The sequence below is a fragment of the Rhinoderma darwinii genome, chromosome 1, assembly GCF_050947455.1.
Source record: "Rhinoderma darwinii isolate aRhiDar2 chromosome 1, aRhiDar2.hap1, whole genome shotgun sequence".
Classification (NCBI taxonomy): Eukaryota; Metazoa; Chordata; class Amphibia; order Anura; family Rhinodermatidae; genus Rhinoderma; species Rhinoderma darwinii.
In genome coordinates, this window is record NC_134687.1 from 140,148,408 (window position 1) to 140,209,355 (window position 60,948).

At 43.5% G+C, this 60,948-nt stretch overlaps 2 protein-coding genes across 9 annotated transcripts in view; one reads left to right on the forward strand and one right to left on the reverse strand.

Annotated features, from left to right (window-relative positions):
- Positions 1–10,271, reverse strand: part of RAB33B (RAB33B, member RAS oncogene family) — a 15,032-nt gene extending 4,761 nt beyond the window's left edge. Inside the window, exons 1-3 of one of the 4 annotated variants that reach the window (XM_075860429.1) lie at positions 10,097–10,271; positions 7,851–7,988; positions 2,604–2,868 (exon numbers count right to left, since the gene is read on the reverse strand). In XM_075860429.1, coding sequence (XP_075716544.1) covers positions 2,604–2,849 — 246 coding nt within the window. In that variant the 5' untranslated portion in view covers positions 2,850–2,868; positions 7,851–7,988; positions 10,097–10,271. The remainder of the gene's footprint in view (positions 1–2,603; positions 2,869–7,850; positions 7,989–10,096) is intronic. The other 3 variants (XM_075860430.1, XM_075860428.1, XM_075860431.1) reach the window with 3 other exon arrangements.
- A 14,769-nt stretch (positions 10,272–25,040) lies between these two features.
- LOC142755152 (uncharacterized) lies at positions 25,041–60,371 on the forward strand. 5 transcript variants are annotated; one of them, XM_075860435.1, is made up of 16 exons: positions 25,041–25,117; positions 38,522–38,650; positions 41,300–41,518; positions 42,684–42,774; positions 42,884–42,960; positions 44,507–44,617; positions 45,883–45,942; positions 47,395–47,551; positions 49,971–50,169; positions 52,096–52,174; positions 54,233–54,322; positions 54,712–54,784; positions 56,841–56,908; positions 57,175–57,302; positions 59,830–59,997; positions 60,090–60,371. In XM_075860435.1, the coding sequence occupies exons 2-15, from the start codon at positions 38,525–38,527 to the stop codon at positions 59,951–59,953; spliced, it is 1,602 nt and encodes a 533-aa protein (XP_075716550.1). In that variant the 5' UTR covers positions 25,041–25,117; positions 38,522–38,524; the 3' UTR covers positions 59,954–59,997; positions 60,090–60,371. The 5 variants fall into 5 exon arrangements, with proteins under 5 accessions (XP_075716550.1, XP_075716547.1, XP_075716551.1 ...); XM_075860433.1 differs by adding an exon at positions 25,999–26,415 and having other exon boundaries at positions 25,072–25,117; positions 59,830–60,371; XM_075860432.1 differs by having other exon boundaries at positions 59,830–60,371.
- Positions 60,372–60,948: the final 577 nt, after the last annotated feature.

Consider the following 60,948-nt stretch of genomic DNA (forward strand, 5'->3'; position numbering starts at 1 on the left):
TCCAAGTTGAACGGTGCGCCGTCCGGCGCCATTTTCCTGTAGACCGGAAGTCGCGGCCGGACAGTAAGATTACTACTTCCGGTCGCGGCTTCCGGACTTGTGCACTTGGAGCGGCGGTAGCAGACTGAGCGGACGGACCGGAGGGAGCGGCGGCGACTGGAGCAGATAAGTTATTTCTGTGTATGTACGTGTTTCAGTGTGTGTTTACTAGTGTATGTTAACCTACTACACTGTGTGTTAGCTCAAAAAATGGCGACACACAGTGTAGGAGGTTTGACCGTTCAATCCCCTCGTTTCTCCCGGTACCAGCCAGGATAAAGGAGGGGGGATTCTGAGAGCGAGTGAGTTTTCTCAAATTTTGCAGCATAAAGCAATGTGGTTGCTTTACCACATGCAATGCTTCAATTTTGGGAATTGCGCCATCTAGTGACCAGCACAGGGAAATATTATAAATTAGAATCTAATTTATAATATTTCCTGACTCGTGAAAAAAATAAAAAAAAATTAGAACAATGTTTAATCACTTATACACTAACTGTTTAACTAAAAAAAAAAAAATTTTTTTTTTCTAGCGTCACATTCCCTTTAAGGAGATTAGAGAAACAAAGCTGCTTTTTCAGAAAGAGCTCCATTCTCGTATATGGGTGGAATTGCAGTTTTCTACTTGAATGGGGCTGTGCTGCAATACCAGACCCAGCCCTGAGACAAGAGTGCCACTGTTTTTGGAAGAAAGCAGCCATATTTTTTGTAATCTTATACAACTCCTTCAAGTTTCATCCTATTCCCTAAAAGGTTGCCGACAGTACAGAGCAGTTACCAGCAAACGCTAACATGTAGACACGTTCATGCTTGGTCTGTCGTGAGACATAAGTATTGGAAAACAAGGTGCTTTATAATATACAGTGAAGGAAATAAGTATTTGATCCCTTGCTGATTTTGTAAGTTTGCCCACTGCCAAAGACATGAACAATCTAGAATTTTTAGGCTAGGTTAATTTTACCAGTGAGAGATAGATTATATAAAAAGAAAAACAGAAAATCACAGTCAAAATTATATATATTTATTTGCATTGTGCACAGAGAAATAAGTATTTGATCCCCTACCAACCATTAAGAGTTCAGCCTCCTCCAGACCAGTTACACGCTCCAAATCAACTTGGTGCCTGCATTAAAGACAGCTGTCTTACATGGTCACCTGTATAAAAGACTCCTGTCCACAGACTCAATTAATCAGTCTGACTCTAACCTCTACAACATGGGCAAGACCAAAGAGCTTTCTAAGGATGTCAGGGACAAGATCATAGACCTGCACAAGGCTGGAATGGGCTACAAAACCATAAGTAAGACGCTGGGTGAGAAGGAGACAACTGTTGGTGCAATAGTAAGAAAATGGAAGACATACAAAATGACTGTCAATCGACATCGATCTGGGGCTCCATGCAAAATCTCACCTCGTGGGGTATCCTTGATCCTGAGGAAGGTGAGAGCTCAGCTGAAAACTACACGGGGGGAACTTGTTAATGATCTCAAGGCAGCTGGGACCACAGTCACCAAGAAAACCATTGGTAACACATTACGCCGTAATGGATTAAAATCCTGCAGTGCCCGCAAGGTCCCCCTGCTCAAGAAGGCACATGTACAGGCCCGTCTGAAGTTTGCAAATTAACATCTGGATGATTCTGAGAGTGATTGGGAGAAGGTGCTGTGGTCAGATGAGACTAAAATTGAGCTCTTTGGCATTAACTCAACTCGCCATGTTTGGAGGAAGAGAAATACTGTCTATGACCCAAAGAACACCGTCCCCACTGTCAAGCATGGAGGTGGAAACATTATGTTTTGGGGGTGTTTCTCTGCTAAGGGCACAGGACTACTTCACCGCATCAATGGGAGAATGGATGGAGCCATGTACCGTCAAATCCTGAGTGACAAACTCCTTCCCTCCACCAGGACATTAAAAATGGCTCGTGGCTGGGTCTTCCAGCACGACAATGACCCGAAACATACAGCCAAGGCAACAAAGGAGTGGCTCAAAAAGAAGCACATTAAGGTCATGGAGTGGCCTAGCCAGTCTCCAGACCTTAATCCCATCGAAAACTTATGGAGGGAGCTGAAGATCCGAGTTGCCAAGAGACAGCCTCGAAATCTTAATGATTTACAGATGATCTGCAAAGAGGAGTGGGCCAAAATTCCATCTAACATGTGTGCAAACCTCATCATCAACTACAAAAAACGTCTGACTGCTGTGCTTGCCAACAAGGGTTTTGCCACCAAGTATTAAGTCTGGTTTGCCAAAGGGATCAAATACTTATTTCTCTGTGCACAATGCAAATAAATATATATAAATTTTGACAATGTGATTTTCTGTTTTTTTTATATAATCTATCTCTCACTGGTAAAATTAACCTAGCCTAAAAATTATAGACTGTTCATGTCTGACAGTGGGCAAACTTACAAAATCAGCAAGGGATCAAATACTTATTTCCTTCACTGTAGATATCCCAGATCTGTACCACAGTGCACCCTATGATTCTGAGAAAATGTTGGGGAGCACTAGAAGCTACATCCAAATTCATTCATGCACTCTTAACTTAATCGTATCATTACCTTTATTTTTTCTCCATCTATTTCTACACACCTCTCCCTAAAGTCCACACCGATGGTGGCCTCAGTCCGTTCAGGGAAATAGCTCGTGCAGAAGCGGTACGTCAGGCAGGTCTTTCCCACGTTGGAATCGCCAATTACAATAATCTTAAAAATCCTGGCCCGGGCAGATCCATAAGAGCATGTGCTGCTGATACTGGCTTCCAAGGATGATTCAAGTCCTCTGTCTCCACCGGTGGCTGAAGACATAGTTACCCACAAGCAACTGCTGTAAAAGAAATGATGAGAATACAAGTCGTGTGAACTGGAATAGCAAGTCAAAACCCAAGGCCGGGATACAGAATCCATGTGTGACAAGTAACAAGTGCTGAAGATAGCAAATAAAAGAACATGTTCTCTAATAAAGAGGTTCTTAGTCCGGAGAACTAAATCCTAATAAATGATAGGCCCTTGTACCATTTCATAAGAGAACGTAGCTGTACAGCGGGCCCTGCGGCGAACACTACACGGTGTATGTGGTTATACAACAGTATAGTCATGCAACTTTTTAAACGAGCATCTGTAAATCACGGGACGAAAGTGGTCATGCACCCCTAGCCTAAACATAAAAGGTAAGTATTGGCCAAACTATTTCAACTATTTTCCCCTATTGTTGGCCATGAATTCACACACAATTTCTTGCTTTTAAAAAAAACATGAGTGTTTTTCAAATGTAATGTGTGGTTTTTTTTTATAAAGTTTTTCACATAGTGTAATTTTGTACATTCATTTTTTGTGGCGTAAGGCCAGACAAGAAAACGCACAAAAACCCTGTGTGCGAATCCAGCCTAAGGCCGGGTTCCCTCGTAGCGTAAACGCAGCGGAATTTCCGCAACAGAGTGGTGTGTGGAAATTCCGGAGCATTTACAGTAGCAGCAAAGTGGATGAGATTTAAGAAATCTCATGCCCACGCTGCGCAAAAAATACCAGCGTAAGTGTTAATAAATTGACCTGTGGAGCTGAATTTAATTCCGCAGCAGGTCAATTTATGCAGCGTTTTTGTTGATTTTCTGTTGCGGGTTTTCCCCATTGAATTCCATGGGGATGCAAAACCCGCAAAAGAAAGCCAAGTGTTGCGACTTTTGTGGTCGTGATATTTACACAGCGTATCCGACCCGTGGGGACCCGGCCTTAGGGTGGGTTCACGCTTAGCGTATACCCTGCAGATTTACCGTTCTGATTTTCGGGCCAAAAATCTGCAGTGTGTTAGAGTGGCAGCAAAGTGAATGAATTGAAACAGATCTCACCCACACGTTGCAGGAAAACTACGCACAGAACACGTACGTAAATTTACCAGTGGTCCAGATTATAAATCCGCAGTGTCAATCAATGCATTTGTTGCAGAATTTCCCCATTGAGTTCAATTAGGGAAGTCAAATTCCACAACAAATGCCATTGCTTACGGAATTTGCTGCGATTACGCTCCGTATTTGCATGTTGAAAAAATAAAAAAGCCTATACTCACCAATTAGAGGCTGCAGCGGTCACATGTGATGAAACGCTATCACAGGAGACCACCTGGACACCGAGCACCCGGACGAACAACGAAATGGCAACGTCCGGAAAGGAGTATAGGCTTTTATTTCTGGAGGCCGTTTCCTGAAGTAGAAAATTCAGCCAAATATACACACCAAATTAAATAATCATTTGGTGCGAGTATTCAGCCGGATTTCCCTGCATGTTCTGGGTCGCATGCGCCGCAATTTTACCACAGCGTATATGCCCCGTATGAACATACCCTTAAAATGTTGATACGTTGAGTTTGTTTTCATTTTCACAGGTATTGGGTCTCAATCTGTAGTTTATGTTATGATTATCTGTCAGACAGTTGAAATCTAATGTCTATGGCCATCTTATGAAGGCAGTTCAAGGCCTTATTCACACAATGCAGATTTTGCATGCATTTTTTTTAAAGCCAAAACCAGAATTGGATTCATGAGAGCAGATACATTACACCTTTCTTTATATATTTCTTCTGTATGTGTTCCGTTCCTGGTTTTGGCTTAAAAAAAATACTGGGAAAATCTGCATCAAATTTGCACTGTGTGAACAAGGCCTTATTACTCACATCCACACAGGACAGATAGGTGGACAATAAGGGGTTTGACGGTGCTATACAAAATGTATATAAGCATCATGGCTTCTGTTTATAACAGAGTACTGACTGCTATGCCAGATCGGATACCGATGAATCCTGAGGGACCTCAGTGACTTATAATGGGGTCTGTCATTTTCCATCCGCGTCCGTTATTTTTTATTATAAGAATAGAACTGCAGACTGCATTATTCTTGCCATCAAATATATTGGAACCAGGGCGTAACTAGGAAAGACTGGACCCCATAGCCAACTCTTGACTGGGGCCCTGCCTAGGTGCCACAAGCAGTCCACGTTATAGATAGTGCCCCTTGTAGAATGTGCCATACAGCCCACCTGCAGAGAGTGCTATACAGCCCCGCCTATAGACTGCGTCACACCCCACTTGTAGATAGTGCCATACAGCCCCCCTGTAGATATCGCAATAAAGCCCCCCTGTATATAGCGCTATACCGCTCCCACTTTATATAGTGCCACACAGCCCACCCTCCCTTTTAGCTAGTGCCGCACATCCCCCCCCCCCCCCATAGTAGATAGTGGCACACAGACCCCTGTAGATTGCACCACAGCCCCCCCCCCCTTGTAAATAGTGCCATACAGCCCCCCTAGTAGATAGTGCCACACAGATCCCCCATGTGTATAGTGCCACACAGCCCCGCCCTTGTGTATAGTGCCACACGGCAATGGCGCATCCGATAAAAAAAGTTATATCGGCCAGGGGGATGTCACGCAAACATGGAAAGGTGGGTTGGAGGCAGGACTATGTGACTCTTCAGGATAGCGGCACCGCCCAATGACCCTCTAATGAGTACTTAGCATATAGTGTGTGTCGTTTTAAAAGTGGATTTTACAGATTCTGCTTCATCTGAAAAAAGCATACATTTGGAAATATTGTCAGGTCATGTATCACCGCATGGTGGCGGTTCAAGGGGTTAAAACTACCAGACAGGTTCCTGTAAAGGGAAGTGAGATATATATATATATTCCTGCTATTTCATTCCAAGGAGTTGATTCATCCTTACTATGGTAACGTGCACATGGCCTGATTTCCAGTCTACATTGAGTGCTGTGTTTTTTGCATCTGTTCGAACTATATATATATATATATATATATATATATATATATATATATATATATATATATATATATATATATGTGTGTATGTATATGTGTGTATATGTATATATATATAATATATATGTGTATGTATAGTACATATAATGTATCATGAGCCAGGGCTGTAACAGCCCTGGTCATGAATGCGGTTCTAAGCGAAGCAGGACAATTAGCATGTCCCTGCTTTGTTTGGAAACCATGGAGACAAGGGATAGTTATCCCCCGTCTCCATTTCAAGTCTCCCGCGCGCACGGACTGTCTCGTGCGTGCGCTCATGAGTCGGCTGGTGATACATTATCACCATGCCGACCCAAGCTAGCCAGGGGCAAGCGCCACATCCCCCGCTGCGAGCGTACCGACAGGGTTAAATAGCCCTGCGTCTGTACGCTCAGGGGCCGAAGCTAGCAGAAGACGATCAGCTGAGAGCTGCCTGCCTGCCTCCCACACCACCGACCCGGCTCACCTCTCTCTTTCCTCCAAAGACCTGGGCTCCTGCTCCTGCCTCTGCTGCTCCACCAAAGTCAAGCTAAGTATCAAGTGTAGCAGCAGCTACACTTAACCCTGTCTCTCCCTGTCTCCTCCTGCTGTAACCCTTGCTTCCGTGAGTTAACCCCTTGATCTCCCTGAGTACTGTCCCAGAGTCCCTAAGTTCCCAGAGTTAACCCTGGCTTCCCTGAGTTAACCCCTTGCTCTCCCTGAGTACAGTCCCAGAGTTCCCCCCTTGCTCTCCCTGAGTACTGTCCCTGAGTTAACCCTTGCTCTCCCTGAGCCCCTACTGTCCCCGAGTTAACCCCTTGCTCTCCCAGAGTACTGTCCCAGAGTTCCCTGAGTTAACCCCTTGCTCTCCCTGAGTACTGTCCCTGAGTTAACCCTTGCTTCCCTGAGTTAACCCCTTGCTCTCCCTGAGTACTATCCCAGAGTTAACCCCTTGCTCTCCCTGAGTACTGTCCCAGAGTTAACCCTTGCTTCCCTGAATTAACCCCTTGCTCTCCCCGAGTACTGTCCCAGAGTTAACCCTTGCTTCCCTGAGTCCCTGAGTTAACCCCTTGCTCTCCCCAAGTTAACCCCTTGCTCTCCCTAAGTTAACCCCTGCTTCCGAGTTAACCCCTTGCTCTCACCGGAATACTGTCCCAGAGTTAACCCTTTCTTCTCTGAGTAATCCTGTGTTCCCTAAGTTCACCCTTGCTGCCCTAAGTACCCTGCAGTGACCCTTGACCTGCACATCCCCATGTACACAGAAACCCATTCCCCTTGTTCCTCCTTATCCCGTATTAACCCTTCGTGTATAGGGAAAGTTATATTAGGAGGGAGTGGGATAGAGAGCGTGTGAGAATCACAAGTAACTTATGTGTATTGTGTTGTAACGTAACTGTATTCTGTGTAGGTTTAGGTAAGTGGGTGGCGGTATAATATTGTGATACCGTGTTTATACTGTACTGTGATTAGTTACTGTATTATATATGAGTGATTACTGTATGTTAATAAATATTACCTTTATGTACTATACGGTCTTATTCCCTTGAGCAGCCGCTAAAGCAATTAGATCGACGTTCGTATAAGGAAAAGGTAGGGGGAACTAGGCATAACCCTAGTGACCGATTATAAAGGCGGTAGTAATAGTGGGTGCCACTAACCAGTGAATCCCGCTATTACCCCACCCCCATTAACAGTTCCCATGAAATATACAATGAATTGAACCAAGCTCTGACATATACGGCTCCAGAACCAAGCTCAATACATATATACAGTACCAGAACTAAACCCAGTACATATATACAGCACCAGAACAATACAGCTCAATTTAGTGCAACCACTGCCGTATAGGTTTGTACGGTGTAAAACTACAGCTCCCAGCATGGCCTGAACAATAGTAAGGATATGCTGGGAGATGCTGTTTCACAAAAAAAAAAAATCATACCACCCATCATCTCGCTGCAGATCATACCGTGACTACAGTGCTGAATAGAGGCAGAATAAACATTTACATTAAGTGACTCACCGGTGACGTCTCAGATTCTAGTTCTTTTCTTCTCCCTCCGGTCCAGACGTCTATGACGGATTTCTACCGGCCATGACCCATTTCTGCAGTTTTCCGCTCAGATATCTTCAGCTTCTCACTTTTAAAATATTTCTGCACCTATAAAACGAAGTAAAAATTCTCAACACCTCTAAATATAATAAAAGCGCCATACACTGTACCACTAACTATAATAGCGCCATACACTGTGTCCCTGATTATAATAGTACCATACACTGTGTCACACACACACACACACACAGTGCCCCCTAAAGATAGTACCCCCATAGGCCCCTTTAGATAGTGACCCCCACAGAGCACCTGTAGATAGTGCCCTACATAGAAGCCACTGTATATAGTGACCCACATACAGCTCTCTGTAGAGCTGCAAGGCAATAATTCTAACCACAGAGCCACCGTGCTGCCCTACATATAGCTTCCCCTATAGATAGTGCTCCACATATAGCCCACCTCTGTAGATAGTGCCTCACATATAGCCCACCCCTGTGGACAGTGCCCTATATATAGCACCCCTGTAGCTAGTGCCCCACAGGTAACCCACTCCTGTATTTAGTGTCCCACATATAGCCCACCCCTATAGTGACCTACAAATAGCTCCCCTAGTGCTCTACATATAGCCCACCCCTGTATATAGTGTCCCACATATAGTTCCCCCTGTATATAGTGCCCCACATAGAACCCCCCCTGTATATAGTGGCCCACATATAGACCCCCCTGTATATAGTGGCCCACATATAGACCCCCCTGTATATAGTGGCCCACATATAGACCCCCCTGTATATAGTGGCCCACATATAGACCCCCCTGTATATAGTGGCCCACATATAGACCCCCTGTATATAGTGGCCCACATATAGACCCTCCCTGTATATAGTGGCCCACATCCACATATAGACCCCCCTGTATATAGTGGCCCACATCCACATATAGACCCCCCTGTATATAGTGGCCCACATCCCCACATATAGATGACCCCCCTGTAGAGAACGCCACTCACAGTTTTAGTAGAAAAAAAATAATTATATACTCACCCTGATCCTGTTCCCACGCTGTCCAGTGGCATTGCATATCTGCTCTCTTCTGAGCAGGTCTGCTGGGGCTGAACGACGCAAGCAGCGAGTCGTTCAAAGGTGCTGATTGGCGTTTCAGAAGGACTTGCCCCGTCAATCACCGCGTTTCAAGCACGGACGCGGCGCAACGATGTCATTGCGCCGTTAGCGTCGTTGAAAGGCTCCGATTGGCAGGGCAAGTCATTTTGCCCCGCCAATCAGCGCCATTGTACAGCGCTGAATGGTCGGGCACAGAACGTGCCCGGCTATCCAGCGCCGATGCATGTATTTGTACCTGCGTCCTATAGACGCAGGTACAATTACTGCAAGAGGGGGTGGCTGTCGCTAGCACCGAGGCCCCCTCCGGTGCTAGCGACGCCCCCGGGCATGAGGGCCCGTGCCGCCCAGCCCATAAATGTTAGAGGCTAGGCGGCGCGGGCCCTGTGGTAGGGGGGGGTGTTGGGCGGCACGGGCCCCCTCAAGCCCCGAAGCAGCAGCTACAGAAGTAGTTACGCCACGGATTGGAGCCCTTGATGGAGCTGCATAGATGCCAGTGTGAACAGAGGCCAATATGTGTAGATGAGGTTTACAGTGTTGCAGTTTGCGTTCAGTGACCTCCCAATGTAGAAGAAAGTGGGGAGACCTAATATGAAGCCCACCCCTATGTCCATAGAAATGTATGGACGGTTCAAAAAAAGGGAGACAGAAGACATAACGTGACTGGTTATCTGGACCAAAATACCCCGTGTTCAGGGGCTCCGCCACCAGAAACACAATGTGGCACTTGGCTCATTGTTGATAGTAATCTGACCAGTCATGAATCGCATTCACCACTGCCCGGACACCATCAATAGCATCGTCCATCGTGAGTGTGTGGCCCTTTGTTGGGATCTTTAGTTGATAGGACAGTGGGTTCATTTTACACCGGATCATGCCACCAGTTGATAACAGAGAGCGGCGATCCATCCGATGTGCCAGGAATACTTATTACTATTATCAGCGACACACAGGGTGCCGGTCACTGTGCAGACTATGAGAACAAGTGCAAGAACCGAGGGGCAGCACGGGCCGGGTGCTGTAACCCGGGGAGAGGCGCACAGCTGGAGATGGAGCGCGCCCACGTATACATGCCGGGGACGCGCCCACACTATTACTCACCTAGCGGGGCTTGTTTGTTTCCCCGACAAATACCCGCTGAGCCCGGCACACCGGAGAAACGCTCACCAAGGGATATAGGGAAATCAGTGCAGAGCGGCCGGCTGCTTTGGCATTCACTCGCTCGCTCCTCCTACTTTGGCTTCGTCACCTCTGCTACTCCCTCCTGCCTCCGCCCTGCTGGGAGAAGATAAACAATTTCGCCATATTTCAACTGGGCGGTCCTTAGTTGATTTATGGTCTAGTCGCCCATAATAAAAATGGCCGTTCGGAATATTACGTCATCAACTTGCTACCGAGGGGCGGGGCAGTATGTTGTTCCGTAAAGAGTGGAAGTGACCACTCTGCTTGCTTTTGCTGAATTTTAACAAGCTGCGCCACTGCTGGATACAGTGACTCTCTGAAATCAATTTAGACCGTATGATTTTGGATTGAAGAAATGTGCTCCACACCTTTGGATCGTGTCCTTTTGGCCTGGCTCATTTCTCGGCGCTTTGGACAGCGTTCTGTTATCCAGGAAGAAGAACCGAGGAGGAGGCATTTATCTCATCCCGTTGTCTCCCAACGGGTTACTAAAGGGCATTTCTATACCCTCTACCATGACCTGCGGCATCACCCTGAAAAATTTCAACATTTTTGCCGCATGTCCATCGACACCTTTGACTGTCTGCTGGTGGCGCTACGTCCTGGACTCACTTTCCGGGACAGATCTATGAGACGATGCATTTCTCCGGAAGAACGGCTGGTCATCACCTTGAGGTAAGAACGTATCCTGCCCCCTGACAGAGCTGGCATCCCAGCGTGTCAACCTGATAAAGCTAGCATAAGTGTACATGCCCCCTTTCTTGCCATGTCACCCTGACATGACTGTGTGCGCAGTCCGTGATTACGGCACCGACAGGCCGCAGTGTCATCTGCGGGCCATCCGCAAATCACAGACCGTGCACAAATTGGTTTCAATGAGCATGTCCTACGTTTTTGCGCTCCGGGGCAATACACGGAATGTGGAAACCATGGTCGCGTGCATTGGCCCATAGGGTAACGTGTTTTATACTATCCGCTATTGCGGATAGTACACGGCCGCAAATCCACGGTCGTGTGCATGAGGCCTTAGTGTTAACATACATTTTTCAGTTTGCCCAATACAGCCATGTGTCTCTCAAGATCTAGGAGAATTGTAAGCACCCACTATTCCCAATGCCAACATGTCACCCACGTATGTTAGCTCATCCACAAATACCCACTTTGCTCCTATATACTGTTTGCTGAACCGATTCTATGTTTCTGATGGTTTTTTTTGCTTGCAGATTCCTGGCAACAGGGAACTCCTTTGCATCTCTCCACATTGAGTTCCTGCTGGGGACCTCCACCATCTCGCGGATTGTCCGGGTGACCTGCGAGGCAATCTGGCGTCTACTGAGGGAGACGGTGATGCCACAGCCAACAGCACAAGACTGGCACCAAATTGCCGATGACTATCTGGATTCCACGCAGTTTCCAAACTGCATCGGGGCACTGGGCAGAAAACACATTCGTGTTAGGAAGCCGGCTTGCTCAGGGTCCCGGTACCCTAATCACAAACAGTTTTTCTCTGTAATGCTGTTGGCCATGGCTGACAGCAACTACAGATTTGTAATTGTGGATATCGGGGCCTATGGGAGCACTGCGGATTCTCGCGTCTTCAGGGCTTCCAGAATGAGTGAACGGATTCAATCCAACATGTTCTCCCTTCCGGAACCCAGACCACTACCAGGATCTTCTGGACCGCCAGCCCCATTTGTCATTGTGGCTGACAAAGGGTTTGCACTCTCCCCCCACGTCATGCGGCCATTCCCCAGGCGATGTTTGGACAGCAGAAGGCGCATCTTTAATTACCGGCTGACACGTGCCCATCGGTATGTTGAGTTCGCCTTTAGGATTCTATCAAACAAATGGAGAGTGCTTATGTCTGCCATCCAGATGGACAATGTGACCCTGGTGACACAAGCATGTGTGATACTACACAATTTCACCAGGATTCACGATACTGGTCTGGACACTGATATCGAAGACTTATACAGTACTGAAGCAGTCCCTCTAGACCAGATGCTGCATGGAAGACCTCGAGCATCAGGACTGGCTAACCGGGAAATTTTTGCAGACTACTTCCTGACCCCTGAGGGATCAGTTCCCTGCCAGCAGGACTCTATCCGTGCTCCTTGTTAAATATTTCTTCTTATGGATTGTTTGGTTCTTAGTTTAATTCAGTTAATTAGTTATAAAACTTGGTAATTTTAGTTATAAAATATTTTAAATTCAATGTATAATTCACACGCGTGAGGCGGACACAACCTGGCTGATCGGCTGTTTAGTAGCCGTGGCGTCATATACAGGTACCGTAACTACATAGTTCCGTTGTTTGTTCAGTGCCTTCCAGACCTACTAAATAGCAGCAGATCAGACCCCACAGCGTAGTGGACAGAGTTTTGTATCACATGCACAATAGCTCATAGACCATCATTGTTATATATGAAAACCTAACCTATACATCCCTTCTACCCAATCCAACCCATCTTACTTCTAATCTAATAAACACCCTACCGTTCTTAAGACACAAATCAGTTTTTTTGTGTGTTTTTTTAAAATCCAAAAATCCAACATGGTTTGAGGCAATATGAACCAACATGGTGATAATAAAGGGTTGCAAGAAGAAAAAAAAAAAATCGAATGGAGCAGTGGCATGAGGAATCGTAGAAGCTCTGTCAGCCGGTTCGATTCCCTTCTGATATCCCTGGCAGAGCCCTCTGTGGATGCTGCCGCAGAGCCCTCTGTGGATGCTGCCGCAGAGCCCTCTGTGGATGCTGCCGCAGAGCCCTCTGTGGATGCTGCCGCAGAGCCCTCTGTGGATAATGCAACACACCCCTAGATAAGGCCACAGTGCCCTCCGCAGATGCTGCCACAGTGCCCTCCGCAGATGCTGCCACAGTGATCTCAGGGGCTTGCCCAGAGTCCTAGAGCAGAGCCGCTTCTAGCACTCTGCCCGGGATTCCAGCTCTGCTCCTGACATCACTGTCCATATATGGACAGAGATGTCAGGGGCAACCCCAGAGCTGGAGTCCCGGGCAGAGCGCTAGTAGGCTCTTCCTGGGACTCCAGCTGTGCTCCTGACCTCACTGGGACTCCTGCTCTGGGGAAGCCCCTGACATCATTGTCGATGTATGGGCAGCGATGTCAGGGAATTCCCCAGAGTCCCGGAGCAGAGCCTGTACTAGCGCTCTGCCCGGGACTCTGCTCTGGGGAAGACCCAGACATCGTGTGTCCAAACATGGACAGCGATGTCAGGGAATTCCAGAGTCCCGGAGCAGAGCCAATACTAGCGCTCTGCCTGGGACTCCGCTCTGGGGAAGACCCTGACACACTGTCCATATATGGGCAGCGATGTCAGGGAATTCCACAGAGTCCTGGAGCACAGCCGATACTAGCACTCTGCACGGGACTCCGCTCTGGAGAAGACCCTGCCTGACACACTGTCCATATGTTGACAGCGATGTCAGGGAATTCCAGAGTCCCGGAGCAGAGCCTGTACTAGCGCTCTGCCCGGGACTCCAGCTCTGGGGAAGTCCCAGACATCGCTGTTCATATGTGGACAGCGATGTCAGGGAAATCTCGGAGCAGAGCCGATACTAGCGGCTCTGTGTCCCGCGGGCCGCAGATGACAGCCCCAGGGGCCGCATGCGGCCCGCGTGCTTGAGACCCCTGGGCTAGGGGATGACTTATAAGCCTGGTACCTGCATTGTGATGCCTGGGTAAGTTGCGGCGCTCCACTGTCTATGGGCTCTTCTTTTTGTAGACGCCACAATTCTACTGCCCGGAAGATGGACCGAGGATCATTTGTCATTTGGTGGCATTGCTGCCTGCAGTACCACAATCGTGGCTCCCTGCACCCAAAGGTGATGTTCTGTTGGAAGCTGTCTCAGATGAGGGGTGAGGCTATGCAGGAGCTCAAGATCATCATTCATGCTCTGGTTCAGGAATCTATTAGATCCCTGTTCTGTACTGGAGCAGCAGCACCACAGCTTCGATGGGAAGTGGTGCTTGGACCTACATAGGATGCAACCCTGGCTGAAGTGGATGGCTAAAAAGTGTCCTCTTGTGACCTGAAAAGAGTGGCTACTTGTAGTAGAGGGGGGTGTCTGATTCTGGCTCCTCCTTTTTCTCACGTTGTGTGAATATAGCCTTATAGCCCTCTTATCCGCGAGAAATAAATTACAAAAAAGTGTTTTTTTCCGATTTTTTTGTGATTTGTCTGCTCATAATCGCTTTTAATGAAACAACTTGTAAATGGTTTAATAATTGTAGGTATAGTTGGGTCCAAAATTATGTCGACAGTGACACAAGTTTTGGCATTTTAACTGTTTGCCAAAACATATTGAATGTACTGTTATATAATCAATATGGGCTTACAGTGCAGACTCAGCTTTAATTTGAGGGTATTCACATCCTAATTTGAAGAAGGGTTTAGGAATTATAGCTCTTTAATATGTAGCTGCCTCTTATTCAAGGGACCAAAGGTAATTGGGCTATTATCTCAAAAGCTATTTAATGGGCTGCATGGGCTATTCCCTTGTTAATCCATCATCAATTAAGCAGGTAAAAGGTCTGGAGTTGATTCCAGGTGTGGCATTTGCATTTGGAAGCTGTTGCTGTGAACCCACAACATGAGGTCAAAGGAGCTCTCAATGCAAGTGAAACAGACCATCGTTTGGCTGAAAACAATGAACAAATCGATCAGAGAGACAGCACAAATGTTAGGAGAAGCCAAATCAACAGTTTGGTACATTCTTGAAAAAAGAGCGCACTGGTGATCTCGTGAGCTCCAAAAGACCTGGACGTCCACGGAAGACAACAGTGGTGGATGATCACAGAATCCTTTCCATGGTGAAAAAAAAAAACCTTCACAACATCTACCCAAGTGAAGAACTCTCCTGGAAGTAGGTGTATCAGTATCTAAGTCTACCATACAGAGAAGACTTCATCAGAGCAAATACAGAGGGTTCAAAACAAGGTGCAAACCATTAATCAGCCTCAAAAATAGAAAGGCCAGATTAGACTTTGCCAAACAACATGTAAAGAAGCCAGCCCAGTTCTGGAACAGCATGAAACTAAGATCAACTTGTACCGGAATGATGGAAGGAAGAAAGTATGGAGAAGGCTTGGAACGGCTCATGATCCAAAGCACACCACATCCTATGTAAATCATGGTGGAGGCAGTGTGATGGCGTGGGCATGCATGGCTGCCAAAGGCACTGGGTCACTAGTGTTTATTGATGATGTGACTGAAGACAGAAGCAGCCGGATGAATTCTGAAGTGTTCAGGGATATACTTTCTGCTCACATTCCACCAAATGCAGCAAGTTTGATAGGATGTCGCTTCACAGTACAGATGAACAACGACCAACATTGGCTGGTCCTCATAGGCTTGCTGTCAGAGTGACTGTGACGTCACACTGACAGTTGGAATACATTACACTACTAGGTAGTGTAATATATTCTAGCAGCGATCAGTGCTGCAGGTAAAAAAAGACAGTGTAAAAAGTTAAAAAAATGAATAAAAATGTTTTATAAAAGTGTAAAAATAAAAGTTTTTTTTTTCCTATAATAAGTCTTTTATTATAGAAAAAATGAAAACGTTAAAAAAAAGTACACATATTTGGTATCACCGCGTTCGTAACAACCCAAAATACAAGACAAAATATAAAACTATAATGTTATTTTTCCGGCAAACAAAATAAATGAAAAACTGTGAGCATCGCTATTTTTGGGTCACCACCCCTCCCAAGATATAGAATAAAAAGTGATCAAAAAGTCGCATGTACCCCAAAATAGAATATTTTTTGACTAAAAAATAAAAAAAAGTTATGGCTCTCAGAATATGGTGACACAGAAAATAAATTATTTTAAAGAAAAAGTGATTTTATTGTGCAAACGCTGCAAAACATAAAAAAAAATATATACATATAGTTTTTGGTATTGCTGTAATCGTACCGACTTACAGAATAAAGTAAAATCTAATTTATTGCGCACGGTGAACGCCGTAAGAAATAAAGAATTTAAAACGCCAAAATCTCTGTTTTTTGGTCACCAAAGCTCTAAATAAAATGTAATAAAAAGTGATCAAGAAGTTGTATGTACCATAAAATGGTACTAATACAATGCTACAGCTCGTCCCGCCAAAAATAAGCCCTCACACTGCTCAATCGACCAAAAAAATAAAAAGGCTATACCTCTCAGAATGTGATGATACAAAAGATTTTTTTTTTATTTTAACAAATAGTCTTTTCTTTGTAAAAAAGTAGCACAATATAAAAAAGCTATATACATTTGGTATCACTGTAATCGTATTGAGACGCTATATAAAACTAAGTTGTCGTTTTTACCGCACGGTGAAAGATGTAAAAACAAAACCCTAAAAACAATTCACAAATCACAGTTTTTTCCAATTTCAGCCCGCAAATAATTTTTGTTCAGTTTCCCAGTACATTATATGGTACTTTAAATGGTGTCAATAGAAACTACAACTCCTCCCGCAAAAAGTAAGCCCTCACACCACTCGATTGATGGAAAAATTAAAAAGTTATGGCTCTTGGAAGGCGGGGAGTGAAAAACTAAAATGAAAAAGCAAAAAAGAATCCGCCCTGAAAGGGTTAATTAATTTCTAATAAACCATTTATGACCACATATGGGTTATTGCCGTACTCGGGAGAAATTGCTTTACAAATGCTGGGCGGCTTTTTCTCTTTTATCCCTTGTGAAAATTTAAAAAAATTCAACATTTTAGTGGACAAAAATGTTGATATTAATTTTCACGGCCTAATTCCACTAAATTCTACAAAAACCTGTGGGGTCAAAATGCTCACTATACCCCTAGAAAAATTCCTTGCTGGGTGTAGTTGCCAAAATGGGGTTACTTTTGGGGGGTTTCCACTGTTTTGGTCCCTCCAGGGCGTTGCAAACGCGACATGGCATCGAAAACCAATCCAGCAAAATCTGCGCTCCAAAATCCAAAAGGCGCTCCTTTCCGGAACACTGCTGTGGATCCAAACATCAGTTTATGACCACATATGGGGTATTGCCATAAATCGGGAGAAATTGCTTTACAAATGTTGGGGTGCTTTTTCTCTTTTATTCCTTGTAGAAATAAAAAAATTATATGTTTTAGCAGAAAAAAAAGTAGATTTTCATCTTCACAGACTAATTCCACTAAATTCTGCAAAACAACTGTGTGGTCAAAATGCTGACTATACCCCTAGAAAAACGCTTGAGGGGTGTAGCTTCCAAAATGGGGTCACTTTTGGGGGGTTTCGACAGTTTAGGCACCACAAGACCACTTCAAACCTGACATGGTGCGTAAAATATATTCCCAACATTAGAAGGCCCCAAAATCCTTTAGGTGCTCTTTGTCTTCTGAGGCTGGTGATTCGGTCCATTAGGGCACTAGGGCCACATGTGGGATATTTCTAAAAACTGCAGAATCTGGGCAATAAATATTGAGTTACGTTTCTCTGGTAAAACCTTCTGTGTTGCAGAAAAAAACGCTGTTTTGAATACTTTGAGGGGTGCAGTTTTCAAAATGGGGTGATTTATGGGGACTTTCTAATATATAAGGCCCCCAAAGCCACATCAGAACTGATCTGGTCCCTGAAAAAATAGCACATTGGACTTTATGATACTGGCAAAATTAGCTTGATACATTCAGCATTTAATTGTGAAAAACACCAAAATTTAACGAAAAATTGCAAAAGTTAGCATTTTTCCAAATTTCAATGTATCTCCTTGTAAGACAGGCAGATATACCACACAGAATTGTTGCTAATTAACATCCCCATGTGTCTAATTTAGATTGGCATCGTTTTTTGAACATCCTTTTATTTTTCTAGGACGTTACAAGGCTTAGAACTTTAGCAGCAATTTCTCACATTTTCAAGAAAATTTCAAAAGGCTATTTTTACAGGGGCCAGTTCAGATGTGAAGTGGCTTTGAGGGCCTTATATATTAGAAACCCCGAATAAGTCAACCCATTTTAAAAAATGCACCCCTCAAAGTATTCCATTTTCATTATTTTTTTTAAAAGTACAGTAAAAAATAGTGTAGTACCGTGTTAGCCAATAAAGGTATCATGCTTACTATACTTTTGTCTTTTTTGTCTTTTTTTACACAAAAGTATTTAACGTTGCATTTTTTTTTGTTGCAGAAATTCATTTTTGATCCATTTTTCTTGTAAGACAGAAGGTTTTACCAGAGAAACGCAACTCAATATAAATTGCCCAGATTCCGCAGTTTTAGGAAATATCCCACATGTGGCCCTAGCGTGCTACTGGACTGAAATACTGGCCTCAGAAGCAAAGGATTAACTAGTGGATTTTGGGCCTCCTTTTTATTAGAATATATTTTAGACACTTTAGACACCATGTCAGGTTTGAAGGGCTCTTGACGTGCCAAAACAGTGGAAATCCCCCAAAAGTGACCCCATTTTGGGAAACTACACCCTCAAGGAAATTATCTAGGGGTATAGTGAGCATTTTGAACCCACAGTTTTTTTGCAGAAATTATTGGAAGTAGGTTTTGAAAATGAAAATCTACCTTTTTTTAAAAAAGTTTTAGGTTTAGCTATTTTTTTCCATTTCCACAAGAACTAGAGGAGAAAAAGCAATACCCCACATGTGGTCATAAATGGCTGTTTGGACACACGGCAGGGCTTAGAAGGGAAGGAGCGCCATTTGGCTTTTGAAGTTCAAATTTACAAGGAATGGTTTGCGGAGGCCATGTCCCATTTGCAAAGCCCCTAATGGGACAAAGCAGTGGAAACCCCCCACATGTGACCCCATTTTGGAAACTACACCCCTTGAGGAAATTATCTAGGGGTATGGTGAGCATTTTGACCCCACAGTTATTTTTTCAGAAATTATTGGAAGTATGCTGTGAAAATGAAAATCTAAATTTTTTCAAATAAAATATAGGTTTAGCAAATTTGTTTTCATTTCCGCAAGGAATAAAGGAGAATAATCAGCACAATATTTGTAAAGCAATTTCTCCCGAGTAAAACAATACCCCCATATGTGGTCATAAATGGATGTTTGGACAGACGGCAAGGCTCAGAAGAAGAGAAAGAGCGCCATTTGGAGTTAAAATTTAGCAGGAATGGTTTGTGGAGGCCATGTCGCATTTGGAAAGCCCCTGAGTGGCCAAAACAACCAAAACCCCCCAAAAGTGACTACATTTGGGAAACTACACCCCTCAAGGAATTTATCTAGGGGTATAGTGAGCATTTAAAAAAAAATTTTAATTAAAAATCCATGGATGTAAGATAAACTTTGAAGCACTCCTTTATACACAGGCCAGGTGCCGCATGCTGCAGTACTTCTGGTGGAGAGGTATTTAAATAATGGGATGCTGGTGTAGAAGTCATTCACGTAAAGGTGATAACCCTGATCTAGCAGTTTGGTGCACCAAATCCCACACTATTTTCCCACTAACTCCCAGGACAGGGGGACATTCTGGAGGTTCTATCCTGTTGTCCTTCCCTTCATAAACCCTAAACCTGTAGGTGTACACTGAGCTGCTTTCGCACAGCTTATACATTTTAGTTCCATACCTCACCCTCTTGCTTGGCAGGTATTGGTGGAATTTTAGTCTCCCCTTAAAATGTACAAGGGACTCGTCTATTAAAATGTTCTTTTTGGGAGTGTAAGCTTCTTGAAATTTGGTGCAGAAATGATCAATGATTGGCCTGATTTTGAATAGGCGGTCATATGTGGGGTCACCACGAGGCGGGCACTGTGCATTACCATTATAATGCAAAAATGACAGAATTATTTCAAAACGTCTCCGGGTCATTGCCATGCGGTATAATGGGGTGTTGTATAAAATGTCAGTACTCCGATATTGCCTAATCTCTGGCTTTTTTTTTTACTAGGCCCATATTAAGAACAAGGCCTCAAAATGTAATATTTCCGCTGCCTCTGTGTGGGTCCACCCAGCAAATGATGACATGGGGTTTTAGGCTAAAAATTGCTGGGTGTATAAATTTGTCTGGGCCACCAGTGAATTAACAAAATTCCCAGAGAAAAAGCTTGAAAAAGTTAATTTCTGCAAAGCCTACAGTCTCAAAACAAAATCCTGAGTGGCCTATGAAATCTGGAATGTGAGGCTCATAATTTTGAGGGGGTGGGTATCCCATGGTATCCATAATTTGGGGGGTTGCCCCAGCTAATGTCCTGGGGCATTTTTGCGAGGGTTCCTCATCACTGGCAATTTTCTCTTCTTCCTTGCTGGCCGAATCAGTGTCAGAGGCCAGGATGGCATATGCCTCCTCGGTTGAATAGACCCTTTGGTATGATTGGGACATTTTTATTAGGGGGGTATGTAGTGCTTCAACACGTGTAATACTCAATTTATTTTTATAGAGGTGGTTGTGTGTGTTGTGCTTTTACACGTGTATATGAAATTTATAGGAAAAAAAAAGGAAGAGAAGAAAAAGAAGATAAAAATTTAGGAGAAAGAAATGTACTGAAAGTTGAATATAGAACTGTAAAATAAATTGAGCTACAACTGTGTCACTACGCTATCAAAACTTATTTACCGAACTCCAGTTAAAAAAAATTGCATGTCCGCCACTAACTATAACGCTGTAAATTTATACTAAAACTGTCGCTATGCTATTAAAAATTTAGTGAACGAACTTCATTTAAAAAAACCTGAATGTCCGTCACTAACGCTAACTAAAACGCTGTACATTTACTCTAAAACTGTATAAAAAAATAAATAGCTAAAACTTATGCTATATATTTTTTTTTTTTTACAATACTGACGTCAATAAACATTCGCTACTCTAATGCCCTAACTATTTTTTTTACAGTTTTCTAAAAGAAAAAAAAAAAAAAAGGCCCAAAAAAAACCTGCGTCAACAAATTACCACTGATTTGTGTTCTGTATATTTGCAGTCACAGGTGTTCTTGCACCGGCATACATGTTCATACATGTTTTGTGTCATTTTGTTGGAATGTGCTGTTCAAACTTTTTTTGTTGTGTTTATGTGATTCTTATATGTCGGGTTAGTGATTGCCTCCATTTTTGTTCTTGCACTCCTCCCATTCTGCCCTGGGTAATTTTAGTTAGTTTAATGCTGGTTCCTACCATCCTCAGATATATGTAGGCTTAGTCCCAGTTCTGGGTGTATGTGCAGAGTAGGTCCCCACCTATGGAGGACGCCTTGTCGTGGCAGGTGGGCAAACACTTTTTGATCAAAATGTGCACTAAGAACCTCCCTATTTGTAAGTAGATTTATGATTTAGCAGTAATGCATATTTATTTATATTTAGCGGTTTAGGTTACATTAGTGTTCGCAGTGTGCTGTCGCCATTTTTTTGTGTGCTAAAACTTCTGCTATATATTTTTTTTACAAAACCGACATCACTAAACGTTTGCTACTCTAATGCCCTAACTCTTTTTTTTTTTTTTTACAGTTTTATAAAAACAAAAAAAGGCTCAAAAAACCATGCGTCAACAAATTACCATTGAGGCTGATTATAGACTTCGCACTCAGTGGCCCAGGGCGCACACAAAAGGATGGTGCAGTTAAAAAAAAGGCCAAAAAAGTAAAAAACCTGCGCCAATAATTGAGCACAGATGCCAATCATTGATGACGGTCACTGATCAGCGCTCAGAGGCCGCAGGATGCACACAGTGAATTGGGGCGGGTAGAAAAAACCTGCGTCAAAAAAAATTACCACGGATGCTGATCAGTGATGGCGGTCACTGATCAGAACTCAGTGGCTGCAGGAAGCACACAGGGAGACGGTGCAAAAAAAAAAAAAAAAGTCCTGTGCCAAAATTTGGCAATCAGTGATGCACTGGATACACACTCCGCAGGATGTAAAAAGGTGGAGGGGGGAGGTGTACAGGGATAAGAAATTTAGGGACAAAACAAGTGCTGCTGCTAAAAAAAAAAAATCAAAAAAAAAAATCAGCAGCAGCACAGATGATGATGATGAACACAGCAGAGGTGATTACACAGCAGCAAGAAGCAGACCGGTGCAGACATCTCAGGAGGATTGCAGCACAGAAGACCTCAGAACCAGTAAGTATGGCTCACAGACGGTCACACCAGATCTGCTCACTGTTCCTAACGGAATGAGGTGGGCAGAGCTGGTGGAGGGTGTTTGGTTTCAACTGTATTTTTATTGAAAAGTTTCAAAATACACACAGGAAATAAGGACGTATGGGCAGGCCATACAATCCATTTGACATATTAGAAAATCCAATCAGACAAAACAAGACACCGGGAGAAAGACAAAAGGGAGGGGGGAAGAAAACAAAAAAGGTCAATCAAAGACCAATCAAAGTTCTAACTCAGAGATATCGGTAGCCAATACTTATCCCACGGATCCCACACCAACTTAAATCTGTCCAGAGTATTGTCAAGTGAGGCCGTCATATGTTCCATAGTGCGAATTTCTCTAATTCTAGTCAGTAACTCGATGTGAGAAGGAGGGGCAGTCTGTCTCCACTTCCAAGCAATCAGGGTTTTAGCAGCCGTGAGAAAGTCGAGCTAGGGGTTTCTCGAGGGACATTCAGGAGATAATGAAGAGGGTCTAGAGCAGGGGTCTCAAGCACGCGGCCCGCATGCGGCCCCTTGGGCTGTCATCTGCGGCCCGCGGGACACAGAGCCGCTAGTATCGGCTCTGCTCCGAGACTCTGGAATTCCCTGACATCGCTGTCCACATATGAACAGCGATGTCTGGGGCTTACCCAGAGCCGGAGTCCCGAGCAGAGCGCTGGTGTCGGCTCTGCTCCGGGACTCTGTGGAATTCCCTGACATCGCTGCCCATATATGGACAGTGTGTCAGGGTCTTGCCCAGAGCGGAGCAGAGCGCTGGTGTCGGCTCTGCTCCTGGACTCTGTGGAATTCCCTGACATCGCTGTCCACATATGAACAGCGATGTCTGGGGCTTCCCCAGAGCCGGAGTCCCGAGCAGAGCGCTGGTGTCGGCTCTGCTCCGGGACTCTGTGGAATTCCCTGACATCGCTGCCCATATATGGACAGTGTGTCAGGGTCTTGCCCAGAGCGGAGCAGAGCACTGGTGTCGGCTCTGCGCCTGGACTCTGTGGAATTCCCTGACATCGCTGTCCACATATGAACAGCGATGTCTGGGGCTTCCCCAGAGCCGGAGTCCCGAGCACAGCGCTGGTGTCGGCTCTGCTCCGGGACTCTGTGGAATTCCCTGACATCGCTGCCCATATATGGACAGAGTGTCAGGGTCTTCCCCAGAGCGGAGTCCCGGGCAGAGCGCTATTATCGGCTCTGCTCCGGGACTCTGAGGAAGCCTCTGACATCGCTGTCCATACATCGACAATGATGTCAGGGGCTTCCCCAGAGCAGGAGTCCCAGTGATGTCAGGAGCACAGCTGGAGTCCCAGGAAGAGCCTACTAGCGCTCTGCCTGGGACTCCAGCTCTGGGCAAGCCCCTGACATCACTGGGGCAGCCTCTACAGAGGGCACTGGGGCAGCCTCTACAGAGGGCACTGGGGCAGCCTCTACAGAGGGCACTTTGGCAGCCTCTACAGAGGGCACTTTGGCAGCCTCTACAGAGGGCACTGTGGCAGCCTCTACAGAGGGCACTGTGGCGTTATCTACAAGTGGGTGTGTGGCCTTATCTAGGGGTGTGTTGCATTATCCACAGAGGGCACTGCGGCAGCATCCACAGAGGGCACTGCGGCAGCATCCACAGAGGGCACTGCGGCAGCATCCACAGAGGGCACTGCGGCACTATCTAAAAAGGGGCTGCCCAATCTTGACATGTGTGCTAACTGAGCCGCCGGACTGCATTTAGCGACACTTAAACTGGAAAGCTGGATTGTTGAAATAAGTACGTGGAGAAATATCTCAAATTTTAAACCTAGCGGTATTATTATAGTAATGTATTATTATTATTATTATAGTAATATAGTGTTATAGTAGTTCAAATAACTAATTGATTAACAATAATTTTGTATTGTATCAAATTTGAAAGTAATGCGGCCCGTCAACTTCCCATTTTTTCTATATGCGGCCCACTTACCCGGCCGAGTTTGAGACCCCTGGTCTAGAGGAATATCCTGCTGCAACACCGCTACCACCATATTCTTAACCTCCAGCCAAAACTGTTGCACCAGGGAGCAGCTCCAAAAGATATGGAACAGGTCTCCCCTCTGGTCTCTACATCGCCAACAATCCGATGGGATACCCGGATTGAAGCCATGCAAGAGGGCAGGGGTATGGTACTAAAACATAAGAATTTTATATTGATTTTCTTTATATGTAGTACAAAGGGAAGTTTTAGCTGCTGATGATCTGCCACAACGAGGAAGGGATGGATTTATTCAACAGGGTCTCCCACTTTAACATATATCTATGCCCAGGTGGAGGGGAGTCATCCGGGGATAGCAGTATTGTGTAAATAGCGGATATGAGCCCTTTAGTAGTGGTAGTATGGCGACACAGTTTTTCAAAGCTTGTAGGTGTAGTGACCCGAGTGGAACCAAAAGTTTGTTGCATGTGATGTCTAATTTGGAGATAGTGGAAAAATGTAGAAGAGGGGATGTTATGATGCCGTTGGAAATATTCTATTTGGGAGATGGGTTTGGAATCCGAACATGAACACATTGCAAGGTTGAATTATTTCACTGCTCATAGTTAATACTTTTCCCCATATAACCCGTAGTGTTCGGTACAACGTGCCCTGCTTGCCCCAACAGGTGAGCACCATGTTGGAGGATACAAAGCATGGTACAGTAACTCTTTACCTGCTTAGCTGAATACAGTCTTCATAAACTTACCCTCAGTGCTCACATATTATAACTAATCCAGTACAATGTTTGAGGTCATAGATCAAAGTCTGAGGACAATACTGTTAAATATTGATAGGACGTACTTACACTGCACAGTCTTACTCTTCCGACCACTGAAATAACACCAGACACACTACAAGTGTTTCCTCAGGAAATTGAGTGAGTATCTACCTGATAATTACTTTATAACCTGTACAATATGGTTTTACTGATAGCAGCACAGACTATGATTCAGACCTGGGGTAAACCGGAATCACGGCAGTATTTTTAGAGAACTCAAGTTTTTCCTGTAGAATAAACAGATAAGTCAAGTTTATTAATGGCGTGCCCCCTTTTCTGAGTAAATAATAGTTCTCTGCCTCATAAGTGTATTGCTTTGGGTATTTGTGACTAATATCTCATGATGTTAACATACATTGCAGAACTATGTCCCATTTGAACGCAGACTTTTTTGCATTTGTCAAAATTTATTTGGTGGGTTTGGCCTAAAATCTTGAATGTTAGAAAGCTTTAAAGGGGTTTTCCGGCTAATAAAATATAAATTGAAATACCTTAAATCAAGTGTCTCGTTTTCTACTGAAGACACCAATGTATTGGCGAAACATATCTGTGGGGGGCACAGTTTAATTTTAATTACGTGCTGCTCTGTGAATTGCCGATACTGTTGGCCACCAGCTCGGCTAGTGATTCAATTAAATTGGATGTAGAATCTGGGCTATTTACCGCAATCGCCATTTATTAAAATCGCTATAAATGTATCATTATTACTGGATGTATATTAACGAACAATAGATTCTGGTTAGCCCATGAATCATTTAGGTTGCTGTGAAGCCAACAGAAACATAAATACAGAAATGTCACTCATCAGTTTGAGCAGCAAGTATTCTTAATTCATTTGTCGAACATCACATATGCCAACACAATTATTAGATAAACAATATTAAAAGTTATATTTTATTGTGGCAGTGAGGGGTTAATTGTGCCCGTTTGGGCAAGTGCATATATTTTCTTAAAATATTTTACCTCTCCACTTTATCTAGATAGGTGTTGGATTCTTCTTTCTGTAGTTAAGAGTATCATAGGTAATACATTTTATCATCAAAATCTGGAATCCATACATGTGCAAGGAAGAAGGGAAAGAGTTGTCACGGTTGTGGGGTATGTGGACCCACTAGGAGAGGAGCAGCTGGCCAAAAAAGAGTCAAAGAAAGTCTTTGGACAGGAGTACCTGTATAGATGATTTGGCAGACACTTGGCGTGGCAGATACTTGGCATGGCAGACACTTGGCACAGATGACACTTGGCACAGAGGATGAACTTGACTCCGATACTAGACTTCGCACTGGAACAAACACAATTACGGGATATAACTAAGGGACCATTTGCAAATGAACATGGGAAGACACAACAACACTCAGACAAGGTGGAAGTGGGCAGAGTCAGTTTGAAAGTCCCAGGTTTGTAGGGATTGGACAGGGACTAAGTTGCAGGTGCGCGCACGCGCACCCCAGGAGTCACAGCAGGGGGAGCGAGTAGTGTGTGTCAGAGGGAGAAAACGGCTAGAATCCACTGGTCTGCGGTCGCTGGAGGGTAAGTGATGCAGGCGGTCCGCGACCGTGGCCATAACAAGAGTCCTTAAGAAAATGCTTGACAATGTTACCCTTGCTCCTTGTGCTGGAAATTGTTCTAATTTTAGAATGAATTGTGTATTAAAGGAACTCTCCAGGGAAAAATGATACTCTGTGTTTTGCCTCGTGCAAGGCCTGATGTGTGGTGCATGACACAGGGATTCAATAAAAACCACAGAGAGAATCCCAATGTCATGCAACACCCTCTCAATCCCAGTACTAGGCGCAACCCAGTGTATCAGTGTTACTTTAAACAGAGAGTTTTGGCCATCCAAAACTGCCGACAGCGCTAGATAGGTGACGTCGAAACCAGCTCACACATACGTATTTTAACGTTCATAGTAGTAGCATAACTGAGTAAAATAAGTTTTAATCCACCATGCTCCATGATACCAAGTGTCTTCTTGGCGTTCCTTAAGAAATTAAATGTCCTGTCAGTAAAGTTAATTCGTTATGCACCGTGATGCCGAGTGTCCACTTGGCGTTCCTTAACCAGTGAATTGTCCTGAACTTTTGGCATTAAACCCTCAGAAACCCCTCCACTTCGCTCTTGAGTGACGGCTGTAGAGGTACCCTGCATCATACAACATGCTATCCAGGGACTGCTACAACCATCACTCTTGAGCAGGGTAGGAGGATTTACTGCCAAAAGCTCAGAACACTTCACTGGTTAAGAAACGCAAAGCATGGCGGCGTGGCTTGGCAGCAGAGAGACATGGCCGCTTGAATCTCTAGCTCCGGCACTATAGCAGCTATTGTACCAGCACAGCTCTTCAAATCCTCTGACTTGGACACTGGAAGACGCTGACAAACTTGCTGATGATGACCAGAGCCAAGAGAAGTTTTAAACAGCAAGGCAAGCTCGAATTTTACTTCGATAAAGACCACGACGGGGATGATGGGGCCTACAGTACTACTTCCCAGTCACCTACCTCGAGTCCCGGGAAACCAGCTTCTCCACTCTCGTCCTGCTTGTCGAGTAGGAGAGACAGATCGCCTTCGGCCTGACAGATCGGGGATGGTTTCGGGTTCCAAATACAGCCCGCTTGCAATGGGCGTCTCGTATCCTCTGGGCGCCAAAAGCTCCATGCGGCTGTCGCCATCTTCTCCCTCAGTGAGTCCTGTGAAGCAGAGGCCTAAGTTTCACCACCAGACTCCTCAGGATTCGGAGGTAAGCGATCATGCTGCTGCTTCCCTTACCATCGTTGGTAGAGACAGCATTTCTAGACATACCGACAACTGATAGTATTGCAACAGGTTCTTTGATGAAGGAGATGCTGATGGCGTTCAGCATCTCCATGCAAAAAGAATTCACAGTGTTGTTAGCTCCTGTCAATGCTACACTGCAGGGCCTAGGACACAGGATACATCACGTGGAAAATAAATTGGGGGACTTTGCTGACGCACATAATCACCTCACGGATACGCAGAATGCTATGGTTGCTGAGATCGCTAGCCTGCAGGCTAAAGTTATTGATCTTGAAGACCGCTCAAGGCGGAATAATGTAAAAATCTGTGGCATATCTGAAGATGTCCCATCGAAAGAGCTTACAGCCTACATTCAAGACCTCATCAGGGCTGTTTTGCCCACATGCTCTATGGCAGATGTCATCTTTGACAGGGCACACAGGGTGCCTCGATCTAACCACCTTCCGGATACACTGCCAAGAGATGTGCTCACTCGCATTCATTTTTATCATATTAAGGAGGCATTGATGGCCTCTGCAAGGTCACTAGGGAATCTGCCATCTCCATATCAACATGTTTAATTGTTTGCAGATCTCTCTATGGTTACACTACGTCTGCGCAAGTAGCTATCTATTTTGAGAGATCATAATATCGCATACAGATGGGGTTTTCCGGTGAAACTTTTAATCCGCCATGATGGATCCCTTGACATAATTTCTTCAGTGTTAGAAGGGAAAAAGTTTCTTCAGCTGCTGAATCTTCCGCTTCCAGACATCACAGATGTTGGTCCTGCTGGTTCAAATCGTTTGGCATCTGAATGGCAAGTGGTAATGCCTCGTCGAAGGAACAATCGTTGAAGAGCTGCTATACGAAGCAGTGAGTGCCTCAGGGAGTTCGGTCATGTCTTTGGGTAACAAGCCCTAAGTGACTATCCCTCGTTTTTTTCTACAGCTGTATTGACGGGGGGTAGGGAAACGGACAAGTGAGCCCTAGTCTACCCGCCACTCTGTCCCTGCCTACTTGCAACGACCCGCCCTAGGCGACGGGGTACAACTGGGCGGCGGTCCCTGCGCTCAGTAAGTGCACGACAAACACAACAAACATACAAGGGAAACAAAGCAAGGGAAAGGGGCAGTTGCCCACGGCAACACCGTGAGCAACCAGAGTGGTGAACGAGCCGAATCAAGCCAGGAGTGTGCGAGGTACCAAATGAAGAGCAGAAGAGTAGTCAGTAAGCAAGGGTCTGTATGGAGCAGGATCAAAATAGAAGGAGCTGTAGCTGGGCCAGGAAACCACACGAAAAGAATCACAAGCACCGAGGGACAGGAAGGGCAGGCTTAAATAGACCGAGGGCGGGAGCTAGCTGAGTCTGGCCAGGTTGCGATAGGCTCTCCCACTCCTAAGCCTGCCAGCCTGAGTGGTGGAAGCTGGAGTCAGTCTCAGGGATGTAGATTCAGGTGCTGACTGATTAATTATGGGAGTTAACCCCGAAGCTGTGCCTGGCAGATCCTTTACAGTACCCCCCCTTTTATGAGGGGCCACCGGACCCTTTCTAAGTGGACCTGGCTTACTGGGGAAACGCAGGTGGAACCTCCTGACCAATACCCCAGCGTGAACATCCCGGGCGGGTACCCAAGTCCTCTCCTCGGGCCCGTATCCTCTCCAATGGACCAGGTACTGGAGGGAGCCTTGGACCATCTTGCTGTCCACAATCTTGGCCACCTCGAATTCCACCCCCTCAGGGGTGAGGACGGGAACAGGAGGTCTCCTCGAGGGAGCCAAGGACGGGGAGCAGCATTTAAGGAGGGAGGCATGAAACACGTCGTGTATACGAAAAGACGGGGGTAACTCCAGCCGGAAGGAGACAGGATTGAGGACCTCAATGACCTTATACGGCCCAATAAACCGGGGAGCAAACTTCTTGGACGGAACCTTGAGACGCAAGTTCCTAGACGACAACCACACCAGATCCCCGACCATAAACAGGGGGTTAGCAGAACGTTTTCTATCAGCCTGAGTTTTTTGTACGCTCTGGGATGCCTCTAGGTTCTTCTGAACCTGGGCCCAGACTGTGCACAGTTCCCGATGAACGACCTCTACCTCGGGATTGTTGGAACTACCAGGTGAAACGGAGGAGAACCGTGGATTAAACCCAAAATTACAGAAAAAGGGGGAGACCCCTGACGAGTTACTGACCCGGTTATTAAGGGAAAATTCGGCGAGGGGAATGAATGAGACCCAATCATATTGACAGTCAGAGATAAAACACCTTAAATATTGTTCTAGAGATTGATTAGTCCTCTCAGTTTGGCCATTGGTTTCAGGATGGAAGGCAGAGGAGAAGGACAGATCAATCTCCAACTTCCTACAGAAGGCTCTCCAAAACAATGAAACAAATTGTACCCCTCTGTCCGAAACAATATTGACAGGGACCCCATGGAGACGCAGGATGTGTTTGACAAACAAGGTAGCCAACGTCTTGGCGTTGGGTAGTTTCTTGAGGGACACAAAGTGGCACATCTTACTGAAGCGGTCTACCACCACCCACACCACCGACTTGCCTTGGGATGGAGGCAAATCGGTGATAAAATCCATGGAGATATGTGTCCAAGGTCTCTGGGGAATGGACAACGAACGCAGTAAGCCCGCTGGTCGGGACCTGGGAGTCTTGGACCTAGCACAAACCTCACAAGCGGCGACGTAGGCCTTAACGTCTTTAGGCAACCCAGGCCACCAATAATTTCTGGTAATGAGGTGTTTGGTACCCAGGATGCCTGGATGACCAGATAGTGCGGAGTCATGATTTTCCCTAAGTACCCTTAGCCGGAATTACAGGGGAACAAACAGCTTGTTCTCAGGAAGGTTCCCGGGAGCTGAACCTTGATCAGCAGCAATTTCAGAGACTAAATCAGAATCGATTGAGGAAATGATTATACCTGGAGGCAAAATACAAGCAGGATCTTCCTCCGAAGGAGGGCTGGCCATGAAGCTATGCGACAGTGCATCAGCCTTAACATTTTTAGACCCAGCCCTATAGGTAACCAAAAAATTGAATCTGGTAAAAAATAACGCCCATCGAGCTTGTCTCGGGTTTAGCCTCCGGGCAGATTATAAGAAAACCAGATTCTTGTGGTCGGTAAGGACCGTTACCTGGTGCCTAGCCCCCTCCAGGAAGTGGCGCCACTCTTCAAATGCCCATTTAATGGCTAAGAGTTCGCGGTTGCCAATATCATAGTTACTCTCAGTTGGCGAAAACTTCCTGGAGAAGTAGGCACAGGGGCGGAGATGGGTGAGGGACCTGGTACCCTGGGACAAGACAGCCCCCACTCCCACCTCAGATGCGTCAACTTCCACGATAAATGGCTCCATTTGGTTGGGCTGAACCAGCACCGGGGCCGAGATAAAGCACTTCTTAAGGACCTCAAAAGCCTGGACAGCCTCAGGAGGCCAGTGGAGGAGATCAGCTCCTTTGCGAGTGAGGTCCGTAAGAGGCTTAGCGATGACCGAGAAGTTAGCAATAAATCTCCTGTAATAATTAGCGAACCCCAAAAAACACTGTAACGCCTTCAGGGAGGCAGGTTGGACCCATTCCGCCACAGCCTGAACCTTGGCGGGGTCCATGCGGAATTCATGAGGAGTGAGGATTTGACCCAAAAATGGTATTTCCTGTACCCCAAACACACATTTTTCGGTTTTGGCAAACAGTTTGTTTTCCCGAAGGACCTGGAGCACCTTCCTGACATGCTCAATGTGGGAGGACCAGTCCTTGGAAAACACCAGTATGTCATCAAGGTACACTACAAGAAATATCCCCAGCTAATTTCTCAAAATCTCATTTATGAAATTCTGGAAGACCGCAGGGGCATTACACAACCCAAAGGGCATGACGAGGTATTCGAAATGGCCTTCGGGCGTGTTAAACGCAGTCTTCCACTCATCCCCCTCTTTGATGCGGATAAGGTTATACGCCCCCCGTAGATCCAACTTAGAGAACCATTGGGCCCCTGAACCTGATTGAAGAGATCAGGAATCAAAGGAAGGGGATACTGGTTCCTTACCGTGACCTTATTCAGGCTACGGTAGTCAATGCATGGCCTAAGACCACCATCCTTCTTCCCTACGAAGAAGAAGCCAGCACCTACCGGAGAAGAAGAGGGACGAATGTAACCCTTGGCCAGGCATTCCTGGATATACTCTCTCATGGCTTCACGTTCGGGACAAGAAAGATTAAATATCCTACCCTTAGGAAGCTTAGCTCCTGGTACCAATTCGATAGCGCAATCGTATTCTCTATGAGGAGGTAACACTTCGGAGGCCTCCTTAGAGAAAACATCAGCGAAGTCCTGAACAAACTCGGGTAGCGTGTTCGCCTCCTCAGGGGGAGAAATAGAATTAACAGAAAAACATGACGTAAAACATTCATTACCCCATTTGGTTAGCTCCCCAGTATTCCAGTCAAACGTGGGATTATGCAACTGCAACCAGGGAAGGCCTAGAACCAAATCGTACGATAATCCCTGCATCAACAGTACAGAGCACTGCTCCAAATGCATGGAGCCAACAAGGAGTTCAAAAACAGGGGTATGCTGTGTAAAATAACCATTAGCAAGAGGAGTGGAGTCGATACCCACTACCGGGACAGGTTTAGGCAAATCAATCAGAGGCATAGCAAGAGACATAGCAAATTCCACAGACATGATATTAGTAGAGGACCCTGAATCCACGAAGGCACTGCCGGTAGCAGACCTACCACCAAAAGAGACCTGAAAGGGAAGCAAGATCTTAGTACGTTTCCTATTTACGGGAAATACCTGTGCGCCCAAGTGACCTCCCCGATGATCACTTAGGCGCGGAAGTTCTCTGGCTGCATTCTTACGCTTAGGACAGTTGTTTACTTGATGCTTGTCATCCCCACAGTAGAAGCAGAGACAATTCTTCCTGCGGAATTCTCTACGTTGTTGGGGGGACACGGAGGCCCCGAGTTGCATAGGTATCTCTGAGTCTTTTGGGGAGGAACGAAGCAACGGAACTTCGGGAGGCATCATGGGGGAGTCGGAGGAGAAAACACATAAACGTTCACGTTGTCGTTCCCTGAGACGTCGGTCAAGTCGTACCGCTAAAGCCATAACCTGGTCTAGGGAGTCAGAAGAGGGATAGCTAACTAGCAGGTCTTTCAGGGCAGGTCACCAGCTGACTCTCAGCAAAGGCAGTCCTGTCAGTCTCGTCATAAATAAGTCCGAGAGCAGAAAAGAAACAATCAACGGAGGAAAGTTCAGGGGCGTCAGGAGCCAAGGAGAAGGCCCACTCTTGGGGCCCTTCCTGGAGCCGGGACATAATTATACCCACCCGCTGGCTCTCAGAACCTGAGGAATGAGGCTTTCAACGAAAGTAAAGCCTACAACTCTCCCGAAAGGAGAGAAAAGCCCTCCGGTCCCCTGAGAACCGGTCGGGCAATTTGAGGTGGGGTTCAAGAGGTGAGGTGAGGGGAACTACCAAGGTAGCATCAGGCTGGTTGACCCTCTGAGCCAGGGCCTGGACCTGTAGGGAAAGACCCTGCATTTGCTGAGCCAGGGTCTCACGGGGGTCCATAGTGGTGTCAGGGACCAGGGTAGACTAGGTATGGGCTTGTGATTATGTATTGACGGGGGGTAGGGAAACGGACAAGTGAGCCCTAGTCTACCCGCCACTCTGTCCCTGCCTACTTGCAACGACCCGCCCTAGGCGACGGGGTACAACTGGGCGGCGGTCCCTGCGCTCAGTAAGTGCACGACAAACACAACAAACATACAAGGGAATACAAGCAAGGGAAAGGGGCAGTTGCCCACGGCAACACCGTGAGCAACTAGAGTGGTGAACGAGCCGAGTCAAGCCAGGAGAATCAAACATCCCTAGTTCTTTAGGGTTGTTTTGTCCACTCATACTAAAAAACAAAGAGGTGTGCTCTTAGCCATTAAAAACACGGTAGCGTTTAACCCTCTAACATCCTTAAGTGATCCATGTGGAAGATTTCTTATTCAAGTAGGTGAATTTAACAAAACTGTCCTTACAGTAGTGGTGGTGTATGTGCCGAATACACATCAGCTCCGTTTTCTCCATAAACTCTTTGCCAAGATAAATACAGTAAGAAGAGGAGAGTTGGTGATGTGCGGGGATTTCAATACTATACATGACCCTCTGCTTAATTCCACAGCCACGTATAGATCCCACTCCCTGACCCAAATTCTACATGAGACTGCCATGTATGATGTGTGGCGGATACAACACGACTCAGAACGCGATTACACTTATTTCTCCCCAGTGCACAAATCCTACTCCAGAATCGTTGTTTTTTTCACTGATAGATCCCTCTTACAGAAGGTAACAAGTTCTACAATTGAAGGTGAATGAATCACACAGAATTTCCTCTCAATGTTTGTGGAGGAATAATACTTACCTTATGTCTGATCCTAGGTATAGAGACGAAATACGCAGGGGTATTGAAGAATATTTCCTTTTAAATGTTAACTCTGTACAAGATCCGTTTATTTTGTGGAACGCTCACAAAGTACGTAAGAGGGCTCTTTATTAAATGGGGATATAGAGCTAAAAAGGAAAGGGAACGTAAATTCGATGAGGTAATCGCCCAGTTGCGGATTTTGGAAGCTATCAATAAATCCGATGTTTCTTTGGCTAACAGAGAAACTCCGGATTCTTCGTATTCAACTTAAAGATTGCTTAATGAGAAAAACCTAAGATCTGTCAAAGCGCAATATTACTGTCAAGACAATAAAGCGGGCAAACTTTTGGCTCAGAGATTAAAGAAGAGGGCAGTAAAAAGTAAAATCCCCTTCCTTGTTAATTCTCCCGCACCCACTAAACTGTATGCCCCTAGAGATATAGCTAATAAATTCATGGAATATTCTAACTCCCTCTACAACTTACAACCTTCTCCTTTAGACGCACAAGCCCTTCATCAGTCAGTTAAAGATTTCTTAACTACTTTAGACCTCCCAAAATTATCGCCGGATCAATTAAATGCTTTAAATATTCCCCTTACGGAATCGGAAATATCCGAGACGATTAGATCTCTTCCGATACATAAAGCACCTGGCCCTGACGGTCTTTCAGGATTATATTACAAGACTTTTGAGGAGCCCCTTTTGCCTCATCTATATAATACCTTACAACATGCCATCGCACAGGGTTCTTTCCCTATAGAAATGTTAAATGCTGTCATAATAACTCTCCCTAAACCAGGCAAATCACCGGAATTACCTCAAAACTTCCGACCTATATCCCTCCTTAATTCTGACCTGAAACTCTTTGCAAAAATGTTGGCAAAGCGCCTGACACCTATTATACCTTCCCTTGTGCACCACGATCAAGCGGGCTTCGTAAAGGATCGACAGGCCCCGGATAATACTCGGAGAATCCTTAATATAGTAGACCATTTGATAGCTAGTAACAATTCTGCTGTTGTGGTAACGTTGGATGCCGAGAAGGCATTTGACCGTGTGAATTGGTCATTTGTCTTCTCGGTCCTGGAGGAGATGGGATTTGGGGGTTCTATTGTACAGGCCATTAAGGCCCTATATGCTTCTCCCTCAGCGCGAGTGTTTGTAAATGGGACAGTCTCAGATGAGTTCTTAATAACTTATGGGACCAGACAAGGCTGCCCGCCATCCCCCTTAATTTTTGCCCTTTCTATAGAACCGCTGGCACAAGCCATTAGAGGACATCCTGAGATACAAGGTATTAAGATCGGAGATCGCTCCCATTGCATCTCTTTATATGCAGATGATATAATACTGACAGTGGGGAACCCGGTTCTATCATTGGGGGCGGCTTTTGACCTCATAGAGAAATTTAGCGCTCTGTCTCAATAAAAAGTAAATTGGGGTAAATCGCAGGCCTTGCCTATACACTGCTCTGCAGTAGACTTGAGGTCATTACAGAATCATTCTCTCTAGATTGGCAAAGTGGCCAAATTAAGTATTTAGCGATTAATATCACCTCCAAGACTACCAATCTGTATCAGGCGAATTATCTCCCTATGCTGGCGATAATGGGTAAGGATATGTCTAGTCTAGAGTCCCATGAAGTATCATGGATAGGCAGAATAGCAGAGTTTAAAATGTTGGTACTTCCTTAATTATTGTATTTATTTCGCACAATATCGATAGCTCGACCTTCCCCTTTCTTTACCAAGGCCAATAAATTACTTAATTCCTACATCTGGAAAAAAGGTAAACCCCGTATAGCAGCTAAAGTACTGAACAAGGGTAAGAAGGTTGGAGGCCTGGGCTTACCAAACTTACATCATTATTATTTAGCTATGCAGATCTCACAGTTAAAATACTGGTGGAGGGGAGATACTTCACCACATTGGGTTCATATTGAAACTTCCCTAGCGCCACAACACAATTTAAAAGCTTTGTTAATAACGAATCTAGCACCCTGCTCACCGCCTATTTCTCTTCCGTACTTTTTGTCAGTTTCTATACAGAATTGGAAACAGTTTCATTTGCTAAGTTCACAGTCTTCAATCTCGCTACTTACTTGTGCTCCTATAGAGTCTCTCGAGCTTCTTCTCCCAGACTTAGATCTTTGAATTTGGAAAAATGGGGGTTTGAGCCAATTGCAATTTCTTATTCCAATTTTCTTACCTTCATACTAGATATGGCATTCCCCATAGGGAATTTTACAAATAACTTTGCATTAGACACCTTTTACAATCCGATCACCCTTTCACAGTCCTGGCGAATTCGGATATACTTCACCTATGGTGTCAATCTGTTACCCACAATAAAGGCATACATCCTTTATATGATATATTGGCATCTAAGGCTAAATTTGAGAAAACTTCTCGGTTCTTGGCTTGGGAGAGGGAGCTCGCACAAGTCTACTCTGCTTCTAGTTGGACAACCGCTTTTGCCTTTATGGCTAAAAATTTTAGATGTACACTTCACTATGAGTCGATCATGAAAACAGTACTCAGATGCTATTATACACCAGACTGACTCCAACACATGTTTCTAATTCATCCTACCTTTGCTGGAGGAATTGTGGGTGCAGAGGCACCCTTTTTCACATTTTGTGGAAATGTCCATTACTCACGGACCTCTGGAATTCTTCCTTCAATTTATTATCTACGCTTGTAGGGAAACCTGTTACTCCTCCAGCTTTAGCATTATTATTTCTTCACATTAATTCCATACCATCAGAATATAAAATCATATCGGCCCATTTATTTCTCGCGACTAAGTTAGTAATAACTAGATATTGGAAAAGCACTACAATCCCCTCCTTACAGGAAATAATCGCACATGTTAATAGTACATGCTCTCATGAATGGATGATAGCGTATAAGGATCATTAAGCGTATAAGCCCACTGTATTCACTCGGATTGCGATGATTTATGCTTACTCTGTAGACTTATTTTCGTTTGGTCATGAACAGATTGATATCTGGTCTTTATTTTGTTCTGTCATGCAAGTCTAGCTTTCATCCTTTGATGTCCGTTTGTAATGGACTTGTTTGATGCTTTTCATTATTGTTGTTATATGTTGAAAAAATTGGAAAATGTTCAATAAAAAATTATTGATTAAAAAAGAGATACGCAAAGCATACACTTGGCATCATAGTGCATGACAGATTAAAACATATTTTACTACTATGAACATCAACACAGGTATGTTTAAACTCGTTTCCACATGACCTATCTAGCGCTGTCAGCAGTTTGTTGGGTCAAAACTGATGACAGACTCCAAGAAATAGAATCTTTCTACCCTAGGCATGGGTATTAACCAAGTTTGAGTTACCTTTTAGGGTATGTGCACACACAAAATCAAAAACATTTGACAATACGGAGCTGCTTTCAAGGGACAACAGCTCCTGATTTTCAGGCGTTTTTTAAGCAAACTCGCGTTTTTCGCAGCTTTTTTTGTTTTTCTATAGAGTCAATGAAAAACTGCTCCAAAAACTGTGTTTTTCCAAAAATGAGGCATAAAAAAACGCCCCGTCGGAACAGAACACAGTATTTCCCATTGAAATCAATGGCCATACGTTTGTAGGTGTTCTGCTTCCGATTTTTCAGACGTTTTTCGGGACGTTTGCAGGCCAGAAAACGGCTGAAAACACTACGTGTGCACATACCCTTACAATAGAGAATAGGTTGTCAGCATGTGTGAGTATAACTCAAATTATCCTAAACAAACATACATTTTCCAGTCTTGGTTCCTGAAGAGGAAATGATGAATGACTCAAAGGTATCGCCTTTCTATACGTACTGCTATACCATTAAGTTTTGTTGTGAATCATTAAAATCTGCTTTAGGTAAGTAAATAAATGTGAGGAGAATGAGGCAGCACTCCAAGGTTCAAAAAATAGAAAGTTTATTCACCCATCAGTGAAAAAGGTGCCACGTTTCAGCTGCTCAATGCAGCCTTTGTCACTGATGGGTGAATAAACGTTCTATTTTTGGAGTGTTGCCTCTTTCTCCTCACATTTGTATACCATGGGGATTTACAAGTCGGATCCTTGGAGGCTTCCACCCTTATGCCCTGGAGGTTTTTGTTCTACTGTGCTGCCCATACACCTGCTCTTGGACATTGCTTTAGGTAAGTGATACAGTGGGGGATAAGTACTGCACTCCTCACCTGCTAAAGTTTCACCATTACACGTCTTCTGACATGTCACTGAGACTAATATCACTAAATTCTTATATAGAAAGCTGTTGTAGCCTCAATAGTACAAACTGTTTGATAGGTAATGGATAACGTGGAACTAAGCGACCCTCCATTTGGGCTGGAAGAAGAGTTTAATGCACTACTTACTCCTGATGCGATCCATTTTCTCGTTGAGCTCACTTCTGCATTCAATAATGATGTTGACAAGGTGAGCAATTTTGTCAATGTTACTACCACATATGTACTCATATCTGTAATTCAATATATAAAGTGTTTATGCTAAAATATAAATGGGGTAATAAACCTCTCACTGCACATTGTAACATCCGTCCTGAGGAATTCCGCAAAAAAAGTATACAGCATGGTATAAGTTCTTTAACATGGGAGCCTATGTTTGACAGATGCCACTGTATGGCATCTGTCACAGGTATACGTTAAACGTATAAGTCGGGATGCTCCTGACATCACTGGCTATATATAGACAGTAACATCAACACATGTCTCACAGGACGATCAGTAAAGAGGGCTAGGTCACCAACAGTGTAGATAATAACCTCCCCAGTATTGAAAATAGAAACTCCACCATATATTGAAAACAAAGAGAATATATTTTTTATTATTTTTACACAATTTATAATTTTATTACTCACATTCACATTTTTATAAACACATGATATGTATATTTTTTCTAATATAATGCATATTTACTATACTGTGGCAATAATTGGATTTGATATTTCCTAACACCCATTGTATTACAGAAATATGGGCATTTTTATGATTGGATGTCTGGATGTCTGTGGAGGATATTGGTCTGTTTATATCAAGTACCTTTTTATCTTAGAAGTTTTGTGTTGTACAAAAACTTCTGATCCATACAAAGTAAATTACTATTCTTTCAAATTTCCCTCGTTTGTATTACCGGGTTCGTGTCCTGCATGCTGGACGTCTCATCCTGGGTCTTCGTTCGTGCAGCTGATTGTACACTTCTGCGCGAGCGCGGTTTCCGGAGCCGCGTATGCGCAGTCGGGTCTCGGCGGTCCGATACGTCGTTCTCGCGATGTTTCCGTCTGACACGCACTTTTACTCGAGTCAGGATCCTATTGGTGCTGGGAGCACCATCTGATCAATCACGTATTGTATTTAAAACGGTGCAATGAATATGTATCAAAACGCCCCTTGATAAAGCCATCCACGCGAAACGCACGTCGGGGTTTCCTTACCTTGGAGCCACTGGACACTTGGAGCGATATGGGTTAGTCATATATTCATGTTCTCAAAAACTTGTATCACTTTTGTAGTTTGGGAACTTTTCCCTCTTGAGACTTCGAAGCGTCAAGTATGTTTACTGGCGCCCTATTGATTTGACTGCTCGAGTGCTACACAGCATTTTTTCAAACCACTATTTCCTCCACAGACATTATCTTAGTATATACTCTGTTTCTGTTACTATTTGCTGTGTGGACTACTCCTGCAAACCCTTCTTCTTGTTGATATAGCACATTGCCATTATAGCTACTTTAGATACGGCTATATAGCCCCTTGTATTAGAGCTTATTTTTTTGCCATTTAAATGTGTTATTGTCCTATGTGTAGCTCATATACAGTTGTCCGATTTGAATCCTTGATTTTATCATTTTTTATTTTTGTTATTTGTCCAATAAAGTTTGAACTTTTCAATGCCTGGGGCATTTAAACCAATATAGTATATAACTCATGTCTTTCTCTTTGTTTTCTATATATAGACAGTGATGTCAGGAGCTTCCCAGTGCCTGAGTCCACGGATAGAGCATTGGAAGCGCTCTGCCCACATATTTTGGACCTGGACAAGCTTCTGACATCACAGTCCATATATGGACATTTATATCAGTAGCTTCCCCAGTGCCAGAGTCCTGGGGTAGAGCATCAGGTAGCGCTCTGTCCGAGGGGTACGAGCGACGTATCCCACTGGATGCCTATACAGTGTGATAAGTTGCAGCCTTCCGTCGGAGATATACATCGGGAGTCCTCCAGACATATCCTTTCTATGGAAGGCAATAGCAAGCTGTGAAGGGCGCCTAAACTGACGACTCAAGTTCTGTTACTTAGCTATTATTAAAGCTGACCATACAGTTATACGTCAGCCAAATCGTTTGACAATGTAATGTGTAGGGTGGTAGCCTGACCGTCCCTTGAACTTTTGTTCCCTCCTATTGAATCCCCCTCCTAATGAAATACACACACAGAATCTGCAGATCTGAGCGTGCATGTTTATGGACAAGTCATGTATGTATGCAGCATTAGTGATGTTTTCATCTTTTACATACTGTAGATAATTCACATACATCTGCTTGCCTTTCAACACGTAGGACTCACAGAGGTGTCGCTATAGGGGGTACAGAGGAACCAGTCACACGCGTGCCCTGGTGCCTGAGGGGGCATATGGCAGACGCAGGGCCCTGTTAAACTATGTTCACACGCTTAGCAAAAAACTTCTGAAAATACGGAGCTGTTTTCAAGGGAAAACAGCTCCTGATTTTAAGTGTTTTAAGTCATTTAACTCGCGTTTTTCACGGCTGTTTTTGGAGCTGTTTTTCTATAGTCAATGAAAAATGGCTACAAAACATGCACTTCTTTTTCACTTTTTCAAAACGGCCGCGTAAAAAAACGGCCTGTTGGAACAGAACGCCGTTTTTCCCATTGAAATCAATGGGCAGATGGCGTTCTGCTTCTGACTTTTCAGCCGTTTATGTCCGAAAATAAGTCGTGTGAACATACCCTTACAGATTTTACAATTGGCCCAGGAACTTCATTTTATGCCTCTACTCACAAGGCAAAGATTTCTCTAGATTGTACATTTTTCGTTATATGTTTACAGATTTTGTGGAATCGAACCGCACGAAAAGTTGAGCTTGACTTAACTAATAGCTATCCTGATTTTTCATTGGAAACTGTGCATATTAGAAATGACACAAACTGGAGAGTAGCAGCTGTTCCCGGCAGACTGCAGAATAGACATGTGGATATTGGAGATACAGCACCGTACCAAACAGAACGTTTTCATAGAGCGTTATTGTCCTCTGCTCAAGGAATACAGGTATAACATATACATCTTATCGACATGACATAGCGGCTTCTGGACCTCCAAACACTTCTCCAAACCAGTTGTATCTAATGCATTGCTAACATTTTTTACGATATCAGCGTTAGGTTTGCAAATGATTTCCGTTTTGTCTCCGTTCCATAAGGTTTCCGTTTTTTTTGGCAGAATCAATAGCGCAGTCGATTGCTCTCTTATTTCCGCTATCAAAACGGAAACCTTACGGAACTGAGACAAACGGAAACCATTTGCAACAGAAGAATTACCATTGAAATCAATGGTAATGCAAACGGAAGCTATGGTTTCTGTTTGCCTTTCCGTTGAGGGGTTCCTCCGACAGAAAGGTCTGAGTGAACCCATCAACGGAACCCTAACGCTGATGTGAACACACAGTAAATTACTCCATAGAGAAATCTGAAAGTTGCTTCAAAATCTCTTGAAATCGCTTGTTAATATTCTGGTTACTCTATAGAAAAAAGCCTTAGGGTCAGTTCACACGTTGCGTAAATACTGCGGATTATCCGCAATGGAATTAGTTGTGGAAAATCAGCAGTAAATACAGTAGCAGCAAAGTGGATGAGATAGAACAAATCTCATCCACACGCTGCATAAATACTGAGCTGAAAAAACGCTCAGAAATTGACATGCGGTGCAGAATTTTATTTCACAGCATGTCAATTGTATTTGCCTAAACGCTGCTTGTTTTTTTGCGGGTATTCCCCATTGAATTCAATGGGGGGGGGTAAAACCCGCAACAAATGACAATTGTTGCGTTTTTTTGCAGCAGAATCGCAGCGATTCCACCACAAAAAACACATCTCAGAAAAGAAAAAAAAATCTCATACTTACCCAGATGATTGTGTTTCTTCCTCCAGGCCAGCCTCCTGGGATGACGTTTCATCCCATGTAACAGCTGCAGCCAGTCACCACCTTTTTCAACCGGAATTCCCTGCGCCCACCGGGGCGGATACGCAGTGTAACTTTACGCAGCGTATCTGCTCCGTCTGAACTCAGCCTTACTACAAAAAGTCTTTACGAGACAGATGTACTTACTACTTACAGTATATTTATTGACCACACATACAATAGATGTACAGCATGATTCCTATATGTATTTTCTGCTGCCTTATGCTCCACTTATAAGTCATTTTTGACCATTTAGGTGGATTTTGATGATGGTAACTGTCCAACATTCTGCAATCAGATCAAAGGGATTTTCAATGTCTACCAAGTTGTTCATGGCAAGATACCAGGTAATAAAGATAAAATGCACATAAAGCTGCAGCAGTAAAATAAATCAAGATGATAATGCAGGATTTTTTTTGTATATATATATTTTACTAGCAGTCTTTTTATCTGCAGGTTTACCTCCAATCTCTGGGGCCCCTGTGTTAATGCTCAGACCAAGGGCTTGGAATATGGTAGAGCACAATATGATGGTAATATATCACAATTATTGTCCCCAATACAGCCCTAGATGTGTTCTGCACTAAAGTTTACCCGTGGTGTGATGTTGCTGAATGCATTTAATAATCATTGTGAATTAAAAAAGATACTACATCTATTGTTAGCTACAATGCAACACAATGAACCACCATATGTGGATACTTGTCCTTGGCAAGAGAAGGGAAACGACAGACACGTAACGGTGTTGTACAGGGTTAGAAACATGTGGCTGCTTTTTTTCCCAAAAAATAGTGCCACACCTGCCCACAGGTTGTGTGTGGTATTGCAGCTCAGACTCATTCACTCCAATGGAGCCGAGCTACAATACCAGACACAACCCATGGACAGGTGTGGTGATGTTAACTCTTAGACAACCCCTTTAAATGCAATGCTTTCTTGAGGAACAACCCAAACTAGATATATATTACTATAATACGTAGGGTTCTGGTGATATTTGGCATGAAAAGCTTTTAGGGGTTTCCTGAAATTCCATCTAGTACTAAATTTATATATGGATGTTAATTATATCCACATACAACGATTGCGTGTGATTTCACCAGATTGTGATCGCTCTACAGAAACCCTGGCCATCAGATGATGTTGCCTCCGGGCAGCTGCGCCTGGCCATATAGAGAACTGCCTAATATCACTTATTGGGTTATGTGAGAAATGTTTATTTTTTAAACCTTGAAAAATTTGAAATGGTAAAATATGCAAGATGTAAATATGTATTTATATTCTCCAAAGAGAACTTGAGGCCAGCCTGTTTTCTTTAGAATTTACAGAGATACTTGTATTGCTAATGATGAAGGTGAGGAGGTAAGTTACAGGGGCTCTCAGCAATCTATATGCCCTTTATAATGGTTTAGAAGACAAAACAGGACAACCCAATACAGACTAAACAGGGGGGACATTTAACAACTTTTCTACACCAGTTTTCTAGAATAGAAAACTGTCAAATGGCTCAAAAGGTGCAAAAATGTTGACTTTTGAGCCAGTTCTGCTGCTCTCTGCACTTTTTTTGGGGGGGGGGAAGAGTGGGCAGAGCATAGCAAAAAGGTGCAATCTGCGGCCTGACGCATTTACTATAATTTTTGCAAGAAACTGGCATAAATAGATGTCACTCTGTGGCGCATGGAAGATGCAACTAATTTATTAAGAGGCTGATTTTATTTATTTTTTTACAAAAATGTTAGTCAGCGTGTTTGTTGCAACTTTCAAATTAGTACTTATCAAAAATTATTTTTACTTTTTGAGATACAGCTGCCTTGTATACTGTATACAGAGCATGTGTATCGTTGTTGAATCCTGTACCCGCCAGGTCCCCGGGACTGACGGGTTCAGTGAAATAAATATAAATATATATATATCACTTTTGAAGGTGTACACAGCCTTTAATACATTTGTTGCATCTTACGCTAGCTTGTTTTCTATCAAGACTGACTTATGAAACGCCAGTCTTCCAAAAAGTCCCCTCATACTGTCTAAATGTAGACTTTATACAGGGTGATATACAGTAACCTATAGTTCTCATCACAGATAAATGGCAGAGAGATCCCAGGCCCCCTCTTTGATTTTGGACTACTCATGTACCACACGGGAAGAAGACTTTATCAAAGTGAATGTGGGCCCTTTTTCTATTTATCAAAGGTAGGTTAAATTCTTATTCTTCCTGTCAAAATACTTAAATGGGTTTTCCGGGACTTAAACATTGATGCCTTATCCTTATGTTTGATCTGGGAGGTCCAATCCAGGGTCCCCTCCATAAGCAGAATGAACTGAGCGTTGTGGACCCTTCACTGTCTACACAGACACAGCAGTTCATCCAAACAAGCGGCTCCTCCTGGTACTACATCTTCGTGCTATTCAAGTGAATGGAATTAAGCTGCATTACCAGACACAGCCCCTTCATTCTTCTTAACCGTGGGGGTTCTGGGTGTCGGACAACCGCTGATTAAACATAAGAAAAGGTGATTAATGTTTATGTCCGAGAAAAACCCTTTAAAGCACTTTTTACAATATTATGCAATAAAATTTACGTAAAACATTGAGAATCCTTACAAATATTTTACAGTTTGTATATTTTTTTACCGATTACTGTTATTTATCTATTGTTTATATACATAGCAGTTTTCAAAATTGTGTTGGTCGTTCTTGGAAACAGTCTCTTTTTAGTTCAGTTCACACAATGGTTGTTCATCTCAGGAACACTCAATTAAACTTTTCTTTTAGTAACCTAAGCTTAAACTAATGGTTAATTTTGGGTGGCCCATTACTCGCTGAAAACAAGTCGGTGATCCTCTACTTACTGCCACTAGGTCTCCAACAACAACATCATTGTTAGATGTGTTGCACAAAGAGAAGGAAGAATATGTGCTGTTCCTTTTCTGAGGCCTGAAATCTATATTATGGTAATGCTTGTGTTCCAATAATGGAAGTAGGAGCCACACATGGATTTTGGATTATCATCTATCGGGCAGGGTCTAGACCAGGGATCTCAAGCACGCGGGCCACGGGCCACATGCGGCCCCTGGGGCTGTCTTCTGCGGCCCGCGGGATACAGAGCCGCTAGTATAGGCTATGCTCCGAGACTCTGGAATTCCCTGACATCGCTGTCAACATATGGACAGTCTGTCAGGGTCTTCCACAGAGCGGAGTCCCGGGCAGAGCGCTAGTATCGGCTCTGCACTGGAACTCTGTGGAATTCCCTGACATCACTGTATGAAATCAGAGGCATACAGAGGTACAGTAGAGCCCTCATGGTCCTCTATGGCAGTCCAACATAGAAAACGGAGCAGTAATATGGCCGTGTACATGAACCCTAAGATGATGTGGATGAAGTTCCCATTTTAATCAACCAAATTGAAGTTTGCATTTCTGTGAAGTGAAAATATATTTTTATACTTTTCTTTCAGGTAGAGAGCTTTCTAGAAGCCAGACTCTGGAATCAGATATTTGTCTGGACAGAAGAAAAGGTGATCTTGTGAATTTGGGAGAATTACGTTATGGACACATTCTCATAACACAGCATCACATTCTTATATTGCATCTAAAGTCAGTCTGAGATCTTCACACACATTATGGTGTGAATTGAAATGCACATTACAATGTTGATGTAGACCTTGTCCCCTACATCAAGTTGTTCCTCGGTTAAGGGTGTTAAGCGGAAAAGATAAGTTCAAGCATTTACCTAATACACGGCCAACTAAAATGATATTGCAATCTTTGTGACTGTACTAAATGTTTTGACAGATATGCTAATTTCTAGCCTACATTAGTATAACCGTTTTACTTCATCATTTGTACATTTCAATTCAATTATATACTAGTCCTTCTCAATAAAATCGAATATCTTCAAAAAGCAGAGGGAAGCATGAAGTGCTCGAAAATTTCCTGGTAGACGACTGCGTTGACTCTGGACTTGATATAACTCAGTGGACCAAAACTGTTCCTCACTGGTCCAAAGTCCTGTTTTCAGATGAAAGTAAATTTTGTATTTTATTTGGAAATCTCGGTCCCAGAGTCTGGAGGAAGAGTGGCGAGGCATCAATCCAAATTGTCCAGTGTGAAGTTTCCACAGTCAGTGATGGTTTGGGGAGCCATGTCATCTGCTGGTGTTGGTCCACTGTGTTATATCAAATCCAGAGTCAACGCAGCGTCTACCAGGACATTTTCGAGCACTTCATGCTTCCCTCTGCTGACAGGCTTTGTGGAGATGCTGACTTCATTTTCCAGCAGTACTTGGCACCTGCCCACACTGCCAAAAGTATCAATACCTGGATTAATAACCACAGTATCACTGCGCTTGATTGGCCAGCAAACTTGCCTGACCTAAACCCCATAGAGAATTTATAGGGTATTGTCAAGAGGAAGATGAGACACCAGATCCAACAATGCAGACGAGCTGAAGGCCACTATCAAAGCAACCTGGGCTTCCATAACACCTCAGCAGTGCCACAGGCTGATCGCCTCCATGCCACGCCGCATCGATGCAGTAATTCATGCAAAAGGAGCCCCGACCAAGTATTGAGGGCATATACTATACATACTTTTCAGTAGACCTACATTTCGGTAATAAAAATCATTTTTGAAATTGGGCTTATATAATATTCAAATTTTCTGAGACACTAAATTTTGGGTTTTCATTAACTGTTAGCCATAATCATCAACATTAAAAGAAAAAAATGAAATAGATCACTCTGTGTGTAATGAATCTATATAATATATGAGTTTCACTTTTTGAATTGAATTACTGAAATAAATTAACTTTTTGATGATATTCTAATTAATTGAGAAGGACCAGTATATATGTGAGGTTTGAGTACTTTAATGGTTAAATGTGCAGATACATTGCTATTTATGGAAAATATGTTGGTACTGGCAACTAAAATGACAATTGACAGTATGTTTATTCATTAACCCCATAGTTAGGTCTACCACTTAGAAGCATTAAAGCCACGGTGCTGATTGAAAGTGTGCTGGCATCATTTGAGATGGAAGAAATCCTCTATGAGCTGAAGGACCACTCTGCTGGTTTGAACTGTGGCATTTGGGATTACTCAGCCTCCTTTGTCAACAAGTTTGGTACGTTGAGAATCAGGCCAGGGTTCCACTTAGACTTTTTGTAGTGCTACAGATTCATTTTAAAGGGAGTCAGTCACCAGCTCATCTGAATCTACAAAGTTTATTACCTTTTTCACATGAGTGCCTCCTTTGCAGAGAAAATATCTTTATTCAATATATGCAAATTAGCTTTTTGGAGCAACAAGGGCGTCACCGTTGCTACAAAGTGCCCTGAATTCTATTCCCAGTCCACACCCCCTCCCTTCTTTCTTTGATTGACAGTGCCAGACAGTGTAAAAGCCGAGTTCACGCCTGACCTCGTATTCTCCTGAACGTGTGCGCGCTGTACTGCACATGAGCTGATTAAGTCAGACGACACCCTCTTCTGCTCTGCGATGACGGGGTCCGTCTCTTCCAGGTGTAGCCTGACGTAATCGGCGCATGCACAGTACAGCCGATTACACCAGTGGAAAAAGTCAAGGATGTACTTGCACCGATTATGAAGTAGAGGCGCGCATGCGTTCAGGAGTTTACGGGGTCAGGCGTGAACTCGTCTTTTACGCTGCCTGGCTCCAAAGAAAGAAGAGAGGGAGGGGTGGACTGGTGCTAGAAGCCAGAGCGGTTTGGAGCAACGGTGACGCCCTTGTTGGTCCAAAAAGCTAATTCGCATATATTGAATAAAGTTATTTTCTCTGCAAAGGAGGATGTGAAAAAGGAACAAAAACGTTAGATTCAGGTGAGCCTACACTTATTTTATTGCTAGTTTGTTAGGTCAATTTCTGGTGAAAGACTCCCTTTAACTATTGAACTTCAGCTGCAGTCCAAATGAATACATTTAGGCCTCATGCACACGACCGTAGTGTTTTTCTGGTCCGCAAATTCCAGGACCGTGTTCCGTGAAATGTCATCCGCAGTTCATCCGTATGTAATCCGCAAAATGCGGATGAAAAAAAAAAAAGCCTAGGTAAAACAGGATGACAACATAACTCATTCCCGGTCGTCGCCTAGCAACATTTCCGCAAATCCGCAAACTGCGGATGACACACGGAGGTGTATCCGCAATTTCCACGGGCCCATTGACTTCTATTGGCATGTCCGCATCGAATTTGCGGCCCGTAATAAGACATGTCCTGAGTTTCTGCGGCACGGATTTGCGGATATGCGGGGACCCGTGAAAACACGGATAGTGTGTATGGGCCCATAGAAATGAATGGGTCCGCAATTCTCCCGTGGATTTGCAGGGGAATTGCGGACGCAAAAACACGGTCGTGTGCATGGGGCCTTAGTTGTATGCAATCTTGTGGACTGCAGCTGTCACTCAAGAGTTTAAATCAATCAGCAACGCTAGAAAAAGTCTAGGTGTAGCCCTCGCCTTAATGTGATTAAGATAAAACTAAAAACATAATTTCTCACTTGTGTAACTGGAAGACACTGTCACAGCCTCATGCGCTGTCTTCTTTCTCTTTTTACCTCCTTCTTGAAATATTAGGATTAAAGGAGCAAAAAGGGCAAGAAAGCGACATACAGCAGTGCCCTAATAGGGTCTAGCGCAAATTGTTTGATGGCTTAAACTTCAATAGTTATGACATTGGTATTGTCATCGTTTATATATCTACCAATGCACAAGAGGTAAACATGTATAAAACCTAGTATAAATACAGTAAAGAAAAATGTTACTTTACCTTTTCAGGTTTTTTAGAGTTCAGGTTGTAAAAAAATAAAAGCAGACCGTTTATTGATTGTCAAATGACTCACCACTGTTTTCCTGTGCACTAGTTCTTATATACTGTATATGTTGGGTACTGTGTGCACAAAGTAAAAATGACTACACAGCAAATATGCCCGTTACTGCCTGCTGGTTATACTAAAATAGTCAATAAATTTCACTTTGGATTTTACAGTTGGTGTTAAGCTGGCCATAAACACAAGAAAGCTGTTGGCCAAACCGTCGTTCCGCACAGTTATCTACTCAAACCTCCCCATAAATACGCTTGGCTGTGTGCTTGCTTTTTCATGGGGAGACGGAGACAAGCCGCTGCCAGACACTTCATTCATGCCGAATCCAACATGCCTGATCCCCATTTTCCCCAACATCTGTTGACTCCCATACACATTAGACTAGACCCCAAATAAATAAATGGGGATCTGATGAAATGTATGTACTGTAAATGGGCAGCTTACTCTTCACTTTTTGTTACGGCCGGTAGCCAAAGCTCAAAGACAAACAGTAATGTAAATACTGCACCAGAATGTTGCCGCACAAATTCCTTATGTAAGGCCTAGACGTGGTCCTTCTGTTGTATGTAAAACCTTCAGAATCAGAATTATTGTTACAAATCTTAAGATATACAGACTTCATATATAATGTTGAGCAATGTATTTTGTTGTGAGATACATCATTTTACATTTATTATTTCGTACTTTCCCACTAAAATTTTAGGCCATCGGCCAGAATTTTTGTTGCCAGATCGCAGCAAGTATGTGAACATGGAGAAACATTTTCTAAAAAGTTACATGGATTTGTTAGTGCAAACATGTCATCGAAGAGGAGCCTTGGCTACAGGGGGAATGGCTGCCCTCCTTCTGCCCAAAGACAAAAACAGCGTAGAGTATCAAAGAGTTACTACAGCTGTTACGCGGTGAGCTGGGAGGACATTTGCCACGTTGTATAAAATTTTATAGTGTTGTAATTATTTATTGTAGTTATTTTTGCCTTATTATTGCACTGTTAATCTGTATTTCCAACAAATTTGCCTTATTATACCAGATTTCTTAGGCCCATGAGCAGTTAAAAAAGATAACTTTTATTAGTTAGGCCTCATGCACACGGCAGTATTGCTGTTCCCTACATTCTCCAAGTTGTATAGAGACTTAAAGGGGTTTTCCATATTCTGAAAACTGTTGACCTATCCACCGGCTAGGTCATCAGTGTATGATCGGTGCGGGTCCGTCACCCGGACCCCCACCGAACAGCTGCTGTGGCTGCCTCCGGGCATCAGACGATATTGCCGGAAGCAGATGGGTCCGGTCAAAGAATAGCAGGCAGCTATTGAAATGAATAGGAGCAGAGCCGCTGTTCCGGCAAACGGCCACTATGCAGGTCAGAAGCCATCTGCTTCTGGCTCCAACTACTGCATACCGTACAAAGCATCTGTTGCCCGGAGGCAGCCGGATCAGCAGGGTCCGGGTGTCAGACCCACACCGATCATATACTGATTGCCTATCCGGTGGATAGGTCATTAGAACGTGGAAAACCCCTTTAGTACAGCATCCATAGGCTTCCCTACTGTACCTCCATTTGCCTTTAATTTCATACAGAGGCTTTTTCTTCTGTCGGATCCTGTAAGAATTGTGGCATGCTGAATCAGATGCCATATTACAAGGTGTTTATCCCTAGAAATATTGCTTTTAGGGAAGGATGAGGGTATGTTCACACGCAGAGTCAAAAACGGCTGAAAATTACAGAGCTGTTTTCAGAGATTTTCAGCCGTTTTTGAAGCTGAAAACGTTTTTGAGGCGTTTTTTGGAGCTGTTTTTCTATTGACACAATGAAAAACAGCTTCAAAAACGGTTAAGGGTATGTTCACACGGGCTATTTTCAGCCGTTTTTAGCTGTGTTTTTTACGGCCGTTTTTGGAGCTGTTTTTCTATTGAGTCCAAAAACGGCTCCAAAAACAGCTCAAGATGTGACATGCACTTGTTTTTACGAGGTGTTTATTTACGAGGCCGTTTATAAAAATGACCGCATAAAAAAATCCCCGTGGGAATGGAACTCCGTTTTTTTAAATCAATGGGCAGATGTTTGGAGGCATTAAGCCCCCGCATTTTTAGCCATTTTTCGAGGCATTTAGGGCCCAAAAAACGGCTGAAAATAGGTCATGTGAACATACCCTCAGGCTTTTACGAAAAACGGCTGTAAAATACGGAGCTCTTTTCAAGGAAAAACAGCCTCTGATTTTCAGCTGTTTTTAAAGCATCAGGCATTTTTTACGGCCGTTTTTGGAGTTGTTTTTCTATTGACACAATGAAAAACGGCTCTAAAAAACGGCTCAAGTAGTGACATGCACTCCTTTCTTACGTGCTGTTTTTTTTAAAATAAATGTTTAGTAAATAAATGCCCCGTGGGAAAGGAACGCCGATTTTCCCATAGAAATCAATAGGCAGGTATTTGGAGTCGTTCAGCCCTCGTATTTTCAGCCGTTTTTTGGGCCATTTACGGCCCAAAAAATGGCTGGAAATACAGGGACTGAACGGCTCCAAACATCTGCCCATTGAGTTCAATGTGAAAAATGGCGTTTCGTTCCGACAGGGCGTTTTTTACGCGTCCATTTATAAAAGCGGTGCGTAAAAAAACGCCCCGTAAAAAAGAAGTGCATGTCACTTCTTGAGCCGTTTTTGGAGCAGTTTTTTATTGGGGCAATAGAAAAACAGCTCCAAAAACGGCCGTAAGAAACCCATCAAAAAATGCTAGTTGCTTAAAAAACGGCTGAAGATCAGGGGCTGTTTTCCCTTGAAACTACAAAACTATTGTATGTCGGTAATATATTCAAAATTGTGCATTTCAGGTTGAAACTGTTTGAAATAAATGCTGGAGTGGATGGATTTATGGTGTATGACATTGACCTGGTTGCACCAATGCAAAAGGTAAGATCCGCTCAACTCAACTGTCACACCTAATACACCATCTAATAAACATTTCTACACCGCGTTCCAAATTATTATGCAAATGTTATTTTTCGCTGATTTTCCTAAATAGTCGATGCAAATGACAGTCAGTATAGTCTTCAAGCCATCAACCGTTGGAGTATAATGCAAATTTTATTGAACAAATCTCCTAATGATAACAGATTTTATTTTAGAAGTAAAAAACTCAAAATGCACTGTTTCAAATTATTATGCACAACAGAGATCAAAACATTTTAAAGGTTGTAAAGAGAACTAAAATTGTAATTTGTTGAATTTGCAGCATCAGGAGGTCAAATTTACAGAAATCAAAAGCTCTTTCAATCAAAAAAAAAATTAACAGGCCAAGTTACATGTTAACATAGGACCCCTTCTTTGATATCTTGCATCCATTGAATTTGCGAGTATTTGGACAGTTTCTGCTTGAATATCTTTGCAGGATGTCAGAATAGCCTCCCAGAGCTTCTGTTTTGATGTGAACTGCCTCCCACCCTCATAGATATTTTGCTTGAGGATGCTCCAAAGGTTCTCAATAGGGTTGAGGTCAGGGGAACATGGGGGCCACACCATGAGTTTCTCTCCTTTTATGCCCGTAGCAGCCAAAGACACAGAGGTATTCTTTGCAGCATGAGATGGTGCATTGTCATGCATGAAGATAATTTTGCTACGGAAGGCACTGTTCTTTTTGTACCACGGAAGAAAAGTGGTCAGTCATAAACTCTACGTACTTTGCAGAGGTCATTTTCACAGCGTCAGGGGCCTAAAGGGGCCTACCAGCTCTCTTCCCATGATTCCAGCCCAAAACATAACTCCGCCACCTCCTTGCTGACGTCCCAGCCTTGTTGGGACATGGTGGCCATTCACCAACCATCCACTACTCCATCCATCTGGACCATCCAGGGTTGCACAGCACTCATCAGTAAACAGCACGGTTTGAAAATTAGTCTTCATGTATTTCTGAGCCCACTGCAACCATTTCTGCTTGTGAGCATTGTTTAGGGGTGGCCGAATAATAGCTTTATGCACACTTGCGAACCTCTGGAGAATCCTACATCTTGAGGTTTGCGGGACTCCAGAGGCACCAGCGGCTTCAAATACCTGTTTGCTGCTTTGCAATGGCATTTTAGCAGCTGCTCTCCTAATCCTATTAATTTGTCTGGCAGAAACCTTCCTCATTATGCCTTTATCTGAACGAACCCGTCTGTGCTCTGAATCAGCCACAAATCTTTTCACAGTACGATGATCATGCTTACGTTTTCTTGAAATATCCAATGTTTTCATACCTTGTCCAAGGTATTGCACTATTTTACGCTTTTCGGCAGCAGGGAGATCCTTTTTTTTTCCCATATTGCTTGAAACCTGTGGCCTGCTTAATAATGTGGAATGTCCTTCTTAAGTAGTTTTCCTTTGATTGGGCACACCTGGAAAACTAATTATCACAGGTGTCTGAGATTGATTACAATGATCCAAAGAGCCCTAAGACACAATACCATCCATGAGTTTAATTGAAGAACTAATAATTAAATGTTTATGACACTTAAATCCAATGTGCATAATAATTTGGAACACGGTCTATCTAAATAATATCGAGTTCCAGGAGGAGAGTGCGTCAAGTGTCACATATTCTGAACAAGAGTCTTGTTAATACAGAAGAAGGCAAATAGAGCTGGCAATGTATAACTTATAGAGGTGAAAACTTTCCAGACGGACAGTAATCTGATTCACTCTTGGAATCAATACCCAATAAATGGTGCTTAGGAATAAGGATTCATTCACACGTGTTTGCATGGAGCCGTAAATGGCACCTATAGAAGTGCATGGGACATTACTTTTTCCTTCAATTTAAGGCAAAAGGAGGTTCTTTTTTGTCAGACTCAGTATAGTTGTTTGTTTGTTTTTTTGGCACATTGGCTTTGTGCATATTTTGGCACAAGTTTTTGTGATATGTCGGCTTAGTGGTTAGGTTAGATGAGCAGCTTTTGAATGAATGGGTATTTACGCTTTATAACTGTTCTTTAGCTTTTCCAGGAGCACACAAGTGGACCAAACCAGTTACATGTCATTCCGTCAGTGAAAATCTCCCAGTCTGACTTACTTATAATGCCCGCTGTAAGTACAAATCAGCTGCGTTACCCAGTTAACACAAAATCCAAAACGTAACATTCAGCTTTAGGACTGTTTTTCTATACTTTACATGTAACTCGAGTATGTGGGGAACTGGGTAATGCTGGCTATAGTGGCCTGCAAGCTGTCTATGGACGTATCCATATTAACAAAAAACAAAACAAAATGGCAAAGCTTGGTGGTGTTGCCCGGAATCCAGCAGTCATAATAATAATGAACACATAAATGTGTACCCAAAAGTGATCATGCATGTCACATGTAAATTCTTAGTGATATGATTTATAGTAGATGCATAATAGGAGTAGTTTATTTTCTATATCTAATTGACAACTTGCTTATCACTAAAAAAAAAAAATTTCCCTTGTGTTCCTCAGGGGGGTGTCACACTATTTGGCCTGAAGTATAATATTGCGGTTGGAATACTCTTTATTGATGCCTGGCTTAAAGGTAGAACTTGCACACTATTAGTCTGGCTTCACACGCAGAATTTACTCGCAATTTCAGTGTAATTTTTTGTTGCGATTTTGCTAATGTTTTTTTACCCGAAAACACTGCGGCCAAATGTCACTTTAAAGTCTATAAAAAATAAAATAAATGAGAAACCAGCATTTTGGTTTGTGGTGTTTTTGGGGTATAGTGGCATATTTTTCAAAATGCAGCATGCTGTAGGTGTGTTGTAATTTCAATAGGCTTCTCTATAGGACTTCAAAAACGGCAGGGAAAAATGCATGTAAAAATGTTACATAAAAGAATGCCTCCAAAAACGCATGTAAGGCCCCATGCACACGAGCGTATTTCTTCCCGTCCATAAATAGTGGCGTAAATACGGGTCCTTTCTCACCCGTATTTATGGACCCACGCCTGTAAATACGGATCCGTTGTCATCCGTATTCCAGGACCCGTTTTCTCTGCTATATTGCACTGCACTAATCGGCAGCCCCTTCTCTCTATCAGTGCTGGATAGAGAGAAGGGGCAGCCATTTCGGGCAGAGTTTCCACAGCGGAACGCAGTGATTTAAAGCAAAAGAAGTTCATACGTACACTGGCCGTTGTCTTGGTGACGTGTCCCTCTTTTGACATCCAGTCCGTCCTCCCTGGAAGACGCGGCAGTCCATGTGACTGCTGCAGCATGTGAATGGCTGCAGCTGTCACATGGGCTGAAACGTTATCCCAGGAGGCCGGACTGGACAAAAAAGCAGGGAGTTATGCGTAAGTATTAACTTTATTTTTGTTACGGGTATATTGTGAGCGCCCCGCATGGTACTCACTGTCCAGCGGTAGTCACTGTCCAGAGTGCTGAAAGTGTTACTGCTGATCAGTGCAGCCCCTTCTCTCTATCCCGCACTGATCGTTTAACTCTTTTAGCACCCTGGACGATGACTATCCCCTGACGTCGCCTAGCGATGCTCCCGTAATTATGGGTGCACACATGTAGCCACCCGTAATTACAGGAGCCCCATAGACTTCTATGGGCCTGCCGTGCCGTAACTACGGCCTAAAATAGGACATGTTCTATATTTTTCAACGGCCCAGGCACCTTCCCGTAAACAAACGGGAAGGTACCCGTGGCCAATAGAAGTCTATGGGCCCGTAAGTACGGGTGTTTTTACGTTCGTGTACATGGGGCCTAAAAGATGCCATAAAAACAAACACTGGACACGCGGCAGATTTGTTGCAGAAATTTTTGCAACTGTCCCATTCATCTGTATGTGGCTTGCAGCAATCCACATATATGCTGCAGAAAAAAATCTCATTCACATGTATGGAAAGGAATTTCACTCACAGAATCTTCTGCAACAAAGCAGAATGTACCCATTGCATTATTTTAATTACATTTGAAACTGTTGAAAAAAAAAAAAAAAAAAGTATGTGTGAAGAAATCCTAAAACTGTAATTAAAAGTGTTAAATGCAGCTGTTGGAGCCAAACTCAGGAGCGGATACAAAACAGAGAAGTTTCAGTCTTTCCCTTTCATTATTTTTGTATCTGCTCCTGTGTTTGGCTAAAAAAAAACCTGCATGTGTGATTCCAGCCTTATTCTGCCTAAGGCTACATGCACACGTTGCGTATTTTGCTGCAGAAAATACGGATTAAAACCGCAGCAATAAGCAGATAAAAACCGCACCAGATTGCACGTTCCTTTGGTGCGGTTTTTGCGTTTTGCTTCAAAAATTGGTGCAATTTCATGCTGCAGCTTTTGGTGCGATCTTCCACAGCAGATATAATTCTGAGACGGAAATGCAAGATAAATGGACATGCTGCAGATTTTAGAATACGCACCGCAGGTCAATTTCCGTGCCGAAAAATACCACAGCGTGTACATAGGATTACCGGTCATTTCATTGACTATGCTGGTTCTGTATTACACTGCGGATCTGCCACACGCTGCAAAACTGCACGTAATATGCATCGTGAGCATTGAGCCTAAATCTATTCCCCCAGAAATGACATTCTTCCCTAATACTATATAAGTTTGTAATTCGTCATATATTTTTGCATGTTAGGGGAGGGTCATTTCTTCTATTGTGGAAAAGTGGAGGACTCTGCGACGGCTGAAATATCTCGATCTCAGGTACGCACTAAATTAACGGGGCTGTAATGTCCGTGTATTAAAGGCGCACATACCATATACCACATACCATATAAAGTGGCATCTAGTGTGGATAATTTGGACATTTCATAGCTGCAAAACATCAGTAAAACACCATATTGTAATGCCCAGCACAGATAGCCGTAAGAGGAGTGCAGGGGCAGCGGTGAGAAGAACTTTACATCACAGAAATGCCATTTTCCTCAGCAGCGGTGGACGCTCACGTCGTGTTTCATGCTGGTTTACAGGTCTGGCAGTGGATAAGGCACCAGGTGAAATTAGAGGATGACAACAGAATGGTCACCAGGGGTCTGGTACGTGCCCTCGTACAGCAAGTGGAGTGCCAGCTGGTCAATGAGTCACATCTGTCTGATCTGTAAGTAAATAAAACCTCTCATGGCAAACGGGGAAAAAGATGGGATCCGTGCGCAGATGAGTAAATGTCCCAAATATAGGGGTTGTAAAGTAAAGCGTTTACCTTGATGGATCTTCACCTATAGATCGCAGAATTGCATTTACAGCAAATTCCCATAATATACCGGTTACACCTGGGAGTAATCCGGGTAATTGGAATGTTAAAACTAAATTACAGTTTTACATAGAACCCGTTCTAGGAATAGTTTTAGAACCGTTTTTCTAAAACAGCAAACATAGCGGAAAAACCCAATGCAAAAGACAGTGCAGTATGGAAACAGGACGGCATCATCACAGCCTGTATATAGGTACCTGCCTTAATGCTTCTAGTCTTATTTAAGAATGACCCTTTTAACTTCAAGAGTATTGGGCAAAGTGAGCAGGTATTTATACAGAATCTAGGGATCATAAATCGGCAATTTTCGGTGTGGATTCCACATAAATAATCTGCTACAATTTACAATACAATTCGTGTATAGGGTTCACATGTAGCAGGAGAAAAAAAAAATCATTGCGGACCTCAAGACATGCTGCCTGGGAATGTACACATACAAAAAGACAGTTTCAAGTCGTCTTTTGAAGCTGAAAACAAAGTTGTTTTTTTTTCATTTGAAGCTTCTTTTGAGGCATTTTTTCAGTGTCAATGGAAAATCCACTCCAAAACTTGATAGAATAATTTTAGAATATATAGAACATACCCTTAGGCGGGGTTCCCACGGGTGGCCTGCACTGCATAAAAACTGTGCCGCTTATCCAACTTGGAACCCGCAACACCTTACGTCCGAAAATGGAACGGAATTTCCACTGCGCAATGCAGCGCTGGGAGAAAAAAACAACAACCTCCCTCTTCTCTGCGCGTAGTTCAGCCTCCTACAAGGACGTTGCAGGCCATGTGATGCTGCAGCCTGCGATTGTTTTTTTCCGGAGTTACGGTTTTTGCGGCGTAAATCGCTGCGATTCCATTGCAAAAGTCGCAACACTTGGTTTTCTGCTGCAGGTTTTGCATCTCCATTGAATTCAATGAGGAAAACCCGCAACACAAAATCAACAAAAACGCAGCATAAATTGACACGCTGCGGAATTAAATTCCGCACCACAGGTCAATTTATTAACATTTATTTAAAAACGCTGCCGTTTTTTTCCGCCCCACTTTGCTGCTACTGTAAATGCTGCGGAATTTTCGCACAGAATTCCTTTGCCCAAATTCAGCAGCATTTACGCTACGTGGGAACCCGGCCTTAGAGTAAATCAAAGTTTAGTATAGATCATCGTGCCCATCACTAGGTTCCTTTTAAGACAATAAAAAGCTAAATTACAACTGGGGATGGGTACGGAGTGTGGTGTGGGGGAGGGGAGTGACATAAGGGCATTTTTCACTTTTTGACCACATTTATTTCACTGCAGCAGGCAGTTTTTAAATTAACAGGGAGTGATTTTTTTTTACCCGTTTAATGTCCAGGCCATATTTTGCCATTTAATTTTTGGTTTTCCATAACTTTTAAATTTTTCCATCAGCATAACCATATTAATTTGTCCCGCAAGGAAAAAAACAACTCATTTCTAATGTATCATAATGTACTGGGAAATTTTAGAAAAAAAAAAATGGGAAAAATGATTTTTTCTAAAATTTGTTCTATAGGAGAAAAACGTCTTTTTTTTTTAGTCCAGCTAGGGCACTTAAACTAGCGATTGTTGGATCACTTGCACAATGTACTGCAATAATAATGTATTGCAGTATATTGTGTTTTTTACCGACTCCTATTAAGCAGCACAAAGATGACAGACCTGGGGACGTTCACTAGGCCCCCATCGGCAACCCAGGATTGTGTCGCGATGGCCAATGAGCTGTCGGAGGGGGCTTCCCCACTCTAACGGCTTAGATGCTGTCCTCGCTATTGATTGCAGCATCTAAGTGGTATAATAGACGGGATCAGAGTTATCGTTGAGCAGGGTGTCAGCTGTAATATATAGCGGACATTGCAGCGTATGGAGCGGGTTCAGCGTGAGCCAGCTCCATACAACCCCTCTCACTATCACGTACATATGCAGTGCTGGGTCATAAATAAGCTAAGGCCAAGATCAGGAGATCCTAAAGGAAAGACTGATACTTCTCTCCTGGATCATATCAATGCATTAGCTGAACAAAAAAAAAAAGTGTTGCAAAAATAGAACTATAGGATTGTATAGGGCCTGAAGGTTTGTTCATATAGTAATCTATTTTGAAGAATTACAATAAAAGGACAGTAAATAATTTTTTGGGTAGTTTGTGTTATTATTGGAGTCTGTGGGTAAAGATATTCCACACCTAGAGCATGCTCTGAAAACAAATGATGCATTTACCAACGTCACGTGCCTGGTTTACAAAAACTAATTTTAAAATACCTTCTAAGGAAATTAGACATTTTTGCACGTTGCTAATTTATTTCTTATTTGTAGTATCCTCGGTGTTACAGAAATAAGATGGCAATTACCTTTTTTCTTCTTCCTAGGCAGAAAATGAGACCTCATACTGCAGCTGAAATATTTATGGAAATTGTTCTAAAAAGAGATTTTCCAGAATTCATCACCACCTACCTCAATCTGGATCACACGTTTCTCAGTAGTAGATTCTGAGTGACTGTAGCGGTACTCGGTCACTTTCACACTTGTGTATTTCAGTCAGTATTTATAAGCCAAAACCAGGAGTCGGTCCAAAACATAGAAGAGGTGTAAATCTTTCCATTATACTTTTTCTCTGTTTATGATATAGTTTTGATGAACAAATATTGACTAAAACACACAAGTGTGATATCGGCTTCGGCTCCACCATGCCTAAGATTCTCTGGAAACCTGTGATGTTAAATAGATTTCTCGGCCAGGAGCACTCATGCAGTTTTGGCTGAGTTCTTTTGAAACAAAGCCAGAAGTGGATCCAAAATGAAGGAAAGGTATAAAGAAAAGACTGACGCATCTTCCATCTTAGGTTTCAACCCGTTTAGCTAAAAAAAAAAAAAAATGGAATCCTGTAACTTTGCCTTAAAGAGGCTCTGTCACCAGATTTTGCAACCCCTATCTGCTATTGCAGCAGATCGGCGCTGCAATGTAGATTACAGTAACGTTTTTATTTTTAAAAAACAAGCATTTTTGGCCAAGTTATGACCATTTTTGTAGTTATGCAAATGAGGCTTGCAAAAGTCCAAGTGGGTGTGTTTAAAAGTAAAAGTCCAAGTGGGCGTGTATTATGTGCGTACATCGGGGCGTTTTTACTACTTTTACTAGCTGGGCGCTCTGACGAGAAGTATCATCCACTTCTCTTCAGAACGCCCAGCTTCTGGCAGTGCAGACAGTGTGTTCTCGAGAGATCACGCTGTGACGTCACTCACAGGTCCTGCATCGTGTCAGACGAGCGAGGACACCGGCACCAGAGGCTACAGATGATTCTGCAGCAGCATCAGCGTTTGCAGGTAAGTAGCTACATCGAGAACACGGCTGTGTCTGCACTGCCAGAAGCTGGGCGTTCTGAAGAGAAGTGGATGATACTTCTCGTCAGAACGCCCAGCTAGTAAAAGTATTAAAAACGCCCCGATGTACGCACATAATACACGCCCACTTGGACTTTTACTTTTAAA

Excerpts from the sequence above, each read along its gene's own strand:
- LOC142755152 (XM_075860432.1), top strand. The coding sequence starts at position 38,525 with ATGGATAACGTGGAACTAAGCGACCCTCCATTTGGGCTGGAAGAAGAG. Across the intron at positions 42,775-42,883 it reads TGTTCATGGCAAGATACCAG|GTTTACCTCCAATCTCTGGG; the intron begins GTAATAAAGATA and ends TTTTATCTGCAG. Across the intron at positions 54,785-56,840 it reads TATTGATGCCTGGCTTAAAG|GGGAGGGTCATTTCTTCTAT; the intron begins GTAGAACTTGCA and ends TTTGCATGTTAG.